Source organism: Macaca fascicularis, chromosome 19 (genome assembly GCF_037993035.2).
Source record: "Macaca fascicularis isolate 582-1 chromosome 19, T2T-MFA8v1.1".
In the NCBI taxonomy this organism is placed as follows: Eukaryota; Metazoa; Chordata; class Mammalia; order Primates; family Cercopithecidae; genus Macaca; species Macaca fascicularis.
Window position 1 is genome coordinate 36,952,421 of NC_088393.1, and position 71,207 is coordinate 37,023,627.

At 50.2% G+C, this 71,207-nt stretch overlaps 1 protein-coding gene and 1 long non-coding RNA gene across 26 annotated transcripts; one reads left to right on the forward strand and one right to left on the reverse strand.

Annotated features, from left to right (window-relative positions):
- Positions 1 to 8,392: 8,392 nt before the first annotated feature.
- On the reverse strand, positions 8,393 to 31,242 carry C19H19orf12 (chromosome 19 C19orf12 homolog). 25 transcript variants are annotated; one of them, XM_065536276.2, is made up of 6 exons: positions 22,787 to 22,890; positions 19,748 to 19,851; positions 19,253 to 19,373; positions 15,272 to 15,441; positions 12,637 to 12,726; positions 8,393 to 10,506 (listed from the first exon to the last, which is right to left on the reverse strand). In XM_065536276.2, exons 4-6 carry the CDS (start codon positions 15,429 to 15,431, stop codon positions 10,241 to 10,243), a joined length of 516 nt encoding a protein of 171 aa, XP_065392348.1. In that variant the 5' UTR covers positions 15,432 to 15,441; positions 19,253 to 19,373; positions 19,748 to 19,851; positions 22,787 to 22,890; the 3' UTR covers positions 8,393 to 10,240. The 25 variants fall into 25 exon arrangements, with proteins under 25 accessions (XP_065392348.1, XP_065392345.1, XP_065392347.1 ...); XM_065536273.2 differs by lacking the exon at positions 22,787 to 22,890 and adding an exon at positions 22,331 to 22,499; XM_065536275.2 differs by lacking the exon at positions 22,787 to 22,890 and adding an exon at positions 22,325 to 22,499.
- On the forward strand, positions 22,504 to 29,047 carry LOC141409078 (uncharacterized). The gene is made up of 2 exons (XR_012427429.1): positions 22,504 to 24,663; positions 28,575 to 29,047. It is a non-coding gene; the product is annotated as an uncharacterized lncRNA (long non-coding RNA).
- Positions 31,243 to 71,207: the final 39,965 nt, after the last annotated feature.

A 71,207-nucleotide genomic window follows, 5' to 3' on the forward strand; every position in this document is an offset into this window, starting at 1 on the left:
TCTTGGACACTAATCTGCCAAGTTGGCTTCTGATGAACCCCCATTCCAGGAAAGCTTCTAAGATCCCCATTTATCGTTTCTTGTGTAATTGCAGATACTTACCATATATCCTTAAGTCAAACAACCTTGATGTTATCCTACTTCAACTGTCTACACATCCATTCTGAACCACCCTCCCCTCTGGTATACAAGTCCTGGGTCTTGGGAGTGATGGTGCGGGGTCCACCCTCTTGTCTTGCCACTGCCAAGACACAGACGTGGCTTCTGTCCGTAAGTCCCTATTGAATGTTTGTTTCTAAGGAACTAGATATGCCAGCCTCTTTCTTTGGCCTCTTAGCTTCCTCAGATGTTGGAGCAGGTTTCTACACATCTGCCCATGGTAAGACACTCACGTTCGGCTTGTATTCTATTCATGTTGGATAGCGCTGACATAGAAGAACCTGAAACAGCCCGCAGCACAGCCGGCCCTCCTGCCCTGGTCAGTGGGCACAAGCACATCAGATCAAGCTTTCATGGGTCTCAGGATCTGGGATGGTGCTTTGGAACTGAATGTTGTGGTGGGACCACTCCTCTAAGGAGGGCAGGATCCAAGGTGGGCTGTGAGCCCTCTTCCTAAGTGACGGCCTTCAGTGGTCCCCAGAGGCAGCCCCAGGGAGATGAGGACCTGGCTGGCTCTCCAAAAATCTGAGCAGGCTGGCTCATGTTTGGTTTAGGGATACATAAATCACTCACATTTTAAACACTAGAACCCCTCAGGCACGAGATGCCCATGCCCTGAGATTCATGCCTGCCCGTCTGTTCCCTCTGAGTCATGCCTTCACTGGGTGGAAGACCACTAGGATCACAGCACGGTCTGCAGTCCCCCTTTTTTTTTTTGAGATGGAGTCTTGCTCTGTCTCCCAGGGTGGAGTGAAGTGGTGTGACCTTGGCTCACTGCAACCTCCGCCTCCCGGGTTCAAGCAATTCTCCTGTGTCAGCCTCCCAAGTAGCTGGGATTACAGGCACCCACCACCACGCCTGGCTAAGTTTTGTATTTTTAGTAGAGATGGGGTTTCACCATGTTGGCCAGGCTGGTCTCGAACTCCTGACCTCAGGTGATCCACCCGCCTCGGCCTACCAAAGTGGTGGCATTACCGATGTGAACCACGGCACCCAGCCTGCAATCCCTCTTTCTTTTTTATTCCCTCCAAGCACTGAAGCATGAATTTGTGGTAAGGTAAATACACATGTGTGTGTTGGGGTGGGGGGGTATATCCACAGAATGTCACGTGCCCAGCCCTGTTCTCTATTTGTTACAGTTGGCTATTAGGATTCCAGCCTCTTGCTCACACACATAGTCTAACTATTTCCCTTTTGTTCAGAATTGGAATTCTTTCCCTTTTTTTTTCCTGCTATTATAAACAGCAGTGCTATGAATATCTTTATTTTTTTCCACTTGAATTATTCTACTGGAATGTTTTCCCTGAAGTGAAATTGGTTGGCTGGAAGGTATATATAATTTTATAGTTCCTGTGATTTTTCACCAAATCATTGTCCCAAAAGACTGCATTGCTATGTATCGCCTTCTGCGTGTACGTGTGTGTGTGTATGCATGTGCGTGTGTGGACGTACGTGTACACCGTTTTCCCTCAGCCCTGCCAGCTGTGGGTTTGATCCCTTGTATTTATTTTTACTAATTAACTGGTACATAACAGATATCTCCTGGATATTATACTTGCATTTGCTTACTTGCTAACAAGAATGAGTAAAGTCCTTCTCTTAACACCCAGAAGAATAAAATAAACAGCCACCACATCCATGGCTTAGAGAAACACCTCTCAGCTCCCTCCTTTGCCAGGACTCGGGGGCACCCACAGCTGACGCCGAGGCTGTGACGCGGCTGGCCAGGCTCGATCTCGGCCTGCTGACCTGTGGCTGTCATCGTGGTCCTAGAGGTCTCCTCCAGCTAATAAAGCCATTTCTCTCCTCCAGCCAACTGAAGGCACATGAGGCAATGCCCTCTTCTGCACGGTTTAGATGAGTCCTGCATTTCTTTTTTTTTTTTTTTTTGAGACGGAGTCTCGTTCTGTCGCCCAGGCTGGAGTGCAGTGGCGCGATCTCGGCTCACTGCAAGCTCCGCCTCCCGGGCCGACACCATTCTCCTGCCTCAGCCTCCTGAGTAGCTGGGACCACAGGCGCCCGCCTCCGCGCCCGGCTAATTTTTTGTATTTTTAATAGACACGGGGTTTCACCGTGTTAGCCAGGATGGTCTCGATCTCCTGACCTTGTGATCCACCTGCCTCAGCCTCCCAAAGTGCTGGGATTACAGGCGTGAGCCACCGCGAGTCCTGCATTTCTTAATTCCCATATGTTCGTTGTTGGGATTGAGAGACATTCTGTTTTACATGCAAAAAAGGTTGCCGGAGATGCGGCTGATGTCCTGTCCACAGCTTATGAAAACCTCAGGGCAGTCTCTGCACCCTCCCCCCGGGGAAGTTACAAAACACTATCCTCTGATTGCCACTGTCTGGGCCTGGCTTGGCCCAGACCTGGGGAGAGGAGGAGGAAGGCCTTGACTGGCTGGCCCGCCAGAGGGCGCCTCCCACCGCAGATGCTAGGCCGTGTCCCCAGCCCTGCAGCCTCCTAGCTCTGCACACCACAGCCAAGCCTGCATCCCTCCAGCCAGACATCTCAGCCCAGAGACACAAAGCAGTCATCCAGCTAAAATGTACCATCTGCCTGGGAATGGCAATGCTGAAGCAGGTTAATAGCTGGCCCTGAGCAGATGGTTTATTCCAATGATGACTGGGTCCCTGCACCCAGTCCTCTTCCTTAGCGCTGCCTCACCCATCGGGAGCCTACAGCTCTCCTTGGGCCAGGCCCCACTGGAAGGGCCAGCCCTGCTGCCCAGAAATCCTGCCACCCTGCCACCCAGGCACCAAACACCCAGACACCCAGACATCTAACATGCAGTCACCTGACACCCAGACACCCGGACACCTGGACACTCAGTCATCCAGACACCTGATACCCAGATACCCGGACACCCAGACACCTGACACTCAGACACCGAGACACCTGACACCCAGACACCCAAACACCCAGACACCTGACACCTGGACACCTGACACCCAGACACCCAAACACCCAGACACCTGACACCCAGACACCTGACACCCGGACACTTGGACACCCAGACACCTGACACCTGGATACCTGACACCCAGACACCCAAACACCCAGATATCTGATACCCAGACACCTGACACCCAGATACCTGACACCCAGATACCCAAACACCCAGACACCTGACACCCAGACACCTGGACACCCAGACACCTGACACCCGGACACCAAGACACCTGACACTCAGACACCCAGACACCTAACACCCAGAAACCTGACACCCAGACATCTGACACCCAGACATCGAGACACCTGACACCTGGACACCCAACACCCAGAAACCTGATACCCAGACACCTGACACCCGGACACCTGACACATGGACACCTGACACCCAGACACATGGACACCTGGACAGCCAGACACCCAGACTCCTGGACACTCAGACACCTGACAGTGAGACATCCATACACCCAGACACCTGGAAACTCAAACACCAGACACCCAGACACCCAGACACCCAGATGCCCAGACACTGAGACACCTGACACCTGACACCCAGACAACTGACACCCTGACACCTGGACACGCAGACACCTGACACCCGACATCCAAACACTCGACACCCAGATACCCAGATACCCGACACCCAGACACTTGGATACCTGGACACCAAGATGCCTGACACCCAGACACCTTACACTCAGGCACCTGGACACCCAGACACCTGATACCTGGACACCCAGACAACCTGACATCCAGACACCTGGACACCCAGATACCCAGACATGCAGACACCTGACACCTAACACCCAGACACCCAGACACCCGGACACCCAGACACCTGACACCTGGACACTTGGACACCCAGACACCTGACAGCCAGACATCTGGACACCCAGACACCCAGACACCCAAACACTAGATACCCAGACACCCAGCCACTTGAGATCCAGACACTCAGACACCTGACACCCAGACACCCACACACCTGGTGGGGTGTCCGGGTGTCTTGGTATCAAGTGTCTGGGTGTCTGGGTGTCGGGTGTCTGGGTGTCCAGATGTCAGGTTTCTGAGTGTCTGGGTGATGAGGTGTCTGAGTGGCTGGGTGTCTGGTTGTCCAGGTGTCCAGGTGGTGGGGTGTCTGGGTGGTGGAGGGCCTGGGTGTTTGGGTGCTCAGGTGTCCAGGTGGTGGGGTGTCCAGGTAGTGGAGTGTCTGGGTGTCTGGGGGTTGGGGTGTCTGGATATTCGAGTGGCAGGGTGTCTGGATGGTGGGGTGACTGAGTATCCAGGTGTCCAAGTGACCCTCAGACACCCAGACACCCGACACCCAGATACCTGACACCCAAACACCCAGACATCTGACACCTGGACACTCAGACACCCAGACACCAGACACCCAACACCCAGACACCCAGACGCCCAGAAACCTGACACTCAGACACCCAGAAACCCAGACACCCAGACACCTGACACCCAGACACCTGACAGCCAGACACCTGACACCCAGACATCCGGACACCCAGACACTCGGACACCCAGACATCCAGACACCTGACACCCCACCACCTGGACACCCAGACACCCTGCCACCTGAACACGCTGCCACTCAGTCACTTGGACACCTGGATACTCAACCACCCCACCATCCAGACACCCTGCCACTCCAATCCCCAGACACCCCAATCCCCAGACACCCAGACACTCCACTACCTGGACACCTGGACAACCCACCACCTGGACACCTGGACACTCAAACACCCAGACCCTCTGCCACCTAGACACCCTGCCACTCAGACACCGAGACACCCCACCACCTGGACACCTGGACACCCAGACACTCAGACACCTCACCACACAGATACCCAGAAACCTGACACCCAGAAACCTGGACACCCAGACACCCAGACACCTGACACCGAGACACCCAGACACTTGACACCAAGATACCTGGACACCCCACCACCCCACCACCTAGACACCATGCCACTCAGATACCCAGACACCCTGTCCCCCAGACACCAAGACACCCAGATACCCCACCACCTGGAAAATGCTCCACCCAGACACCCTGCCACCTGGACACCTGGAGACCCCTCCACCCACAGACCCCACCACGAGGATACCCTATCACCCAGACACACAGACACTCAAATACCCTGCCACCCCACCACCCAGACACTCTGTCTCCTGGACACGCAGACACCCTGCTGTCCCACAACCCAGACACCCTGCCACCCTGCCACCTTGCCACCTGAACATGCCACCACCTGGACACACAGACATCCTGTGACTCAGCCACCTGGACACCATGCCACCCAGCCACCCGGACACCAAGCCACCCAGCTGCCCCGCCGGCCACATGTGGCTGACTCCCTGCTCACCCTCCCACTGCGTCAGCCACAGGGAACTGGGGTGGGGTCCCAGCACCCCTAGGCAGGCAGTTCCATAGGGGATTACCGCCAGCTGTCTTTCACAGAGAGACAGCCAAGCTACAGATCAATCAACCCCATTCATAATCAAACGAAAATGAATCAAACCAGATGTCAGTAGTCACCCATGAAATTAATCAAGGCGTAAGACAGTAGCACTCTGCTCCTTAGTAGGGATGTAATGAGATGTGTGCCCCCTTGTTGGGAGAGTAAGTTAATGATAACACCTCTCCAGAAAGGATTCTGACCTAATAAAACAACTCACCTTAAAAAATGTCGCATACTTGGCGGGGCATGGTGGCTCACGCCTGTAATCCCAACACTTTGGGAGGCCAAGGTGGGAGGATCACTTGAGGACAGGAGTTCGAGGCTAGTCTGGCCAACATGGCGAAACCTGGTCTCTACTAAAAAATACACAAATTAGCCAGGCGTGGTGGCAGGCACCTGTAATCTCGGGTACTTGGAAGGTTGAGGCAAGAGAATCATTTGAACCCAGGAGGCAGAGGTTGCAGTGGGCTGAGATCACACCACTGCACTCCAGACTGGGCGACACAGCAAGAATCCGTCTAAAAAAAAAAAAAAAAAAAAAAAAAAGCTGCATACTTTTAAATCCAGCAATTTGACTTTGAGGAATGAATCCTAAAGACTAGAATGCAATAAAGAAAATATTAACACAGGAGTACTGTAATACTTCAGCATTACAGTAGTAAAAACCCACAAATGGAAATCACACCAGGCACATGGTTAGGCACAGTGGAATATTATGCAGCTATTACAAATATTTACAAGGAATTTAAAATTACATCAAAAATATTATTTAACATTCATTGATAAAGGTGTTCAAAGAGGTATACAGGAGAAGAAGACAAGTACGTTAGAAACATACATACATAGGCTGGGTGCGGTGGCTTACGCCTATAATCCCAGCACTTTGGGAGGCTGAGATGGGCAGATCATGAGGTCAGGAGATTGAGACCATCCTGGCTAACACAGTGAAACCCCATCTCTACTAAAAATACCAAAAAAAAAAAAAAAAAAAAAATTAGCCGAGCATGGTGGTGGGCGCCCGCAGTCCCAGCTACTCGGGAGGCTGAGGCAGGAGAACGGCTTGAATCCAGGAGGCAGAGCTTGCAGTAAACCGAGATTGTGCCACTGCACTCCAGCCTGGGCGACAGTGCGAGACTCCATCTCAAAAAAAAAAAAAAAAAAAAAAGAAATATACATACATAGCATTAAAACAATTGCAGGAACGACACCAAATCTGTTACCAGCAGTTTTCTGGGTGGTGAATCTGTGGTTTTTATTTCATTATACTTTTCCGGGTTTTTCTAGGTTTTCAGCAAGAAATACTGACAAAAGGAAATGAACACTTTTCAGAGACTTAATTCAAAACAGAATTAAAGGAATACACATGAAATTGGTAATAGTGGCTGCCTCTGGGGTTGGTTTGGGAGAAGGCCTTCCTTTATAGCTTGCACCCTCCTGTACCTTTTAAATTTTGTACCAGGCAGGTATTACTTATTCAAAAATAAATACATTTCTACAAAGAAGATACAGATATATAAATACTAAAACCACAGGAGCCGAGAAGTAGCAGCTTGATTTCCTGAGGGAAATCAAGAAAAGTGTTTTCGGCTCCTGGGGGAGATGAGACTCCAGGTTCAGGCTGCCCTTTTAGGCCCAAAGCCTCCAAGTCACCCCAGGACCCAGCTAGTCCCAGTGTCTTCACTCAGCAAGGCCTGCTCCATCAGACACAAAACTGGTCAGGAGTTGAACCATCTCCTCCCTGGGCATTTTCCCCTGCAGTAGGGGTGGGCAGGCTGTGGGAGGGGCTGCAGTGGACACTGGGCCTCTGAGCTGGGACCATCTGTGTCCCCTAGGCCTGACACAGATCAGGACGTCATGCACGAGTACGAATGAGTGGGGCCCAATCGCCTAACAAAGGGAACTCGATTCCAGCCCTGATTGTTCCAGGAGGATTTGCTGTAAGCAACTGGAGAAGTTGGCATTTGTTCAACGTGGAAAAAGTGTCCCCCAACTTTGAAGCACTGAACCAAACATCTTTGTTGACATTTCATTCTCATGCTATCTGCAAATCAATGTCTTTTCCTTTACACTAAAAACAGGGCAACTTTAGAGCCCACTAAAGCTACACAAAATTGGGAGGGGGCATGCTCTGATTTCCCACTTTCAGTTCCAGGGACCGTATGAAGGACTTATTTGCGGGAAGAGCAGGAATGATCAGTTCAACAAGAAAGGCCACACTCAGTTTTCATAGACAGACAACCCCTCCTTCCCAATCCTACCCTGTCCCCCATCAACTTAAGTGGTACAAAAATGATTAAAGTGGCTTCATTAACTCCAGGAGTGTGGCTTGTGCTAGGGCACCTGATTTGTGCTAGACAAGGCCAGCGGAAGAGCAATCGCTCTGCAAGAGAAAGGCTTGGCCCTTCCTTAATCACCATGGGTTATAATTCACCCTGAAGTCCTTACACACATGGAGGTGCCAAGATACCGAGCTTTCCTCTAAGCGGGGCCTCAGAAGTGCCTCCCTCTGAGCCTCCAGGGGCTGAGAGCCCCAAGTCCCTGCCCTGCCCCAGGACCTGGGGACCAAGAAATAACATTTTTTGTAGAGATGGAGGTCTCACTATATTGCCCAGGGTAGTTTCAAACTCTTGGCCTCCAGTGATCCTCCCACTGTGGCCCCCAAAAGCGCTGGGATTACAAGCATGAGCCACCTCTCCTGACCTACTCTTGCATTCTTTAAAGCCACAAATGTGGTACCTTCCCTCCCGTTCCATTTGTAAGACTTTGAATGTTAGAGATACCTTACACATAATATGTGGGAAAATGACTTTTTAGAAAAACATTTATTGTAATCGATCACACTCAAGTTGTAGTTCTGAAAGCAAAGTGAAAACACACAGTACAGCTATGCCTCAGTATCCATGGGGGATGGGTTCCAGGACTGCAACCCCAACCCTCCGGCACTAACATCTGAGGATGCTCAAGTCCCTGATGGGCAATGGCATAGTGTTTGCTTATAACCTATGCACACCTTCCTGTATAATTTAAATCATCTCTAGATTTCTTACAATACCAATACACTATAAATGCTATGTATGCTAAACCATATCGTTTAGGGAATAATGGCAAGGAAAAAAAGGTCTGTATGTGTTCAGTACAGACGCAATTTTTTTTTCAAATATCTTCTATCCGAGGCTGGTTGGATCCAGATGTGGAGTCCACAGTTATGGAAAGCTGATTGTTCTGGGGAAATCTTCAGGGGAGAAACATTTCTTAGAGATGGTTTATATCACACCACTTCAGTAAGAGCAATACAGGCATACCTCATTCTACGATGCCTCATGGATACTGTTTGTTTTTGTTTTTATTTTGGAGACAGAGTCTCACTCTGTCACCCAGGCTGGAGTGCAGTGGCTCCATCTTGGCTCACTGTAACCTCTGCCTCCCGGGTTCAAGCAATTCTCCTGCCTCAGTCTCCCAAGTAGCTGAGACTACAGGTGAGCACCACCACGCCCAGATGATTTTTTGTTTTTTTTAGTAGAGACGGGGTTTCACTATGTTAGCCAGGATGGTCTCGATCTCCTGACCTCATGATCCGTCCGCCTCAGCCTCCCAAAGTACTGGGATTACAGGAGTGAGTCACCGCGCCTCGCCTGTGTTTTTTTTTTTTAATTGAAAGTTTGTAGCAGCCCGGCATCAGGCAAGTCTATTTGGCACCATTTTCCAACAGCCGTGTGCTCACTTTGTGTCTCGTGTCAGCATTCTGAACAATAAATATTTTTAAATTAAGGTTTGTACATTTTTTAAACATAATGTTATTGCACATTTAATGGACTGCAATATAGAGTAAACATGACTTTTATATGCACTGGGAAACCAAAAAAATGTGTTTCCGTGCTTTACTGTGATGTTGGCTTTACTGAAGTGGTCTGGAACTGAACCCACAATATTTCCGAGATATGCCTGTACTTTTTACTAAAAATATTTCATTTGAGAAATAAACCTCAAGAACTACCATGACTTTTCAGATGGGAAGAGTGAGGCCCTGGCAGGGCGAGTCTAGGTGTGCAGCCTAGTGGGGGGTGAGGTCAAGTCCACTTGGTATTTGAGGCTTCACTCAGCAGGCCGCCCGTCCCCTCCATGGGGCAATTCAGCAGTCCCTGGGTAGTGGAGGGTTGCACTAGGAGGTAAACGTGATTCCAGCATGGGCTGCTCCAAGGCCCTGAGACCCCGGGGCCTACGGGGGCGTGGGATCCAGTACTGCAGCAGGTGCTTGGAAGCGGGGTCATCTCCCAAGATGAAAAGGCCCCTAGGGGAGGATGAGGTGCCGTCAGACCGTCGCTGAGCATGATCACTTCCCCAGACCCGTGCGGGTGAGAGGACTCAGCAGATGCCTCCAAAGCCTGCGGCAGGCAGGCCTTTACTCTTCACCGGCGGGCAGTCAGAGGGCTGTCATGGCACACCAGCGCACATGCCACCAACACACGCTGCTTCTTAAGTAATTTCTGAACGTGACACTGCACGGCGGTGGCCTCTCCAGCAGGACGTTGCTAGTAATACACTGACAACGTGGAGATTCCCCAGGGGCATCCACTGGGCTTCTCCCAACTCCCAAGCCACCTCTTCAGAGTCACAGAGTCATCTAAAGGGGCCCCCCACCTCCCCGGAGGCGCAGCCTAGTCATCGTACTGGATCTCGGCCCGCAGCTCCTTGGTGATGTAGTTCACCAGCATGGCCAGCAGCTGCTGCTGCAGGGCCTCGCTGCCCATGACCAGCGCGGTCAGCTGCACGGCATCCGTCCACTCTAGGTGCCTGATGATGGCCATGGCTTCCTTAAAGAGCTTCTGTTGCTCGGCAGGGGGCAGCTCCATTAGGATTTGAGGAATTGGCTTAAACTGTCCACTTGTCATCCAGGCACCTAACAGCCCCCCGACAGCCCCCCCTAGAAAACAAGGAATCGTTCAATTAGTGGGGTCTTATTCATAAGCGATGGCCTTTCTGAAGTTCCCACTGAGCACACATCACCATTACCATGAGCAGGCGCATTCATGAGCGAGCCAGAGCGGGCTTGGTGCCACGCCTGCTCCGCCAGCCAGTGTGGAGGGCAAAGGTTTATGCAGTCTTCTGTCCATTTGGCTCAGATAATTGACACCCAACACACATTCCCTAAGCTCCACATTTTTAGGGATGCAAAATGATGCCTGCCTGCCCCATCTCCCACCTCAGTGCTGGGCCCACTAAGATCTTCTTCATGACCTGATGGAGGTTCCTGGGCTTACTGCAAAAATCCCTTTCTCATCACAAAGGAGAAGGCTGAGAAACAAACGTATTTTCTTTTTTTTTTTTTCTTTTTTTTTTAGACCGAGCCTCGTTCTGTTGCCCAGGGTGGAGTGCAATGACATGATCTCAGCTCACTGCAACTTCTGACTCCCGGGTTCAAGCCATTCTCCCACCTCAGCCTCCTGAGTAGCTGGGATTACAGGTGCACACCATCACACCTGGCTAATTTTTGTATTTTTAGTAGAGACTGGGTTTCACCACGTTGGCCAGGCTGGTCTCGAACCCCTGACCTCAGATGATCTGCCTACCTCAGGCCCCCACAGTGCTGGGATTACAGGCGTGAGCCACTGTGACCAGCCACAAATGCATTTTCAAGAGAAACCATCTCGGGCTGGGTGCAGTGGCTCATGCCTGTAATACCAGCGCTTTGGGAGGCCAAGGCAGGTAGATCACCTGAGGTCAGGAGTTTTGAGACCAGCATGGTCGATATGGTGAAACACCATCTCTAGTAAAAATACAAAAATTACCTGGGTGTGGTGGCGCACACCTGTAATTCCAGCTACTCAGAAGCTGAGGCAGGAGAATCACTTGAACCTGGGAGGTGGAGGTTGCAGTGAGCCGAGATCACACCACTGCACTCCAACCATTGCACTGAAGACAGAACGAGACCCTGTCTTCAAAAACAAAACCATCTCAGTGGTGAGACTGAATTTCCTCCACTAGGCAGCTGATAAGCTCCTTGCCCCTGAACTTACGAAATATCCTGTGAGCCCACGTGGTTAAAGGGCCTGGGGACAGATAAGGAGGCTCTTTCCTCTTGAAGCAGTGCTTTTCATAGAACCCCTCCAAGTTGTACAATGATAAATAACAAATCTGGCCGGGTGCAGTGGCTCATGCCTGTAATCTCAGCACTTTGAGAGGCTGAGGTGGGCAAATCACGAGGTCAGGAGTTCAAGACTAGCCTGGCCAACATGGTGAAACCCCGTCTCTACTAAAAATACAAAAAATTAGCCAGGCATAGTGGTGGGCACCTGTAATCCCAGCTACTCAGGAGGTTGAGGCAGGAAAATCACTTGAACCTGGGAGGCAAAGGCTACAGTGAGCCGATACTGTGCCACTGCACTCCAGCCCGGGCAATAGAGTGAGACTCCACCTCAAAAAAAATAAAAATAAAAAGAAACAACAAATCTAAGGTAGTTTACTATTTCTCCTTCTGCCACCCTAAAAGGGCAGAAACATTATTTTTAAATGTAAACTCATTGCCAAGGTTAGGTCATGCTATTCTGGGACTTAAAGACCTTGTATCCATGGAAAGTTCTACCTGAAGAGGCCACGTGCAGGATATGGTGCGGAGGAAGGGAAGGTGCCCTAGGGAAGGGGTCCAAAGTCAAGTGCCTCCAAGAGCCAGGGAGGAACTAAGAAGAGTGAGGGGGCGGGTGGGCCTTACCTGGCCCCTCCTCTGCTGAGGTCGGATGGCTGGCAGGCTCTGATTTCATCCCAGCCTACTGTCTGGGCCAACCAAGCCTTGAACCGCATAGACCTTCTGAGGCCCAACACACAGAAGCAATCCTCCCACCTTGGCCTCCCAAGTAGCTGGGATTACAGGCTTGCAACACCATGCCTGGCTAATTTTTTTTTTAATTTTTTGTAGAGACAGGGTCTCATTATGTTGCCCAGTCTGGTCTCAAACTGCTGGGCTCAAGTGATCTTTCAGCCTCAAGCCTCCCAAAGTGCTGAGACTACAAAGGCATGAGCCACTGCACCCAGCTGGTTTTAGCTTTGACAAACATACAGTAATATACGTGAACGCCAGGAGAACCAAAACTGGGTTTGGAGGACATACGGGAATCCTTTGTACTATCTTCGCGACTTCTCTGTAAACCTAACATTATTGCGAAATGAAAAGTTTCTTTCAAAAATGCAGCCCAGGCCAGAGAGAACCCACTGGCTGGCTGGAAGCAAAACCAGTGCTTGCTGCTTCTGGAAGCCAAGCACCGAGGCCTCTGGAGCAGACACCACCCCGGGTATGCAGCTGGGGCCAGCCCCATAACCCAGAGGCTGAATGCGACGTGCAGACAGCGTTCCTCTCCTCTGCAAAAGAAAGGTACATTCTGAGGAGGGAGAGCCAGCTAATTTACAAGTTTTACTGAACTTTTCCCCACGACACCAGTGAAATGCTCAGAGTCGACAAGAGTTGCACTCATGTGCACTAAACCTTTATGAGAACATCAATATTTGATTTAGAGCAGCACTTAATGCAAAAAGTCGCCAGGAATATCGACCAGCAAATTACTGGCTCTTTGGAGAGGAGAAAATTCCTTTGTTTTCAGGGTAAAATGATGCTCCCGCCCGTGAACAGGGGCTGGAAGTAGTGAATCCCCCCGGGCTCTCTTAGTGGACATCCTGTTCTCCACCAGCTTTTACTCAATCTGAATAAAATATGTGCTCCCAAAATAGCAGCTGGGCACAGCTACATGATAAAATGATCCCCAAAGCCTTCTCCTGAGCACTGATGGAGGTGGGGGCACAGATGCAGAGTGTCATAGAGGAAGAAGGAAACGGTCCTGTCTCCCCCATCTCCGGTTCCTTCTCAGATGGCAAGATGCTGAAGTCAGGCCTCACTAATTCATGGGGTTTGGAAAGGAAAATATGGAGAGGGAAGGTCTGGGGCCACCCACATATTTATTTTTCTCCCCAATGTGAGCCTCAGCTTAACGAAATGTCCTTGAATGTCAATCCCACTACAGAAGGGAAGAACAGAGCAGGAACCCCACCAGCGAGCTGGGGAACGGAAGGCAACCTCAGCAGAAAAGCCCTTCTCTCTCCCGCCTGTGAGCATGGAGACTACGGGCCACACAGCAGGGATCTCCACCAGATGGTAAGCTCTCCAGGCCCCGTGTCCCCAGCTCAGGCTGGCCAGCACAGAGCAGGCACGTGGCACATATCTGCCATGCCCGATGTGACAAATGCAGTCATCATAAGAATCCCTGTTAAACAGAAGCAGGTCCCTGAAGCCACCTAGAAGCCCCCAGGAGGCCTCGCTTGGCCACTGCCCAGCTCAGGTCTGAAGGAGGGTCAGCTCTCTGACTCCATCTATGGTTTGAGCCACAGCCCCAGGGCAGGTAGACCTTCTGAGGCTCAGGACACAGGAATTCTTCCTTCCCCAAGCCAAAGAAAGTCACTTCATCCTAGCTGCAAGGAACAGTGGAAAAATGAGCCAAACTTTCATTCATTGCCAGAAATTGATTTTCAAATAAAAGCAGGTGGTAAATGGCCAGGCACAGTGGCTCATGCCTGTAATCCTAGCACTTTGGGAGGCCAAGGCGGGTGGATCATTTGTGGCCAGGAGTTTGAGACCAGCCTGGCCAACAGGGCAAAACCCCGTCTCTACTAAAAATACAAAAATTAGCTGGGTGTGGTGGCGCACACCTGTAGTCCCAGCTACTCAAGAGGCTGAGGCAGGAGAATCACTTGAACCCGCGAGGCAGAGGTTGCAGTGAGCCGAGATCATGCCACTGCACTCCAGTCTGGGCGACAGAGTGAGACTCCGTCTCAAAAAAGAAAGAAAAAAAGCAGGTGGTAGAGGTGGGCAGGCCCTCTAGGGGTGAAAGGCCGTTCTTTGGGTAGTCTCTTTCAGAACAGGGGAGCTCTCTCAGAACGAGCCCGCTCACATGAAATGGCCACACCGCATGTGCTAAGAAGGTGCATGGCCCCTCCCAGCCTCCTCCCCGGTTTCCTTTCTGCAGGGACCTTGCAGTCATGATCAGGGTGAGGGAGGCCACCATGGGACCCAGGACACCCTGGGATCTTCAGAGGCCTGCTGCTCTTATTCGGGGATCCTAGCACTGGGGAAAAGGTGCCTCTAGGCCCAAATGACACAGATGCCATTTTCAAGAGTGCCCCACACTTCTGAGACATTCACACAGAAGCTTGCATTTCCAACGGACGAATTATATCTGCAAAGAACATTTCTCAGAGGCAAACTTAGCTCCACCAACTCCTCCCACGAGATGCATGCCACCACTCGTACGAGTTCATTTCTCCCTGTGTTTATTTTCTTTTTTCCTTTTCTGAGATGGAATCTCGTTCTGTCGCCCAGGCTGGAGTGCAATGGCACGATCTTGGTTCACCGCAACTTTTGCCTCCCGGGTTTAAGCGATTCTCCTGCCTCAGCCTCCCGAGTAGCTGGGATTATAGGCATGCGCCACCACGCCCAGCTATTTTTTGTATTTTTAGTAGAGACAGCGTTTCACCATGTTGGCCAGGCTGGTCTCGAACTCCTGACCTCAGGTGATCCACCCGCCTCCGCCTCCCAAAGTCCTGGGATTACAGGTGTGAGCCACCGCACCTGGCCTTCTCCCTGTGTTTCAACGGCCCTTTTATGACATCCCCGAGGCTGGCAGTCTCTGTGAGACACCTGCACTTACCAACAGCGAGTCCCGGCGGGCCGCCCACCAAACCCCCGACGAAGGCCACGGCCCCTGTGACCAGGGCACCCTTCCCAGAGTGTTTGACAGCCGCCTTCATCTTCCTCTCCCCAGAAAGGGAGCACAGCAGCTTCATGATGTCCTCCACCATGATGGTCATCGTGGCGGGCCTTCAAGGGAGAAGTTCAGAGGGACAGTTTTAATGAGCGTAAGAGTATTAATGCCACTCTAGTTCCTAGAGTTGTAAGGAAGGGTCCCCCTTTTCAGGAGAGCACAGCAGCTCCAAGCGCCTGTATGAGACAGCATCCAGACGGTGGAAAGTTCCCACAGACAGGGCAGGCGGCAGTTAGTGAATAAGCAAACAGCAGCGGCTGAGTGGGTGAAAGGTCTTCTTTGCCCTCTGATTAACTTCTGACTTAGAACAGATTAAGGAGCAACCCGGCCACATGTTCTGCTGGTTCATCACGAGGGAGGTGGTCTGACCCTTCTGGCATCAGTGGCCTTTGCACTGGCCCGGGGAATGCCCTGCACACAAAGTCCAGCAGAGACTGGGAAATCCTGGCATGAGGCATCTGAGCTGAGGCCAAGCCAGAGCCGGGGAAGGGATGGGACTCTGTGACTACACGGGCACTCACCTCCGGTGGGCCCTGAGCAGAGGATCAGATACCTTCCTTCTAAGACCGAGACAGTCCCTGCAGGCTGGACTCTCAGATGGTGCCAGCAGGATGGGCAGGAAGCGCCTGGCATAAGTCTGGAAGCCTGCAGGCTCCCGACCCAGCATGGCTCTGAACGAACAGTTACTAACGCACACACTGGGCTGCCTTAAGCAACTGCTCTTAAAAGTCAACACAGTTGTACCCATGGGACACTAAAAGCAGGGACAAGACAAAGCAGGGAGACAAAGCAACTGCAGAATAAAATACATGAAAGCATTCCCAGGCTTTGCGATATGTATGGACAGAAACATGGACGGGCAAGTGGACCTTCGGCACAATGACCTTTAGCACAATCCTCCAGGGTAGGGAAAACGTGTGCCACGCTGGAGCCAGAGCAGGGAGGGATGGGCTCTAGAGAGCCCAAGGGCTGAGAAAATCAAAGGGGCCACGAGTTGGGGGATCTCCTCAGAGCTCTGGCTGAGCCCAACGCTCCAGCAGTACTTCCCTTTCTCACCGGCACTTCCCATTTCATTCTAGGTGGAAATATTGAAACAGGTGCTACAGCAACTCGACTGAGGAAGTTATGGATAGATTCTATTGTTTATTATCTTTTTTTGTTTTTTGAGATGGGGTCTTGCTTTGTTGCCCAGGCTGGAGTGCAGTGGCACAATCACAACTCACTGCAGCTTTGACCTCTTGGGCTCAAGCGATCCTCCCACCTCAGCCTCCTGAGTAGATGGGACTACAGGTGTGCAATCACCACGCCCAGCTAATTTTATTTTTATTCTTAGTAGAAATGCCTACTATGTTGCCCAGGCTGGTCTTGAACTCCTGGGCTTAAGGGATCCTGCCTTAGCCTCTCAAAGTGTTAGGATTACAGGCGTGAGCCACTACATTTGACCTTAATATCTTTGGGTTATATGTTATATGAGGGTTTTTTGTTTGTTTGTTTGTTTGTTTTTTCAGAGACAGTATCTCTTGTTGACCAAGCTGGTGTGCAGTGGTGCGATCATGGCTCACTGCAGCCTTGAACTCTTGGGCTACAGTGATCCTCCCACCTCAGTCTCCTGAGTAGCGGGGGCTAAAGGCATGCAACACCACGCTCAGTTAATTTTTTGTTTTCATACAGACAGGGTCTCGCAGTATTGCCCGGCCTGGTCTTGACTTCCTGAGCTCAAGCAATCTTCCTGCCTCAGCCTCCCAGAGTGCTGGGATTACAGGCATGGGCCACCACACCCAGACATGTGTGCTTTTCTGACCCAAGGAAGATCCAGAAGCAGGAGTCCCTACTGTACAATTGCTCTCCCAATCCTAGGATATAATTTTGAGCCCAGAGAACAAACCCATGAATCCATGAGAAGACCACAAAGTCAGGTTCTCAGAACTTCTCTGCAGTCCCAGGAGAGCATCCTGCGCTCCTGCCCCTGTCCATTTCCCTTCTTTTTCCCCTTTTGGTACACATTAGACCTGTTCTCCACAAGTGCACAGGAATCACGGAAAACCTTGTTAGATGCAGCCAGTATGGGAGGGTAAGATTCTGCATGTCCAACAAGCCCCCAGAGTGCTCCTCTGATCTCACTGTGGGCAGCAAGACCCCAAGAGGGCAAATCCCAGGACTCTGACATTCGTTACTCAGTCTTCCAATTCAGAAACTGCAAACAAGCACCCCTAGATATGTCTTTTTGGCCCCATGAAGTATAAGACGCAGTGGGAGGGCAGGCCTTGTAAGCCCTGCTCATATAAGGGACTGGAGGAGCACTCAGGCCTGTGGGTCCCTGCTCTGACTACCCTGTGCTCTGGGTCTCCCAAAACCTGGTCTCCTGGTTTCCAGGTCCTGCCCAGCTCCTTTGCTTGCTGACAGGTCAAATGCCTCCTCCTTCTCCCCAGAAGAGAACCCCCTTCCACTATTCCAGTGTCAAGATTTGTTTACACACAAATGTCTAAACGATAAAATGGCATTATAACAGCGTCCCGACTGAACAGGCAGAAGCCACTCGGAAATGCGGAGACAGAAGGCAGAACCTGATTTATCCAGTCACCATGGTCCTGAAACAGAATGACATAGATAGATAGAGATATTGACAAAGATTTTTTTTTTTTTTTTTTTTTTTGAGACAGAGCCTGCTCCATCACCTAGGTCACCTAGGCTGCAGTGTAGTGGCACGATCTTGGCTCACTGCAGCCTCCACCTCCCAGGTTCAAGCGATTCTCCTGCCTCAGCCTCCCGAATAGCTGGGATTACAGACATGCACCACCACACCTAGCTAATTTTTGTATTTTTAGTAGAGATGGGGTTTCACCATGTTGGCCAGGCTGGTCTAGAACTCCTGACCTCAGGTGATCTGCCTGCCTTGGCCTCTCAAAGTGCTAGGATTACAGGCGTTGAGCCACCACGTCCAGCACAAAATGAGATATATTTCAAGTACATATTAAGGTAACCAAAGAAAATAATTTTACAGTAAAATCTTACAAAAAGCTCAAAATCCTGGTGTAAAACATCTAATCACCTTTGAGCTTAGTTCTGGTTTATATCCAGCTTTTCATCTGTCAATTATATTGGAAAAAGGGAAGGCCCCTTTGGAGGCTGCAAGGAACCTCCCTTTCCCAGGGTGTGAAGACCCTGAGCCCTGCCATGCTTGGTCTGCAAGACCGGCTTCCAGGTCAGTGCCTGGACACCACTCCCACAACAGGTTTTCTGCAGTTTGGGGAGTGGTGTTTTGGGTCTGCACTCTCAAAACAGTTTCTGCACAGCAAGAAAATGCATGTAGAGGTGGAAAGAAGGCAGGCAGGAAACAGATACATAAACACTTTAGCTCTACTGGCTACCCAAAAAAAAAAACCTAGCTTCCGACCTGCTCCGAATGACTTTACTTTAAGAGGCTCAAGAGATGTCCTTGCAAAAATGCTACTTCCAACTCTACCTGGCCCAGCCAGGCCGGCATCAATGTGAGAGGAGAGAGAGCAATCAATTAGGCAAATAGTTAGGGCAAGGGTCCTTGGCAGAATTCCCTTCTAACACAAAGCAGCCTAAGAGGTTGTTTCCCTTTCAGAAAACATAGATAAGGAAGGCAAGCTCTAATACAGAAACGGGTCCCCTGTGTGACATACAGACATACGGTGGGCCCCAGTATGCACAGTCCTCTCCCTACTTATAAATACTCAGACACGGCTGGGCACGGTGGCTCATGCCTCTAATCCCAGCATTTTGGGAGGCCAAGGTGGGCGGATCACGAGGTCAACAGACTGAGACCATCCTGGCCAACATGGTGAAATCCCGTCTCTACTAAAAAAAATACAAAAATTAACCAGGTGTGGTGGTGCTCACCTGTAATCCCAGCTACTCGGGAGGCTGAGGCAGGAGAATCGCTTGAACCCGGAAGGCAGAGGTTGCAGTGAGCCGAGATCACGCCACTGCACTCCAGCCTGGCAGCAGAGCAAGACTCCGTCTCAAAAAAACAAAGAAATACTCAGACACAGAGGCTTGCATGGCACGGATAAGAAGAGCTACCCTGGACCAGGCATGTCCATCTTGGAGTGTTCTACCCCCCGCCCCCCAACCTTTTTTCATACATGCACAGTAGAAAGAAATAAGCAACGTGGAGTAGTAGTAACTCAGGCTAAGAAGCCGGCATGTGCACTAGAAAGGGTGGGGTGGAGGACTCAGAAATTCACACCTTATGTAAATGAAGCACCCCTCCCACCAGCTTGTCTATAAAAACTCTTGCATTTCACTGTAAAATGGCAGCCCATCTTTCTGGGACCCCTCTCTGATCCAGAGAGCTTTCTTTATTTCGTTTATTAAACTTCTCCTCTAACCTACCCTCTGGAGTGTCTGCGTCCTTGATTTCCTTGGCCGTGAGACCAAGAACTTCCGTGACATCTCAGACAATGAGGCAGGTTTCACTGAGACACAAGCCCAGGGCTCTGCAGAATGGGAGGGCCAGCAGCTATCACTGCGTGTGTGAGGGCAGGTGGAGGAAGTCACTGCGTTGTAATAGCTCTGCACCATGGGTAGAGACGTTGTGGCTGACTCCATCCAAGGTTTAATTTATTTGCAATCATCATTTCAGAAGTTAGAGCATTAACAGGCTCTTGTTGAGGAAGAAGGTTAGTAACTCCACCTCCTGAGCCCTTGCTAAAAAGTTCAGCTTCCTGAATTCTCCAGGCTCGCCAGATTGAGAGGGAAGCCCACCCTGCTCCTTCTCCCACCGCAAGACTGTCTTTGTCTGTAAATGACAGGGAAGTGGGTGAGGAGGGAGGATGGGGACAGACCGCAGGGGGTGGGAGTGTGGCTCCCCCCTCTCCACTGTATCACACCTATTTCACACTCAGATTTGCCCACATACCAGGCCCTGATCACAGGAAGCCCATCTGCCAGCCACAGGGAAGGCAAATGACAACTTGAAGCCCCGCTTTCTTGCAGGTGCCCAGGCTGCTCTGAGAGGTACAGAAAGATGGAGACAAGCCCATCCCACCGACAGCAGCCTAGCTTTCTGAGTTTGGACCAGATTGTAAGAGATGAGGGAGAGGAAGACTCTCTCTACTCCAAGTACCCCGTTCTTTAACAAAAAATTAGGTCTGGCTCTTGTCAACATTGACCTCCCACCTCTCCATACCCCAGCGCAAAGGCAGTAGGTGGATCCCACTAGCAAACATTTTTAGATTAGCTCATAGTTGTTTTTTAAAAACAAATTAGTTGCCAATATTTTAAAATCAGGAGATTTTGCGTGCACCTCTGATTCCTGATTTCTCCTGAAAAACCAGAAGACCAGATCACATTGGACCTGCCATTCTGTGTAGCAATGGAGGCCAGGGCTGAGCAGGGGCCGTCCGCTGCCCACCCCCATACAGCAGGGCCCTGCCCTCTCTATCCCAGCCCCTCCTGGCAGCATGCACCTTACCTACCTACTTGATCCATAAACAGGTCACTTCAAAGCTTCTCCAAGTATCCCTATTTCTTTCTTTCTCTTTCTCTCTCTCTTTCCTTTCCTTTCTTTCTTTCCTTTTCTTTTCTTTCCTTCTTTTCCTTTCTCTTTCTCTCTCTTTCGTTCTCTCTCTTTCTTTCCATCTTTCCCTCCCCCCTTCCTTCCTGCATTTTTTTTTCTCCCTAGAAACGCAGTCTCCCTATGTTGCCTAGGCTGGTCGGGAACTGGCCTCAAGCAATTCTTCAGCCTGGGCCTCCTGAGTAGCTGGAACTACAGGTGCTATTTCAAGATGGTGAAACCCCAACTCTACTAAAAAATACAAAAATTGGTCAGGCGCGGTGGCTCACGTCTGTAATCCCAGCACTGTAGAAGGCCGAGGCAGGTGGATCACAAGGTCAGGAGTTTGAGACTAGCCTGGCCAAGATGGTGAAACCCCGTCTCTACTAAAAAAAAAAAAAAAAAAAAAAAATAGCCAGGCATGGTGGTGTCGCCTGTAATCCCAGCTACTCAGGAGGCTCAGAGGCAGGGGAATTGCTTGAACGAGGGAGGTGGAAGTTGCAGTGAGCTGAGATGGCGCCACCGCACTCCAGCCTGGGTAACAGAGCGAGACTCTGTCTCAAAAAAAAAAAAGAAATTAGCCGGGTGTGGGGGCGGGTGTCTGTAATCCCAGTTACTCGAGAGGCTGAGGCAGGAGAATCGTTTAAACCCGGGAGGTGGAGGTTGCCGTGAACCGAGATCGCGCCATTGCACTCCAGCCTGGACAACAGAGCAAGACTGTCACGAACAGACAAACTCAACAAACTACCTGTCACCCCCAAAACTAATCTCACCTCCTAAATCATTAATGGCCCTTCCTGACCAAATCTAAACTAGCGCCCAGATCTTCTTCCCATATGGCTCAGCCAGCTCTGCTGCCCCACAGGTGTCCTGTCAGGATCCACTTCATATTTATAATACCTAGCACCCCACCCCCAGCCCCGCCCCTGCCCCACCAGCCACCACCTCTCTACCCCACGGCTACCCATCACATTCTGCACCCCACCCCCGCCTTCTCCGCCCCCCACCCATCACATCCTCCACCCCACCCCCGCCAAACCCACATCCCCCACTCCACCCACCACCCCACCCAACCTCACCCACTCCCACCACGTCCACCACTCGCACCCCACCCCCACCCACCACACCCACGCCTACGCCACTACTGGGTGACACCAAGCCAGGGCCTGGGACTCTAGTCCCAGCTCTGCTGCTTACTTGTGTCACTTCAGCCTCTCCGTGCCTCAGTTTCTCCATAGGGACAATGACTACAATAACAGTGTCCATCCCGGCACTGGGAGGGCCGGGCTCCCGGCAGGGCGGGGACCCCCCCCGCGACCCCTAGACGCTCCCGGGCCTCCAGGCCTGTTCTTGGGGTGCCCCCTCCCCTCGCGGGGCGCGGCCTGGGAGGCGCCCCGCCCCGGCTCCGGGCGCACCTTTACCTGGGGGAGCCGAGGCCTGCGGGGCGCGCTCGGCGATCAGAGGCGGCTGCGGACCGGGCCTGGTTGGCCCCCGGCTCCCCGCCCGGCTCCCCGGCCCCGGCCCCGGCCTCAGCCCCGCGGAGGGTCGCGCCGGCCTTGGTGGCGGCCCCGGCGCTGGCCCCGCCCTCCCTCCCGCCTTCCGGCTGCGCCGGGCCTTCCGGGAAGCCACGCGCCGTGCCGGCTTCTGGCTACGAGTTGCGCACGGCCTTAGGGGGACCCAGAGGTCGCGGCTGGGCACCCCTTCCCCTGTCCCGGCCCACCCCGCCGCTGACACCGGGGCCCTGGCTTGGGTTACGGGTGAAGCACCGAGACGAGGCGCCCGGAGAGGAGTCCCGGGGACTGCAAGGCCGCGCTCCCGCAGGCCCAGCCCTGCCCTTCTCCCTTGCGCACGCACGATCAGATCCGGGCCCCGCGCACCTGCCTCCAGGACCGCGGGGACCTCCCGGAGACCTCCCTCCCTTTGGCCTGGAGGACCCCTTCCTCCCCGCAGTCTGGGCGCGGAAGAGAGCTCAGGGGCATCTGGAGGTCAAGGGTGCTGTGTCAATATTTGGTGAATGTGTGGGCCGAAGCCAGATTTCCGCTGTTCCAGAGCTGCTCTGGAGCCTCTGGGTCTGGGGGTTGCACAAGGAGAAGCAGGCTAGGCGGGACCGTAATTCCAGCTGCCAGTGAGGCTGAGGAGGGAGGATTGCTTGAGCCCAGCAGTCCGAGCGTGGGCAACACAGTGACATCCCATCTCTACAAATAATAATAAAAGTTAGGCCGGGTGGGTGACTCATACCTGTGATCTCAGCATTTTGGGAAGCTGAAGCAGGAGGATTGCTTGAGCCCGGGAGTTCGAGGCTGCAGTGAACCATGATTGCACCCCTGCACTCCAGCCTGGGAGACAGAGTGAGACCGTCTCTTAAAAAAAGAAAAAAGGAAAAGAGCTGCCTTTGCTCCTAGGATTCTTGGATGGGGGCCAAAGCTGAGGCTAGGCAGCCTCTTAGGAAGGTGCAAAGGGCATGAGGCTGGGGTTGCAGAACTGCCCAGGAATACTACTGTATTGAGACCTATGGAAAGCTGTCCCCACTCTTGTCATGCAAGGTCTGGTCTTGAAACATCTCAAATCCAAAAGCGGCTTCTGGGGGGCTCTCTATAGAGAATTAATCCTAACAGGAACCCTGCAAAGCAGGCATGGTTGTCATTGCTGTATTACAGACGGGAAGCTCTAAACACAGGCTGCTCTGCCCAAGGCCACCCTGGTTAGAAAATTTCAGGGCCCAGACTCCAGCCGGGGTCTCGGTAGCTCAAAGCCTCTGTCTGTGACCATCACTCTGCCTGCTTTCCAGGGTGCTGTGGGCACCCAGAGGACGGACCCTTTTCCATTCTTAAAAGAATGGAACAAAGGCTGTTAATATCAAGCTTCCCCAGGCCTTGGCTGGGGTAAAACAACTCCATTTATTCCTGAATCAGAGCTTTTGCTTGAGTTTGGGTGACCTTCAAGAAGGAAAGTGAACTGAGGCCAGGGGAACTCAGCCTGCTGCCTTCCTGGGACCTGAGTGCGGCGCTCCCGTTTCTCTGCAGGCAGCTCCCTCTGGCGGCACATTGCAGAACTGGCCTGCAGACTCCTCCCCCAGAGATAGTGGGGAGAGGGCCCGAGCAGCGAAAGATGCTGGGAGTGAAAGAAGCTTCAAAGTCCAGGCCCTCCAGAGAAGGCACGCATGTAAGAAGTTCATGCAGCCGAGCGCGGTGGCTCACACCTGTAATCACAGCACTTTGGGAGGCCGAGGCGGGCAGATCACCTAAGGCCAGGACTTTGAGACTAGCCTGGGCAACATGGTGAAACCCCATCTGCACTAAACATGGAAAAATGAGCCAGACATGGTGGTGCACGCCTGTAGTCCCAGCTACTCGGGAGGTTGAGGCAGGAGAATCGCTTGGACCCGGGAGATGGAGGTTGCAGTGCGCCGAGATCGCGCCATTGCGTGCAAGTCTGCAACCCATCAGCCTCCTGGGCCTCATTCTGATACGAATACAGGCATAACATGACCGCACACTCTGAACCCCAGAGATGGAGCACACGGTGCCTCATGCTCCTAAAGGCAGCTGGGGCCTCCTGCACAGTAAGCAAGGCGTGCAGTGGGGTGACCATGATGGCGCAGAAATGACACTGGCCCAGCACACAGTGATGCTTTAGGCTGCTTACAGTGACCGAGGGAAAGTTCTTCCACGTCTCCGTGCCTCAGTTTCCTCATCTGGGAAATGGCAACAAGAGTAGTGCTTATCCTATAGGATTGTTCTGAACATAAAAGGAGGTAATATGTATGAATCTAGATTATTCTTGTTTACATTACAGAATGTGAAAATGAGCGGCTTCTCCAAAGTCCCAAATATGAGCCTCGTGGGCCCAAGGTAGTGGGAAATCCAGTTCTATCCCCACCTTGACAAAACACTGTCTTGCCGATGGGCCCAATGATGCCCTAGGGTGCTAGGTGGTGTTCACACAGCCAGCCAGAGTCAAAACTCAGACGGGGCCCCTGAGGCCAGCGTTCTATGCCCTCACTTTCTCCCAAGGCTGAGTACACCAGCTCCTAAAAATTCCATGGCTCCTTCAGGCTAAAGCCACCTACCTAGACCAGGGCTGGATGATCCACCATGTGGGCCACACCCAAAAACCTGTAGCTTCTTTTGTTGTTTCTTTTGGTTGTTATTCTGAGACAGGAGTCTCCTCTGTTGCCTAGGCTGGAGTATAGTGGTGTAATCTCAGCTCACTGCAACCCCCACCTCCCGGGTTCAAGTGATTCTCATGCCTTAGTCACCCGAATAGCTGGGATTACAGGTGTGCACCACCATGCCTAGCTAATTTTTATGTTTTCAGTAGAGACAGGGTTTCACCATGTTGGTAAGGCTGGTCTCGAACTCCTGACCTCAGGTGATCCGCCCACCTTAGCCTCCCAAAGTGTTGGGATTATAGGCGTGAGCTACTGCACCCAGCCCAAACTTCTCTCTTCTAATAGTCATATTGGATTAAGAGCCCTCCCTAATAACTTCATTTTAACTTGATTACATCTGCAAAGACCCTATTTCCAAATAAGGTCACGTTCCCAGTGATGGGGTTAGGACTTCAACACATCTTTATACAATTCAAACCTTAATACCAGCTGTCTTAATCTGTTTTCTGCTGCTATAACAGAATGCCACTGACTGAGTAATTTTTAAAGAGAATATATTTATTTGGCTCATAGTTCTGGAGGCTGGAAATTCCAAGATCCAGCGGACACATCTGGTGTGGGCCTTCTTGTTACATGATAAGATGGCAGAAGGTATCACATAAAGAGGGAGCATGAGAGAGGGAAGAGGGCTGCCCTTATCCCTTTATCAAGAGCCCACTTCTGTGATCACAGCATTAATCCATGCATGAGGGCAAAGCCCTCATGACTTCACGACTGCTGAAAGGTTCTCCTAGCAATTTGGGAGGCCAAGGCCAGAGGATCACCTGAGGTCAGGACTTTGAGACCAGCCAGGCCAACATGGCAAAACCCCATCTCTATTAAAAATTAAAAAATTAGCTGGCCATGGAGGCACATGCCTGTAATCCTGCCTACTCAGGAGGCTGAGGCAGGAGAATCTTTTGAACTCTGGAGGCGGAGGTTGCAGTGAACCAAGAAAGCGCCATTGCACCACAGCCTGGGTAACAGAGTGAGATTCCATCTCAAAATATATATATAGAGAGAGCATATAATATCTTATATGTTATATAATATATAACATATTATATATAATGTATATATTATATAACATTATATGTTATATATTTTACATAACATGTTGTATTATATATAATATAATTATATATAACATGTTATATATAACATATAATATATAACATGTTATATGTAACATTATATAATATAACATGTTATATATTATATGTGATATATATTATATATTATATGTGATGTATAACATATATGTGATATATGACATATATGTGATATATAACATATATATTATATATAAGTTTGGGCAATATATAATATATTATATATAATTCTTATCTTAAGAATTATATATAATTCTTATAGCAGTAGAAAACAGATAAAGACAGCTGGTATTAAGGTTTGAATTGTATAAAGATGTGTTGAAGTCCTAACCCCATCACTGGGAATGTGACCTTATTTGGAAATAGGGTCTTTGCAGATGTAATCAAGTTAAAATGAAGTTATTAGGGAGGGCTTTTAATTAAGGGCTCTCTATATCTTATTACATATCATTATATATGATATATTATTATAAATTATATATAATATATAATTATATATAATATATAATAAAATATATATATAATATATAACAAATATAATATATAATAAATAAAAATATATATATATATATAACCACAATGGCCAATGACTTTCAATATGACTTTTAAAGGAAACATGCAAACCCTAGCACGAAGTATTCACCAGATGCCAGCTGTGATTATTATAATCTGAGCATGTGTATAGTACATACATGTCCACCCATGGCACAATAAAAATAACAGCCTTGGGCTGAGCGTGGTGGCTCATGCCTGTAATCCCAGCACTTCAGGAGGCTGAGGCAGGCGGATCACGAGTTCAAGAGATCGAGACCATTCTGGCCAACATGATAAAATCCCGTCTCTTCTAAAAATACAAAAATTAGCTGGGTGTGCTGTCGCACGCCTGTAGTCTCAGCTACTCGGGAAGCTGAGGCAGGAGAATCGCTTGAATCTGGGAGGCGGAGGTTGCAGTAAGCTGAGATGGCACCACTGTACTCCGCACACCAGCCTGGGTGACAGAGCGAGACCTCGTCTCAAAAAATAAAAATAACAGCTCGGGTTAGGCGCGGTGGCTCACGAGTGTAATTCCAGCACTTTGGGAAGTCAAGGTGGTAGAATTACTTCAGACTAGGAGTTCAAGACCAGCCTGGGCAACATAGCAATACCTCATCTTTACAAAACATTAAAATTAGTCGGGCATGGTGGCATGCGTGTGTAGTCCCAGCTACTTGGGAGGCTGAGGTGGAAGGATGGCTTGACCCAGGAGACTGAGGCTGTAGTGAGCTGTGATAGTAATGCTGCACTTTGGCTGGGCGACAGAGTGAGATCCTGTCTCAAAAAAATAATAACAGCCTTGGGCCATGCCTATGTCAAGACTGTTGTGTGCAGGGGAACCATCCTGCCACCTCCCTTCGGTCTTGGGAGAGCTTAATCCTGAAAGGGCTGTGGAAGGACAAGGTGGCTTGGGGACTGGTAATGATCTCCTCCCAGGCTTCATCACTGTTCTTTTAAATAATTAATTCATCTTCTTCCTTGGTGTTTACATCCTTCAAATATTTGTAGATGGTTATCATGTCCCTTTAGTCACCACTTAGCACCACTCTGCATATTTGCTGTCATGTTGAATGTGTGTTATCATCATTGTCATTATTATTATTATTTCCTCCCAGCTCCCTCCCTCAGTCCCTCAGCCACCATCATCACTCAGTGAATTTCTTACAGGTTCCCAACCTTTCAAGTACCAGGTTACCCAAGATGGGACACTAAAAGTCAGTAGTGGTGACAAGCCCTACTTGTCACAGAGGGCTTGCAGGCCCTCTGGTTCCTCACTAATTCTCATCAGTTTCTCCAAAGCCACAGGGGGGGAAAAAATAGACAAACTAAGTGAAAAAAGCGTGCTTATGCTGCAAACACAGCTTCCAGATAAATCCCCCCAGTCCCTGCTCCCAAACTGATAATCCTTAATTTCCTCAAATACAAAAGCAGGATGAGAATCCCTGCTCTCAACAACCTGGGATTATTGTGAGAACTCAAAGAGGAAAAAAAAAACCTGAAAGGTGCTTTGTAAACTAAAAAACAGGGAGGGTGGTAGTACCAGCAATGCCTTCCACACAGGATGGGATTTCTACAAAATGTTCCAGAGGTCAACTGTTCTAAAAAGCTAAAAATTCTACGTTAGAATTTACAAATGAACTCGATAGAGCCAAGATTCACCCTAAAATCTGTCTATTGAAAGACTATAAAGAGATGCCCTACTTAAAAATCTACTCATAGATGTTAGTATTCCAAATAAAGTGTGGAACTCAGAGTTGGATGCTGGTGAGGCCTTGGATAAGTTTACAGATGGCCCTGACGAGACTTTAGAAGGTCACGCTGCTATAAAAGACTTAAAAAAAAAAAATTCCACCTTGTCTTGCATTTCAGATCTCACTGAAGAGTTCTTCTGTGCCTGGAAGACTTATTTTCAGTCTGAGAAGAATGATTTTTCAATGGTTCTGTTGAACATGCAATTCTCACGCAAGTATTTCTATAATTATCCTGTTTCAGTTATAATACAGTTTCTGGAACAATAGGACTTTTATTGTATTGCCATATCTGTTATAATAGATGTTTTATTACAGAAAGTTATGGTAGAGTCACTATTATGATTCTGAAGTTTTTATTTCAAATTGCTCAGAGGATGGAAATTCTTTCTCCCACTAGTTTTACTTTAAGGCAGCTTTGAATTTGGGGTGGGGGTGGTTAGTCTTTTCTTCTATTGGAGCTTTGGTCTGTTTGAGATTTTGTTCTTTAGCAGAACGTTCTCTTTCGCTCCAGTGTACATAAATGAAGCCACCCTTGGTATCTGTTTGTTTGTTAGCCTGTGGTGCACACAAGTTTAAAAATAATGTCACCTAGATTGTCTCTATATATCTGCAAAATTTATTTCATTATTGCTGAAACGATCTCCATAACCCTGGTATTAATATTTTTTGAGACAGAGTCTCACTTTGTCTCCCAGGCTGGAGTGCAGTGGTGCAGTCTCGGCTCACTGCGACCTCTGCCTCCCAGGTTCAAGCAATTCTCTTGCCTCAGCCTCCCTAGTAGCTGGGACTACAGGTGTGTACCACCATGCCTGGCTAACTTTTTATTTTTTATTTTTTTAGACGAAGTCTCACTCTGTCACCCAGGCTGGAATGCAGTGGCGCAGTCTTGGCTCACTGCAACCTCTGCCTCCCAAGTACAAGCCATTTCTGGCTAATTTTTGTATTTTTAGTAGAGACGGGGTTTCGCCATGTTGGCCAGGCTGATCTTGAACTCCTGACCTCAAGCGATTTGCCCTCAAGTGATACACCCGCCTTGGCCTCCCAAAGTGCTGGGATTACAGGCATGAGCCACCGCACCTGGCCGATAAACTATATTTTGAGAAGGTAAATACTAGTGATCATGAAACACTAATACTAGTGATCATGAAAACAGGGGAGCTGAAACTTCTAGGTGCATTCAGGCTAGGTCATATCCTATTTCAGGTGGTAGCTCCACCTCGAAGAGCAGGGGGCTGGAGATTTTCTTAGTTAAATCAGACGCTGCAGAAACCCCAGCTGCTAGAGGCAGAGCTGGGATTCAGGAGTGGGTTTGCTGACTCCAACAGTGAAGGTCTTCCCTTCCAAGAAAACCCCACCCGTGGGGAAGGGTGACCCTCAAATCTTGAACATCAGGTCCAGCTTTTGGTCCAGGTGACTTTTCCACAATGAAAGGATTCAGGTCTCCGAGAAGTCGCAGAATATCTGCCCACAGCAGTCTAGCCTCATCAGAACCCACCTTCATGTGTAGCCACCCTGTCTCCATGTTCCTGGTAATGCGCGCTCCCAGGCTCAGAGTCTGGAACTGCTGATGGAGCGGCAGGTCCTGGACCCTGCGAAGAATCGAGGTTCCCCAGTCACAGTCTTCGATTAGACAGAGCTCCTCCAGTTCTCAGAGGATTTCTTAGGCTACCCTGAAAATAGAGAGAGGAAGGGACCTGCCCTTGGTCACACTGTCAGTAACAGAATCAGAACAGAAATCCAGGGCTCTTGGTCTTCCAGCCTCTGTTCTTCCCTTAACCCAAGGCTGGCAGAGATGGGGAGACTGCAGAGGCCCCTGAAGGTGGGGGCATTTGCACTGAGTGTAGAGTGCCTTTGGAAGGCAGGGAAGCCCAGGAAGGTAAACACACACACAACGTTGCAAATGTGGAGAAAATCAGAGAGGAGGAAATGTCAGGGACTCTCCAGCACGGAAAACATCCTGATAGTTTGGAGCGCCCGGAAGGAAGAGTAGGGAGCGCCCGGAAGGAAGAGTGGGCACCTTGGAATCTGGAAGGCGTTCTTTTTCGTTTCACCTGCAGTGGGATGGGGTCTCTGAGGTCTGCCCTCCCTCCTACTCTACATGCATTACCCATCCTATAGCCGGGCCGTCCCTGCAAAATTCCAGCCGCACTGGGGAACCACACTTCTGACTTCAGAATGAAACCAGTGTTTTGCACACATTCGTTCCTCAGTTCCCTTGCTGGGACCCTTCTGTTATGAAAGCAGAGATCCCACCCGAATAGGGTGACTTTGGGGCGATGGATTACCTTTGGCAGTTCCTGTGGGTCAGGAATTTAGGGGTGCAACGTGGGCCCACAGCATACCCAGTAGCCAGGGAAGCCCCTCCCCTACCTGAGGCTTAAGCTGGCGCCAGGCCCCAAACCCTCGCTCTTCTCTGGTCTAAATCCCCGCCGTAGGATTTTATTTTTCGGTGCTGCGGTGCTTCGCTGGAGGAGCTGCCAGGGGGAGCTGCGCGGGGCAGGCCCGGGGGACCAGAGTCCCTTGCTTTAGCGGCGGCCCTGCGGGTGCCAGAGGCTTGCAGAGTGATCTGAGCGCGCCAAGAGATTGCTGTCAAGTAAGCTCCTCCACAAATCTGCAGAAACCTCAAAGATTACAGAGCTCGCGCGGCGGGAGCGCAGCGGCTTCCCATACCCCGGCAGACAATGGGGCGCGGGAAGGAAGGGGACGGCGGCCTGGAGACCCCCGCGCCCGCAGCACGTGCACCGTGCCTGCGGCGTCCGCTTTACAGATCGTGTCGCTCCACCCCCAAAACAAAGGCCCCGGGGCCCCATCTGTGCCGGGCGCGGGGGAGGGCGCCGCACTTGCTGCCCGCCGCGTGCAAAGAGAGCCAGACAAAGGGCTCAGCCCTGCAGACGCGAGCAGTGGGGAAATAATTAAGCACTAAGGAAATATTGCATGTGGATTTGAGACCAACGGGAAACGCGCTCCCAAACAATGCCCGTTGTTTGCACCGATCCGCTTTTCTGCTAAGTTTCCTCAAGTAATTTGCATGCCATTTCAATAAAATTAACGAATTATGGTCGAGTTTTCTGTTTTATTGACATAAAATTAAAATCTTCCTTTCCTTTATTATTGAAATAATTCTATCCGCCCCCGCCGGCCCCACTCCCCGGGCAGGCTGCACAGAGCGCCAAGGAAATCCGTCCTCCCAGCCAGACGCCAGCGGCCTTCTGCTGCGCTCCATAACTAACTCCCCGGAAACCCTGCGTTTGTTCTGGCTGCCCCCTTTGACTGTGATAATAACTAGAACTTCAACCCTCTCACTTTCTTACGCCTCCTTTTGTGACAGTGAAAGCACCAAAATTTCCGCGTAGGAGGGACTCAGGGACAACGATGCAATTGGAAGGCGCTGGAAGGTAAGGGGCTTCTCTTAAAGCTGCATTTTCAAAGTGAGCACACTGTTTGCTAAGGTTTTATATTGCACCTTTTAAAAAAGGTAATGTGGGGCCTGGCGTGGTGGCTCACACCTATAATCCCAGCACTTTGGAAGGCCTAGAAGTTCAAGACCAACCTAGGTAACATAGTGAGACCTCCTCTCTACAAAAAATTTAAAAAAATTAGCCGGGTGTGGTAGCCTGTGCCTGTAGTCCCAGCTACTTGGGAGGCTGAGGCAGGAGGATCACTTGAGCCCAGGAGCTTGAGGCTGCAGTGAGCTATGATTGCATCACTGCCCTCCAGCCTAGGAGACATAGCAAGACCCCATTTCTTTAAAAAAAAAAAAAAAAGACTAAGACTAAGAAATCATCACTAGCTGGTATTATTAAGGAACAACATCAGCATCACTGTAGTTGTTATTTATTGCTGCATATCAAATGCAAAACTTAGTGGCTTAAGACCAATGTCCTCTCTCACAGCTCCTAAGGGCCAGGAATTTGGGAGTGCTGTAGCGGGGCGGTTCTAGATTGGGGCCTCTCTCGAGGCTGTAGTCATCTGAAGGGGTGCTTGGGCCTGGTGATGTGCTTCCGAGAGGACCAGTTTCTGATGTGTCTGGGCTCTTGACCATGAGGCCTGCGTGCCTCAGCAGATGGGGCTCTCCACAGGCTGTTCCAATGTCCTCTTGATGAGGAAGCTGGTGTCCTCCAGAGGGAAGGATCCAAGCAATGAAGCAGAAGGCACAGCATCTTCATGATCTAACTGAAAGGTTGCACACCATCACTGCAACACCCCTACACATTCGTCCATGTGGCTGGGAATGCACAGAGGCATGGAGGCTGGTAGGCATGGATTACTGGAGGCCAACTCAGAGACTGGTTACCACAAGTGATTATCACTAATATGACTTGGTAGGGCTGTTTCAAGTGCCCGGAGGAGAGTATTATACAGCTAAAGCAATCATTTCTTGTTTATCTTTGTAGTTAACGTAAGCGAAAGTGGTCAGTTACCTTTAATGGTACTCCCAGACAACAAACATGGACTCAGGGCCTTCCCAGTGCCGGCTCCCCTTTCAGACTGGGGAATAGAACAGTAGCCAAGAGAGATAAGGCGCCCCTCTGGCATCCCTGACTTTCCAGAGAAAGAAAACATAAGTGTCCGCATGAACATAGCAACCAGGGCTACAAAACTATCAAGACAGTGCTGCCAAATGGGAAGTACAGGCCAGGTGTGGTGGCTTACGCCTGTAATCCCACCACTTTGGGAAGCTGGGGTGGGAGGATCGCTTGAGGCCAGGAGTTCAAGACCAGCCTGGGCAACACAGAGAGCCCTCGTCATTACAAAAATAAAAAGTTAGCTGGGTGTGGTGGTGCATGTCTGTAGTCCCAGCTACTCAGGAGGCTGGGGCAGGCGGATCGCTTAAATCCAGGACCTCAAGGGTGTGATGAGGTATGATCATGCCACTGCACTCCAGCCTGGATGACAAAGCAATTTCAAAAAAATGAGGGAAATTCAGGGAGGAGACTAAGCTCTGAGTGCCAAGGTTGGAGGTCTGTACACCCTGTTCCTCCCTAAATCGCAGATCTGAAATGTCCCAGGCATTGCAGATTTCCTGCAAGCCAAACCTTTTAGTAGAACAAGAGACTAGATAAGACAATTGTTTTTTGTTTTTGTTTTTTTGAGATGGAGTCTCGCTCTGTCGCCTAGCCTGGAGTGCAGTGGCGCGATCTCGGCTCACTGCAATCTCCGCCTCCCAGGTTCATGCCATTCTCCTGCCTCAGCTTCCTGAGCAGCTGGGACTACAGGCACCCGCCACCACGCCCAGCTAATTTTTTGTATTCCTAGTAGAGACTAGGTTTCACCGTATTAGCCAGAATGGTCTTGATCTCCTGACCTCGAGTGATCCACTCTCCTCGGCCTCCCAAAGTGTAGAGATTACAGGCGTGAGCCACCGCGCCCAGCCTAAGACGGATTTTTTTTTTTTTTTTTTTTTTTTTTTTTTTTTTTTTGAGACGGAGTCTCGCTCTGCCGCCCAAGCTGGAGTGCAGTGGCCGGATCTCAGCTCACTTCAAGCTCCGCCTCCCGGGTTCCCGCCATTCTCCCGCCTCAGCCTCTCGAGTAGCTGGGACTACAGGAGCCCGCCACGTCGCCCGGCTAGTTTTTTGTATTTTTAGTAGAGATGGGGTTTCACCGTGTTAGCCAGGATGGTCTCGATCTCCTGGCCTCGTGATCCGCCCGTCTCGGCCTCCCAAAGTGCTGGGATTACAGGCTTGAGCCACCGCGCCCGGCAAGACGGATTCTTGATATTGTCACACCTTCATGGAACACCAACACTCCCGCTTCCCAGAAGGCAGGCTCCACAAGGGAGGAGGCTAATATGTCTTATTTATCCCTATAGCTCTCATGCCTGGAACTATTGGTACATAATTGGTACATAATTGGTATCACTAATGACTGTCATTAATAATAATTATCTAATGGCTATCAGCCTCGTTGGTGTCCCCAAGTCTTTCAGGTTTAATGGACGTCCCCCTTAACATTAATAAATAAAAGTAATTTAAGCCCTCAGTCTACTTACAGTGAAACATGAGAACTAAAAATGAAATCCTCAGCCCCCCCCCACTCAACCAACTGGACAGACCCCCTCTTGGCCAAGGGAACCCCAGAGGAACCTTAACAACAGAGTTCCCAGCCATGACGGGAAGGGAAGTCAGACACACCCCGCTCTACCCTCTCCCTTTTGTGGCTTAAACACAAATGAGCAGCATTCATGTTAAAATAGAGGTCATGGCAGGCACAGTGGCTCACACCTGTAGTCCCAGCACTTTGGGAGGCTGAGGCGAGACTGAGGTCAGGAGTGCGAGACCAGCCTGGCCAACATGGTGAAACCACTTCTCTACTAAAAATACAAAAATTAGCCGGGTGCATGGGTGCCTGTAATCCCAGCTACTCAGGGGGCTAAGGCAGGAGAACTGCTTGAACCTGGGAGGTGGAGGTTGCAGTGAGCCAAGATCACACCACTGCACTCCAGCTTGGGTGATGGACCGAGAACCTGTCTCTAAAAAATAAAAATAAAATAGAGGTCATAAGACTGGCAGAATGGACTCTGTGACAGTAAGATACCAAATCATAACCAGGACCTAAGAGTCATATCAGGGAAGGGTTAAGTCACATACACTTATACATAAAGAATAGTTTCTAGCTGCCACAAGTGGTTTCTTTTTCTCTGGTAGCTAAACAAACCAATGGCTTGGAGATAGGTGATATTAAAATAATTGCAGCTTGTTCACTGCTGGACACTAACTGACCCTCCTTCTGCCAGCCAGAACTGCAGCTTTGATTGGACAAGAGACTGATGCAGTAACTTTCTCCTGATAAGAGACCACCAAGCATGGCCTGGTTCTGCCCATTTACAGAGACTGTGCAATTGCATGCCCTCACATCCCTTCTTCACCTTTTGACGTCTACAGCCAGATTATAATACACTTAAATGTGTAGTCTCCACCCCAAGGTGAACATGGGATGCATGTAACATGCATGTTTGCTTATCACACATGTGCATGGCCTCATTCCATGAATATTCATAGCTATTCCTATATCATGTTGAATACGTACACCTGGCCAACCCATTCAGCTTGAATTCCTGTCTTATCCCCTCCCACCCTTTCTTAAAGTGCTTGCCTGTTGGCTTCTACCGGAGACTAAACTTCTTAGCCGGTCAGGGTGGCTGCCTTCCAGGTTGTAACCCTGTATGAGAAATAAAGCCCTACTTTTCTAAATGTATATATTGGGTGATTTTTAAGCTAGCAAACACCAGCCCAGAATCTCTAAAGGTTGCTGAGAGAGGTTGTAAGAGCCACCTGTGCGTTTCTCCTGATCAGGAGCCTCTAAACCCTGACTCTCTGGGGTTCACCTCCTCGCCTCCCTTCTCAGCTCCTCCAGCCCTCCCTCTGTTCAGTGTGCCTGGCCCAGATGAACTGGGAGCTCCAGATCTTCTCGGGAACTTCCCCGGAGCCTCTCTAACACAAGGTGTTGGTGCTACAGACTTTGACTGTTGGGTCTGCAGTGGCCAGTGAGGGTTCAGTGTAGCAGCGTGGGGAGGGAATATTGAGACCGCCTGGTTCTTGAGAGTTACTTGGACCCAGCCAGGCTCTCACCGTCTTACAGGGTCTCCTGCTACTCTCTTATCTGTGGACCAGCCTCCAACTCACTCTTCTGCTCTTCCTGGACTCCTTTTCCCATATCAGGGCCAATAAAACACTCACCCACTCCAGGCAGCAGTGTTTGGGGTCCAGAGCTCTGAACTAACACCTTATGTTGAGTGTGGTCGAATTTTTAGGCTTAGTGCCCATCTTTCTTCTGTTTAGTTTTATTTTAAATTATTTTTTAGAGACAGGGTCTCACTCTGTCACCCAGGCTGTAGTGCAATAGCATGATCTTGTCTTACTGCAACCTCCACTTCCTGGGTTCAAGTGATTCTCCTACCTCAGCCTCCTGAGTAGCTGGGACTACAGGTGTGCGCCACCACACCCGGCTAATTTTTAAATTATTTTTAGAGACAGAGTCCTCCCTATATTGCCCAGGCTAGTCTTGAACTCCTGGCCTACTGCCTTGGCCTCCTAAATTGCTGGACTACAGACACGAGCCACCACCCCCAGCCCCACTCTTCTAAGTGGAGGGAAGGTTTAGTCCGCTCCCATAATGAATTACGCAACACCCCTTCCCTCTTAGAACATACAAGCACTCTAGTCAAAGTTTCTGAGTTTTTTATTTTAGGACCGTTTTTCATTTTGGCTAAACATAGACATATGTGCCCACAAGAATGCCGGTTAAAACAAAGAAAAAATCATCTTGAGGAAGCAAGCACATCTTGAGTAAGTTTCTTTCAAGATGTTTTGGTGCATTCTATGCTATCACTTTACAGAACAATTTGTGGTCCGTGCGGTAACTTTAGGGGCTGTCTGAGATGGTCTGTTCCCGAAAGACTGTGGATCAGAGAAGTGGCAGTGAATCCCGGAGAGTGGAGTGAATCCCAGCCATTCTGTGGACAGGTGGGCTGAGGGAGAAGTTCAGAGGGCACCCTAGAGTGATTTGCAACGTCTCATACAGAAATATAACATCTTCTTTCATCCTCTGCAGAGTCTGGAGCTAAATTCACACCTTTTTTTTTTTCCTTCCCTCACTTAAAATCAAATTCTCGCCCTTAATACTTCCTTTCAGAACTGCACCGCAAATGACAATGTCTTCTCATGCATATGAATTACCCAAAATGTAGGAAGATGAGCCCCCATTGGAGTGCGCTAAAGCCTTTAACCCAAGTACATCTAATGCTGTGAAGCCCTGAGTAAAGCAAAGTTGTCTTTTTATTTTAGAAGACATTTAGGACAGTTCATGTCATCCTGCACAGATGCACTGAAATTGATCACGGGGCAAACTATAAAGAGAGCAGATGCTCCCCAAATCTGTTTCCGAGCCAGGTAGGATGATGAATTCTGAGGTGAGACTGATGGGGAACGGTGGCAGCTGTCTCCCCTGCATGCACCGGGCAACTACTTCCCCGTTTGGACACTGGCATGACACCCTCCTTCCCTGTTCATCTGTGAAAATGTGCAGCGTTTTCATTTAAAACTTCCTGCTCCAACTTGGGGCCTTCTGCAGACCGCAGGGATCCCTAACAATTACTTGTTGGAAGAACAAATGAAACATAAAGCATGATACTTTATTTTAAACACACGGGTGGCACAAATTTATTTCCAAAGATTTAAGCACCTGATGACTTCTCCTTAGAGAAAAAACAATAAAAGGGGCCTCTCCTATCACAGATTTCCACTAACCATAGTTTGTGCAGAGGCAGAATTTCAGGCTTTTACCACTGAGTTCTGGACATGAAGCAAAGCTAACACTAGAGGGTGCTATAGATCAGGAAATCCAGGGACCACGGGCACTGGCTCGCGTTCAAGACGCTGCCCTCCCGATTGTAACCTAACAAACTAAGCGTGTCACTTTGCCAGAATTTACCCCTTCACCATTTCTGCTATGATGAAATTATCCAGATATGCTTAATTTGAAATTTTGGCTTAGCCTGTGATTATATGGAATTTCAAGACTGGCTGTGGCCAGGTGCAGTGGCTCACGCCTGTAATCCCAGTGCTTTGGGAGGCCAAGGCCTGTGGATGATTTGCGGTCAGGAGTTCGAGACCAGCCTGGCCAACATGGTGAAACCCTGTCTCTCCTAAAAATACAAAAATTAGCCGGGTGCCTGTAATCCCAGCTACTCGGGAGGCTGAGGCAGGAGAATCGCTTGAACCCTCAGGAGGCAGAGGTTGCAGCGAGCCGAGATCGCGCCACTGCACTCCAGCCTGTCTCAAAAAAAATAAAAATAAAAATAAAAAGGCCTGGCTATGGGTTTCAGAGCCCAGGTCTGTAGGACAGACACTTCATGTTTGTATCTTAAGTACTTTGCGATCTCACCCTTACAAACCTGATACTAAATCCCACTCACCTACTTCAGTCCTTCTCTGAGGGAAGGTGGAGTTTGGGGTCAATTTTAGGAAGCAGGGATGAGGAACCAGGGAAGGTGACACACTGAAGGACAAGCCAACACAAGGGTGCATTATCAAGGCTGGTCCCCTCTACAGGCACCCTGGACTCGGTCCCATGCGGACTGCTGAGTAGACAGAAGACCTTTCAGAATCTTCTGCCTCTCCCCCATTGGCTGAGAGCTCCCTGGGAAGGGTAACCCCGTACCTTCGGGGGGAACATATGTTTGCATGCTGAAAGGGCTGTTTCTGCCATCCCATGCCACAGCACTCAGGAAGCCCTAGGGCCAAAGCAAACAGCATGCTTGAGGCAAGGTGCTGTGAGGCCCAAATGAGCTGAAGCTTGTACAAAACTGCTCACCACTGCCATAGCTGAATCAGCAGAGGCCAAGATGATGCGAGGCAGTACCCGCGACTGTCTCATCATCTCCCTCTTGGACCACTCAGACTTAGGCATGCCCTGCATCAAATCCAACCTGTCACCAGGTCTTCAAGGGGAGGCCTGCGGAAATCCTACTGTGAATGAAGCTACAGTTGCTATCCATCGTCTCCCTCCTGCACTGACCACTCCAGATGTCCCTTACTCATGGCCAGCACTTTGACTTGTTTAAGTTGTGTGCCAGGTGAGGTGACCACACCTTCCCCCCTGCAGTTTCTGAGTCTTTCCTGAGCTTGTCTTGGTTGGCCTTTGGCTGCTGTGACTGCCTATTTTGTCTAGTTGCAGGTTCAAGATTCACCAAGAAGGCAGGGCACAGTGGCTCACATCTGTAATCCCAGCACTTTGGGAGGCCGAGGCAGGTAGATCACTTGAGCCCAGGAGTTTGAGACCAGCCTGGGCAACACAGCAAGACCCCATCTCTAAAGAAAAAAAATTATTCAGGTGTGGTGGCACATGCCTGTAGTCCCAGCTACTCAGGAGGCGGAGGTGGGAGGATCGCTTGAGTCCAGAAGGTCGAGGCTGCAGTGAGCCGTGATTGTGCCATTGCATTCTAGCTGGACAACAGAGCAAGACCCTGTCTCAAAAAATAATAAATAAGTAAATAAATAAATAAGATACTAAGAGCCATCCCAGTGACTCTCCTGAGTCCCAAACATACTCATCCATCTCTCATGGAGAAACAATTCTATCTCCTTGCAATAATCAGAACTAGTTTCTCCTGCCAGTTTAATCAGTACCTTTTTTATTGCAGTAAAATACACACAACATAAAATGTGCCACTTTAACCCTTTTTATTTATTATTATTATTATTATTATTATCATCATCATCATTATTGAGACAGAGTTTCGCTCTTGTTGCCCAGGTTAGAGTGCAGTGGCGCAATCTTGGCTCACTGCAACTTCCACCTTCTGGGTTCAAGCGATTCTCTTGCCTCAGCCTCCAGAGTAGCTGAGATTACAGGCGCACGCAGCCATGCCCGGCTAATTTTTGTATTTTTAGTAGAGATGGGGTTTCACCATATTGGTCAGGCTGCTCTCAAGCTCCTGGCCTCAGGTGATCCACCCCCACTTGGCCTCCCAAAGTGCTGGGATTACAGGCGTGAACCACCACACCCAGCCCATTTTAACCATTTTTAAATGTTCATTCAGTGACCTGAATTATATGAACATCGCTGGACAACCATCGCTACTATGTATTTCCAAAGCTTTGTAATTGCCTTGAACAGAAACCTTGTAACCATTAAGCAACGGCTCCCCATCCCCTCTCCCCTCAGCCCCTAGTAACCACTAGCCTACTTTCTCTGTGACTTTGTCTCTTGTAGATGTTTCAAACAAGTAGACTGATATGATATTTTTCCTTTTGAAACTAACTTACTTTACATAGTATAGTGTTTTCAAGGTCCATCCATGTGGTAGCATGTATTAAAGCTTCATGCATTTTTATGGCTGAATAATGTTCCATTGTATGTACAAGGCATGCCACATTCTGTATTCATTCACCTGTTGATGGCAACTTGGCTTGTTTCCACCTTTGGGCCCTCATGGATAATGCTGCAGTGAAATAGGCACGGATATCTCCGTCTGAGTCTTGCTTTCAGTTCTTCAGGATATATGCCTAGCAGTGGAGTTGCTGATTCTGTGTTAATTCCATGTTTAATTTTTTGAGAAACTGCCATATTGTTCTCCAGGCTGACTGTACCATTTCACATTCCCACTAACCGTGCACAAAGATTCCAATTTCTCACCAACACGCTCTCATCAATACTTGTTATTTTGCTTTAGTTTATCATGTTTTCATTTTTCTTTTATTATCTATAGCAGGCATTCTAATGGGTGTGGGGTGGTATCTCATTTTGGTTTTGGTCTGCATTTTCCTAATGTTTAGTGATGTAGAGTACACTTTCCTGTGGTCATTTGTATGTTTTCTTTGGATGTATACCTGTTCAAGTCCTTTACTCATTTTTAATTGAGTTGTCTTTTTGTTATTGAGTTGTAGGAGCTCCTTATATAGTCTTGATTTTAAAACTTTATCAGATATATGATTTGCAAATATTTTCTCCCATTCCGTAGGTTGTTTTTTCACTTTCTTGGTAACGTCCTTCCATGCACAAAAGTGTCTAGTTTTGACGAATTCCAATTTATCTATTTTTCTTTCTTTGCTCATGTTTTTGGTGTTGTATCTGAGAATCCATTACCAAATCCAAGGTCATGAAGATTTACCTATAGGTTTTCTTCTAAGAGTTCTGTGGTTTTAGCGCTGATGTTTGCCATTGATCCATGTTGAGTTAACATTTATATTCTAGCCGGGCGCGGTGTCTCACGCCTGTAATCCCAGCACTTTGGGAGGCCGAGGTGGGCGGATCACAAGGTCAGGAGATCGAGACCATGGTGAAACCCCATCTCTATTAAAAATACAAAAAATTATCTGGGCACGGTGGCGGGCGCCTGTAGTCCCAGCTACTCAGGAGGCTGAGGCAGGAGAATGGCGTGAACCCGGGAGGCGGAGCTTGCAGTGAGCCGAGATCGCGCCACTGCACTCCAGCCGGGGGTACAGAGCAAGACTCTGTCTCAAATAAATAAATAAATTAATTTAATTAAATTAAAAAAACATTTATATTGTATAATGTAGAGGCTACCTCTTCATTGTTTTGCATGTAGAAACTGGCCCACTGACTTGAGAAGCCTAAGAGGACCAGGCAGTATTTATATCTTCAAGTTCCGTGGAATTGGTGATTCCCTGGTGGAGGAGTCCACTCTCCGCCGCTTCTCCCCCATCAACAACTAAGACGTCGAATTTGCTAGAGCCCCACCCAAAGCTGTGGACACAGGGAGCACACATTTCTCAAGGTGGTCTCTGAGAGTGATGGTGAGAACATCCGATTTCACTACTCCGCCCTCAACCCCCTGGGTTTCCAGCCCCATGTCTTTCTGCTGTTGGGAACATAGCGCCATGTGTCTGCTCTTCGTAAGGCACACACACCGCAGTTTCAAGGATAGCATCCTAACTATACAGGATGTGGGCCCACACTTTCACCCTGGCATAGCCTTGGCACAGGTCATCCTGATGTTCTCGTAGGCCTGCTGCTTCCAGAGGAATCTTGGAGCCATAGCCTCTTTGTTGTAAAACAGACCCCTTGGCTTGAGGCAATGTTGTTCAAATCCCTTGCAAATAAATCAGAGATGTCTGTAAGGGCTCTGTTGGTGACGCCAGTGAAGGCAATGTTGCAAGGAAGGAAAAATTCATACCCATAGTAGGTGTTGACTCTGGTAGGACTCATCACTGTCTCATCAATGACAGAAGGGGTCTGATATAATGAACTTGGCACCGTGGCTGCCTGATCTCCTTGTGAAATGGCGCCATCTTGAGGGCTCATTATTAGTCCCTGTGGTTGGCAGGTAGGGCGTTCAGTAGTGGCAGCAGCCAGGTCATCCCTAGCAGGAGGGAACTCGTGGTGCTGGGCTCATGCCTCCCTTGACTTTTGCCACCATGGCCACACCATTCATGGAACTATCTATTGCTCCTGCCGTAGGATGGCTAATGCCGGCTGATGCCCAGAGGCTGAACCATCCTATCCACCCACTTGCTGGGTGCCTCCTCTGCAGGAAAGGCTTTCTGGCAGACTTTAATGGAAGTCCAACGATTGGCACACTAGTGCCATTTCCATAGGTCAGTAGTGCTGGTTTTTCTTTTGTCTCAGATTCCAATATGGCTCGGCACAACAGTTACAAGCTGGTACCCCTTTGGCCCCACCAAGTGTCAAAGCCTTCATGTCTGCTCATCAACACACCCCATCCCAGGGCTCCTGTCCCTCCACAGCCTCCGTGTCCCGTCCCCAGGGCCTTTGGAGCTGCTGATGCTCTTCTACACCCCCTTCAGAGGACTGCAGGGAACTGGGGTGGGCGTGCCCCACCTTTGAATTTCAGCCCCCATCTGAAATTTTAACATTTTGCTCATCATGGATTTTTGTATTAATTTTAACTCTTTAAAATACTGCATTAGCATATTATGCATCTTGACTACTGAAAAATTTTCACCTAAGGGGAGTGCCACCTTTGTCCCTGTCCTGAGGGCAGCAGTTTATTTTTAGTTCACGCCATCATATTGAACATGTTAAACACAGTCTATCCGCCTGTGAACCGGATCCAAGTTTTCTCGTCTAACAGCTCATCCTAGGGGCGCCCTCCCCACCATATGTCCATAAGGCCATAGGTGTGCACCGAGAGAGAAGGGTCACTGCATCAGAAGGAGGTGATGTGGGGGTCGAGGCCACCTGTTCATGTAACTTACATGTTCCCACTGAACTTCCTGGGCCTGATCCCAAATGCATCATTTTATTTTATTATTATTATTATTATTATTTTGAGACAGAGTTTCACTCTTGTTGCCCAGGCTGGAGTGCAATGGCACAGTCTAGGCTCACTGCAACCTCCGCCTCCCAGGTTCAAGCAGTTCTCCTGCCTTCGCCTCCCAAGTAGCTGGGATTACAGGCACCTGCCATCATGCCTGGATAATTTTCATATTTTTAATAGAGTCAGGGTTTCGCCATATTGGCCAGTCTGGTCTCAAACTCCTGACCTCAGGTGAGCTGCCCTCTTCAGCCTCCCAAAGTTCTGGGATTACAGGCTGAGCCACCACGCCCCGCTCAAATGCATCATTTTCTCTGCTGATGGGTTGCCAATCTACGACTTGATGGGTCTCACTGTAGTCAGTTCCAGGAACAAAGTCACTCACTGTCCTGTGGGTAGTCTCCAAGTCTCTGCCAGGACCCATTGCACAGCAGGAGCTAGTCTCAGACTGAGAAGAGTTCTCGGCAGCAGAAGGCACCACCGCACTCCCAAGGGCTAAAGGTTTACACTGCACCTCTCCTACTGAAGCTTGCAGAGAGTTGGCATGGCAGCCTTCTTCATCATAGGAGACTCTAAGACTGTTACCTTTGGCTCCTCTGGGTCGTGCAGCTGGAGTGGAAGAGCAGATCCTCTCACAGCCTAGACCTCCTGGCCAGCCGTCTCTTGCCCTAGACTCCGTTATGAGTGGCAGTCTCCCAAGTTGTCTGATAGGCGGATGGGAGAAGTATCAGCAAGTATGCTACTTCTAATGTCCCGGGGGTGCACCCAGCGCTGTGCTTCTTCCCTAGTGCAGCTGAAGGAAAGCTGCCACTGCCTGTGCCTTCCTTTACAAGGGTTGTCCTGGCATGTCTCAGACCACTGGGTCTCCTAACAACCTTGCCAATGTGCCAGTCCCCTGAATGTCTCTGGGCTTTAGCCCCTGCCCTTGGCTTGCACGTGTCTTCTTCCTAGGACATCCAGGGTGCTCATGTCATATGCTGGTAGCATAATGTCATCAACAGTGCACCAGCGTGCCATGCAAACTATCCTGAGACAGCATGTGTGCATGCAAAGTATGCTCAAAAGCGCCCAAGGCTGAGGCGCGGCAGCTCATGCCTTTAATTCCAGCACTTTGGGAGGCTGAGACTGGTGGATCACTTGAGTCTAGGAGTTTGAGACCAGCCTGAGCAAAATAGTGAGACCCTATCTCAACTAATAAAAAAAAAAAAAGAAAGAAAGAAAAAGAAAAAGAAATTAACTAGGTGTGGTGATATGCGCCTGTGGTCCCAGTTACTGGCAGGCTGAGGTGGAAGGATTCATTGAGCCCGGAGGTTGAAGCTGCAGTGAGCTGTGACTGCATTACTGCACTCCAGCCTGGATGACACAGAGACTCTGTCTCAAAATAAATAAACTTATTTATTAATACCGCATCAATCGGTATTTCCCGATTTTCATAATTGAACGGTGGTTGTATAAGAGAATGCCCGTGGCCAGGCGCAGTAGTCCCTGCTACTCGGGGGCGGAGACAGGTGAAACCCCGTCTCTCTAATAATATAAAAATTAGCAGGTCATGGTGGCACATGCCTGTAATTCCATCTACTCAGGAGGCTGAGGCAGGAGGATCGTTTGAACCTGGTAGGTGGAGGTTGCAGTGAGCCAAGATTGCGCCACTGCACTCCAGCCTGGACAACAGAGTGAGACTGCATCTCAAACAAAAATAAAACTAAAAGAAGTTGCCTGGCTTAGTTGTGCTTACTGGACTCAGAGCCCCACATGGAGGTTGCTGACGTGTCTTGGGATTGAAGGGTGATGGGTGAGAAGGATGGAGAATTTGTAAAGGGCCGGCAGTCTCCCTGATCTATCTCTTCTAGTTTTGTAGTCAGACTCCTATTTGGTTCCTGGGCGACCTTCAATTCTTGAATTTTAGGGTTCAAAACAACAAGTGTGAAGTGAAGCTTGGGGCCTTTTAAAAGGTTTCAGTGCTTGAAATTTGAGACAATATTAATAGCTGCCATCTTAAGGTGAGTTTGTCAACTCTGGGTTGTGAATTTTATGTCTGTGACTGTGTCTCATCTCATTGATGTAAAAAGTAAAATTGCTTCCTTTTGCCAAGTACTGCCTTCAGTCATTGGATGTTGAATTTCCCTGTTCCCATCCCTTAAGGAGTCTCTATGGGGCCAATGTGTCAGCATCTCCTTGGCCCCTTCTACACCTTAATGCCCTTGCTGAGGGGCAAGCTGGGACACCTTTGGCCCCACCAAGTTTCAAAGTCTTCATGTCCTTTCATCAGCACTCCCCATTCCAGGGCTCCTGTGCCTCCCCAGCCTCCACTTACCGTCCCCGGGGCCTCCAGAGCTGCTGATGCTTCTCTACACCCCCTCAGAGGGCTGCAGGGAACTGGGGTGGGCGTGCCCCTGTCTTTCCTCCCCAGGCTAATCCGCCTCACGCTCTCTTCCAGCCTCCTGACTTGGGACATTCCAGTGTCCTCCACCTTTATACCAAAGACTGTGCCCCTATCACTGTATCCATGTCAGCCTCTAAGGCCCCGGCTCCCAGGATCACACGCCAGGCCCTCTGACAAGGTCCGCAGCCACCCTCCTGTAAGGGTCTGCAGGTCCTGAGCGCAGCAGGCACCCAGGCTGGAATGAGGTATGAAGCACCGCTTCCCAACGGCACCCCCAGTCTCTGCGTGTGGCTCTCTGTACTGGAGTTTGGGAGGCCAGGGCAAGCATCTCCCTCAGGCTCCCCCGACAGTGTGGGGAGACCTCATCACTCCCACCAGCCTGAGTGGTCCCAAACTCAGCCCCCGGCCACAAGCCCCAGGTTTGCTGCCCAGGCCCAAGCTACCCACGGGCAGTGAGAAAGGTACCATCTCCCAGAACGGGGCCCTCTTGCCTGTGTGGTCAGCGCCCTTTCTCCTGGATACAGACCTTCCTGAGCAGCCAAAACTTCCTTCTCGCCCGATGGGCAAAGAGACCTGAGGATTAACTGCATGCTTAGCAGCTTCCTGGAGGCCCCCCTTGGAACTGGAAATAGTCCTGGATGCAATGATTGAAGCAACTCAGTCTGCACCGAGCCCACGCCTGGCTCTGGGGTTGCCCTCCTCTGCACCTCCTGTCTGGCCACCTCTTGCTTTTCCTATGCTATGCAGCCAAGCAGGTGACCAGGAAGGCCTCTCACCCAGAAGCCCCCCGGCTCCTGCTACCCACTGTGAACCTGTTCCAGGTGGATTCCCAAGGGCCGACTTCCTTGGCTCATTTTGACAAACTTTGAGGTTGCTCGTCATAGCCCTTAAGAATGGAGACAAACATTCTCAGTCATAGGTGGGAAGTGAACAATGAGATCACTTGGACTCGGGAAGGGGAACATCACACACCGGGGCCCATTATGGGGAGGGGGGAGGGGGAGGGATGGCACTGGGAGTTATACCTGATGTAAATGACGAGTTGATGGGTGCTGACGAGTTGATGGGTGCAGCACACCAACATGGCACAAGTATACATATGTAACAAACCTGCACGTTGTGCACATGTACCCTAGAACTTAAAGTATAATAAAAAAATAAAAATAATTTTAAAAAATGGAGACAAACACCCGCCCTCCCGCATTTTCCAACCCCTGATGTACACAGGCAAAAACCAGAAGCTCAGAGAGGGTGAGGAATTTCCACAGGGTCACACAGCTGGTGAAGTCGCTGGTCTAAGCCCTTAACTAGGGCCAACCTGACCCTTCACCTGCCTACCTTTTCCCACCCCCACCCTCCCTACAGGTGCTGTCTGCATGTAGAATCCCTCAGGCCCAGATTCATGATGTCCAGACAAGTGTGAGAAGAGTGGCGTGATATGGGCCCAGCCACATGGCAGCTGATAGGCTCTGGGACCAGGGGGTCCTAGCTCCCAGCCCTCCCCCTTAGAGCCCCACCAGGGACTGAGTCTATTGACACAAGGGCCAGCACCTGTCACGACGTCATCTTCCCTAATATATACTTTCGTTTAGGGGCAAAGAAGTTCTCTTTTTGTTATTTTGCGTTAAAATAACCAAGATCCAGCCAGACATGGTGGCTCACACCTGTAATCACAGCACTTTGGGAGGCCAAGGCAGGCAGATCACTTGAGGTCAGGAGTTCGAGACCAGCCTGGCCAACATGGTGAAACTCTGTCTCTACTAAAAATACAAAAATTAGCAGGACATCGTGGCGTGTGCCTGTAATCCCATTTGCTTGGGAGACTGAGGCAGGAGAATCACTTGAACCTGGGAGGCAGAGGTTGCAGTGAGCCGAGATAACACCACCGCACTCCAACTTGGGTGACAGAGTGAGACTGCGTCTCAAAAATATAATAATAATAATAAATAAAATAAAATAATCAAGATCACTGGGTGTGATGGCTCACACCGGTAATCCTAGCACTTTGGGAAGCTAAGGTTGGAGGATTGCTTGAGTCCAGGAGTTAGAGACCAGCTCGAGCAACATAGTGAGACCCCATCTCTACACAGAATTTTAAAAACCTCCAAAGAATTTTAGAAAAAATTAGCCAGGTGTGGTAGCATGTGCCTGTAGTCCCAGCTACCAGGAGGCTGAGGATCGCTTGAGCCTGGGAGTTTGAGGCTACAGTGAGCTGTGACTGCACTACTGCACTCTAGCCTGGGAGACAGAGCGAGACCCTGTCTGAAAATAGTCAAGATCAACCCTGGACAGAAAGGAGTTGCTAGAGAAATACCCTTTCACTGGAAATGCTGTCACCACCAGCAGCCTGGTGGGGTCTGAGGAGCTGTCTCCCCCTCCACCCTGTGTGCTAGTCCTTCCATGTTAAAACTCAGTAGTTCCCATATCCCAGTCAAAAGGCAGTGGGGGGATGATGGGTACACGAAAATCCCAGTCTCAGGCCGGGCGCGGTGGCTCAAGCCTGTAATCCCAGCACTTTGGGAGGCCGAGACGGGCGGATCACGAGGTCAGGAGATCGAGACCATCCTGGCTAACACAATGAAACCCCGTCTCCACTAAAAATACAAAAAAAATTAGCCAGGCGTGGTGGCGGCGCCTGTAGTCCCAGCTACTCAGGAGGCTGAGGCAGGAGAATGGCGGGAACCCGGGAGGCGGAGCTTGCAGTGAGCCGAGATCGCGCCACTGCACTCCAGCCTGGGCGACAGAGCGAGACTCCGCCTCAAAAAAAAAAAAAAAAAAAAGAAAATCCCTGTCTCCACCAGTACACAATATACTCAGGTGACAAACATGCGCGTGTACCCCTTGAATCTAAACTAAATTAAAATTTAAACAAAGGCAAGGGTGTGACCTGGATGGAGTGGTACAGTCACCCCCTGGCACTGAGCAGCCCATTAGCTCAGAATGGTTATCTGATCAGATGCCTGTCTCCTAGGGACCTATGGGAGCTGGACACAGGGAAGGCGGCTTTGATGCTGTGGAACGAGGTGGGGGAATTGTCCATGCGAAGTGGCCCCTGAAGAACTGGTACAAAGGGGTTGGCTGCAGTGGTTTGAGAGTCAGGGACTGGGGCTGGGGGGCCTGGGCCCAGAAGGCCTTCTAAACCCTCTAGGACTGAGGACTTTGTCCTAGATGCTATGGGAGGCCACTGAGTGGGAGAAGGGACAGGAAGGATGGGTCCATAAGAAAACTAATCAGATTGACTTTCTTTTTTTTTTTTTTTTTTGACATGGAGTCTCCCTCTGTTGCCAGGCTGGAGTGCAGTGGTGCGATCTCAGCTCACTGCAATCTCCAACTCCCCGGTTCAAGTGATTCTCCTGCTTCAGCCTCCTGAGTAGCTGGGACTACAGGTGTGCGCCACCATGCCCAACTAATTTTTGTATTTTCAATAGATACAGGGTTTCATCATGTTGGCCAGAATGGTCTCGATCACTTGACCTTGTGATACACTGGCCTTGGCCTCCCAAAGTACTGGGATTACAGACCTGAGCATGGCAGCCAGCCCAGATTGACTTTTAAAGGCAGGACCCAGGGCTGGGCGCAGTGGCTTACACCTATAATCCCAGCACTTTGGGAGGCTGAGGCGGGCAGATCACTTGAGGTCAGGAGTTTGAGACCAGCCTGGCAAACATGGTAAAACCCCACCTCTACTAAAAATACAAAACTTGGCCGGGCGCGGTGGCTCAAGCCTGTAATCCCAGCACTTTGGGAGGCCGAGATGGGCGGATCACGAGGTCAGGAGATCAAGACCATCCTGGCTAACACAGTGAAACCCCGTCTCTACTAAAAAATACAAAATATTAGCCGGGCGTGGTGGCGGGCGCCTGTAGTCCCAGCTACTCGGGAGGCTGAGGGAGGAGAATGGCGTGAACCCGGGAGTCGGAGCTTGCAGTGAGCTGAGATCCGGTCACTGCACTCCAGCCTGGGCGACAGAGTGAGACTCCGTCTCAAAAGAAAAAAAAATACAAAACTTAGCTGGGTTTGGTGGTGTGTGCCTATAGTCTCAGCTACTCAGGAGGCTGAGGCAGGAGAATCGTTTGAGCCTGGGAGGTGGAGACTGCAGTGAGCCAAAATCCTACCACTGCACTCCAGCCTGGGCGAGAGTGAGGCTTCATCTCAAAAAATAAAAATAAATATAAAAATAAAAAATAAAATAGTACAAAAAATCCTGGCCAACAAAACAACAACAAAAAAGATCCTGGAACCCTTCTTTCTCCCTCTTGCTCCCTCTCTTGCCACATGACATGCCTGCTCCTCCTTCACCTCTGCCACGACTGGAAGCTTCCTGAGGCCTCACCAGGAGCAGGTGCTAGCGTCACGCTTCTTGTACAGCCTGCAGAACCGTGAACTAAACCAACCTCTTTTCTTTTTAAATCACTCAGCCTCTCGTATTTCTTTATGGCAATACAAAATGGACTCAGACCCTCCTTGATCTCAAACGTCCCAGCTTTCAGAACGATGAAGCGTAACTGTTCATTGTTGAAGCCCCGGCTCATGGTATTTTGTTATGGTGGCCTGAACTAACACAAGAGGCTGGCTGGGCGCCTGGCCCTATGAGAGATGGGGGAGGCTTGGAGCACAGGTGCAGGGGAGTGGGGAAGAAGCAGATAGGCTAGAAGATACATTCTGTAGTGACAGACCCACTCACTGGTCGTGGTCTGGAGACTGAGATGGAAGCAAAAGGACCTCAGGAATGACTGTCAGGTCTCTGTGCTTGAGCTGCAGGGGACGTGGAGACACTGTGTCCTGGGCAAGGAGTTTTGTTGTGAAAGTTCCAGCTCTGGAGCACTCCAGCCTTTAGAGATCTGGTTAAGAAGGGGCCCAAGAGGTGGCAGGAAGACAGGAGGGTGGAGAGTCACTGAGACTGGTACAGAGTGTCTCCAGAAGCAGGGAGCAGCCCCTTTCGATGGCAACCTGGCTTTGCAGGACTTTTGACGCACTTAACCCCACCGGCTTTTCCCGCACCTGCATGGCCGCTCTGACCATCCATATTCATGGTGAGGGTCCCTCCCTTGCCCGCCATCGCTCCATCCACCCAGTCCCCGACTCAGCAGATTCATATTGTGTCCACCCTTTGAGGCTCTCCTCCACTCCCCCAGCTCCTGTCTCAGAGTCCCCCAGCCTCTTGGGTCCCCCTCTGTGTCTCGTGTAAGAGCTGAGCGTGCTCTTGTCTGTTTCCCAGGAGGTGAGCTCCTCGCGTACAGGGGTCCCGCTGCCTCCTCCTCTGACTCCCTGGCTCTGAGCGAAGGCTCTGGCGTCGCTAGCCATGAGAGGAATATTTGCCGAGTGACCCTAGGAGCGAGTGGTGTCAGCATAAAGGCCAGTGCACCCAACGCTGGCCCAAAACATCCTCTGGAGACCAGAGCTGCCCAGCTGCGGGATGCATTCTGCCTTTGAAGGTAGTGAGTAGCACATCCTTAGAAGTACCCAAGACAAGAAGGATTGGACACTATTCAGGGTGGGAAATGGATGAGAGGACTCCTGCAATGGGGGAGAGGGTCTGACTATCCATCCCCTAAGGACAGCCCCCGCTCTGGGGCCTCCCAGCCTGAGAACGAGGCAGGAGCCACCATCATCGGAAGCTGTCAGATTCACAGTCATAATTCCAGAGTGTGACACTTAGTTAATCTGAAAATATTTGCCAACCTATTATGAATAACAATATTTGCAGCTTAAAATGCTTACCCTCCATAGCTCCAGAGTGTGAAGATGTGCTCCCACCCAGACAAAGATGTACTCACTACCATCCAAGCAAATTGACACAGGGAGCTTATGAGCCTAATTGTTGGCATCTCAGGCTGATTTGCGTCCCCCGGGGCCACTCTGATAACTTGGCTAAACAAATACAGGAGGTGCTGTAGGGACAGGCTCACAGGGCCACAGGGCTCTGTGGAGCCGGAAAACGGATGACGGGGAAGTTTTTCAGGCCCCTCACCAGAAGTCCTGCTATGCTCTGAATGTCTGTGTCCTCCCAACATTCATATGTTGAAATCCTAATTCCCTACGTGAGAGTATTAGGAGGTGGGGCCTTTGAAGGTGATTAGTTCATGAGAGCAGAGCCTGCAGAAATGGGGTGAGTGCTCTTAGAAAAAGGACCCCAGGCTGGGTGTGGTGGTTCATGCCTGTAATCCCAGCACTTTGGGAGGCTGAGGTGGGAGGATCACTTGAGGCCAGGAGTTCAAGACCAGCCTGAGCAACATAGCAAGATCCCATCTTTACAAAAAAAAAATATATAAATAAGTAAGTAAAAGGGATCCCACAGAGCTCTTTGCCCCTTTTCTGCCAAGTGAAGATGCATATGAAGTCTGCAATCTGTAACCTGAAGGAGAATCCTCACAGAACCTGGCTGCCAGCCTCCAGATCAGTGGGAATCTGATTTTTTTGTTTTGTTTTTTGAGGCAGGGCTCTGTCACCCAGGCTGGAGTGCAGTGGTGTGATCTCAGCTCACTGCAGCCTCCACCTCCCCGGTTCAAGTGATTCTCCTGCCTCAGCCTCCCGAGTAGCTGGGATTATGGTGTGCACCTCCATGCCAGGCTAATTTTTGTATTTTTAGTAGAGATGGGGTTTCACCATGTTGGCCAGGCTGGTCTCAAACTCCTGACCTCAGGTGATCCACCCGCCTTGTCCTCACAAAGTGCTGGGATTACAGGCCTGAGCCACCACTAAATTTCTATTTCTGATAAGCCACTCAGTCTATGGTGCTTTGTCAAAGCAGTCTGAACAGACTAAAGTACTCCCCTCACCCCATCTCATCATAGTGTCTCTGGACTTTTTTTCTTGGCTGCCCATATGGTTCTTAGGGTCATCTTCACAGTCAGCTATGGGGTGTGGCCAGGCCCTGTGGGTATGTGGTTAAGGTCATTGGCTAACATGGATGACCAAGGCCATTCCAGTTCCCAGACACTGAGAGGCTCCACACATCTGTGGATGGGGGTCTGTCTTTCCTGAGGAAGGATCAATGGCCAGCTTGAGCTTGTGTCCACAGATAAAGATGCTGGCACGGAATGTGGAGCCCAGAGAAGACAAAGATCTATCAAGGGCCTCCCGGGAGCTTGTGCCAGAATGTGCAACTCAAACCAGTGTCGGCAGGAAGGAAACTTGTTGGTATAACTGCAGAGACCACGTCTTGCTTCAGAGCCTCGCGTCTCCTGTGTTGGTGCCATTGCAGCTGCACAGCCTCCGGCCCCGACACCCAGGACGGCCGAAGCAAGAGCACCTTCCTGTGGCTCCAGCTGAAATCCAGGGGCCTCTCCTTTCTCTCCCTGGCCCATTTCATGCCTCCTCTAAACCTTTGCTGTGACCAGGGTTTAGAGGGGGCATTGCTGGCCCCACCCAAGATGCAAGGTCTGAAAACAGAGAAAGACGGCTTCCCCAAGACAAGCTGGGATGCTCTTACAAGAAAGACAGAAAAGAGATGCTGGGGCTGGATGCAGTGGCTCACACCTGTAATCCCAGCATTTTGGGAGCCAAAGATGGGCGGATCACCTGAGGTCAGGAGTTCGAGGCCAGCCTGGTCAACATGGTGAAACCCCATCTCTACTAAAAATACAAAAATTAGTCGGGTCTGATGGTGGGCGCCTGTAATCACAGCTACTTAAGAGGCTGAGGCACGAGAATCACTTGAACCCGGGAAGTGGAGGTTGCAGTGAGCTGAGATAGTGCCACTGTACTCCCACTGGGGCAACAGAGTAAGACTCCGTCAAACAAAGAAAAGAAAAAAAAAGAGAAAAGAGATGCTGGGCAGGAGAAAAGGTTCCCTTGAGGGAAAAGGGAAGGAAAGGACCAGCTGCCTTGGCCCATTCAGTGATCTGGCCATGAAACCAGGGGCTGGCTGAAATGTCATTGTCCAAGAAAAGGTGCTGGCTGTGCACGGTAGCTCATGCCCATAATCTCTGCACTTTGGGAGATTGAGGCAGGCAGATTGCTTAAGCCCAGGAGTTTGAGACAAGCCTGGGCAACATAACAAGACTCTTGTCTCTACAAAAAATAACAAAAATTAGCTGGGTGTGATGGTGCACACCTGTAGTCCCAGCTACTCAAAAGACTGGGGTAGGGGCCGGGCACGGTGGCTCAAGCCTGTAATCCCAGCACTTTGGGAGGCCGAGACGGGCGGATCACGAGGTCAGGAGATCGAGACCATCCTGGCTAACACGGTGAAACCCCGTCTCTACTAAAAAAAAGTACAAAAAACTAGCCGGGCGAGGTGGCGGGCGCCTGTAGTCCCAGCTACTCGGGAGGCTGAGGCAGGAGAATGGCGTAAACCCGGGAGGCAGAGCTTGCAGTGAGCTGAGATCCGGCCACTGCACTCCAGCCTGGTTACAGAGCGAGACTCTGTCTCAAAAAAAAAAAAAAAAAAAAAAAAAAAAAGGACTGGGGTAGGAAGATCACTTGAGCCCAGAACTTGAGGCTGCAGTGAGCTATGACTGCACCACTGCACTCCAGCCTGGGCAATACAGCAAGACCCTGACTCTTAAAAAAAAATTTTTTTTAAAAAAGAGAGGTGCTGGCGACCATGATAGATAGCAACTCAGAGCAGAGAGAGAGGAGGCCCAAATAGCTTAGTCCTGTCCATAGTGGCAGAGGAAATGGGAGAATTAAGGCAATTACAATGAAAACAACAATTAAAAAAGAAAAAAGAAAAAAAACTCATGCCCCACCCAGTGCTTATACCTCAATTATCTAGATTTGCTCGGACCGGAATTATCAGAATAACTTAGGAAAAGCTTCTTTTGGGAGTAAGGACAAGAGGACAATTGTGGCCGGGCGTGGCAGCTCACACCTGTAATCCCAGCGCTTTGGGAGGCCAAGGTGGGTGGATCACTTGAGATCAGGAGTTTGAGACCAGCCTGGGCAATAGGGTGAGACATTGTCTCTACTACAAACACAAACAACTCTCCAGGCATGGTGGCGTATCCCTGTAGTCCCAGCTACTGGGGAGCCCGAGGCAGGAGAATCACTTGAATCCAGCAGCCTAGATGGCGCCATTGCACTCCAGCCTGGGTGACAGAGCAAGCTCTGTCTCAAACAAACAAACAAACAAACCAACCAACCAAAGGGCAGTCACCTGTGTCAACATCCAGAGTTCCTGTCTCAGCTACGTGCACAAGAAGAGCTGATCTTTCCTTTACTCTCATTCACTCTACAGATGCCTACCGGGTGCCTGCCAGGAGGGCCGGGCCCTGTTCTCACCACTGCTCTGAATGGTCGCCACAGAGAATGGTCCCTGCTCTAAGGGAGCCCATGTTCCACTTGGGGAAGGCAACCAGCAAGATCTAAAGCACAGTCACGCATCACTGAGTGACAGGGACATGTCCTGTGAAATGCATGGTGAGGTGATGTTGTCATTGTGTGGACGTCCCAGAGTGCACTACACAAACCTGGATGGGGTCGCCTACTGCACATCTAGGCTGCATGTAGCCCGTGGCTCCTAGACTGCAGACCCAGACAGCATGTTACTGCACCGAATGCCGCAGGCAGCTGGAACCCAGTGGTTAAGTATCCGTGTACCTAAACACATCTCAACTTAGAAAAGGTACAGTAAAAATATAGTATTCTCATTGATGGGACCACTGTCACCACTGCACACTGCCTTGGACCGAAACATTATACAGTGCATGGTTGTCGATGATGGAGATTGAGATTTATGCACTGGAGAAAATAAAGCAAGGTGGGCTGAGAGTGGGAGGCCCGCAGGGCAGGGCACTTTGGAGCAGGTTGTCAGGAAATGCCTCCCTGAAGAGGGCGCATTTGCACTGAAAGCCAAGTGACAAGAAGAAACTGCCATGCACGGATCTGGGGGCTAGAGGGTGGGACAGGAGGGACAGCAAGAGCAAAGGCACTGGGGACGGAGGGGCTTCATGGGCAGCGGGGAAGCTCCGCAGGAGCCCGCTGGGTCTGGCTTGCAAGCTCTCTGGCCCTTTGCTGGACACCCCAGAGCAAGCCAGCCCCTGCCTGGGACTCCCTGAACACACTGCCCCCAGAGAACCAGAGGCAGAGGGGCTGGCTCGCCTGAGTTCCACAGGAAAGACAGACTGTCCTGAGAACAGACAGTGGCTCATTTTCATCACTGTTCCTCAAACAAGTAGATTTTGTTTTAAAGCAAACAAATAAACAGAGTTGTCAAGTTGGTCAAGTTTGTTGCTTCTTACCCACACTTCCCCTTTAAATCTTCGGCAGGACAGAGAAGGATCCCGGGCCTCTTGTCAATTCTCTGACTTTAAGGAAGAGCGTGATCAACCCAGGCTCACCCACAGGCTTGAAAGGGGCCTCTGGCCAGGCCAGGGTGGGAGCAGAGACCATAACAGGGCCTTTTCTTTTTTCTTTTATTTTGAGGCAGCATCTCACTCCATCACCCAGGCTCAAGTGCAGTGGCACAGCCTCGGCTCACTGCAGCCTCTGACTCCCAGGTTCAAGAGATTCTCCTGCCTCAGCCTCCCGAGTAGGTGGGACTACAGGCCCATGCCACCACACCCAGCTAATTTTTGTATTTTTAGTAGAGATGGGGTTTCACCATGTTGGCCAGGCTGATCTCAATTTCCTGACCTCAAGTGATCCGCCTGCCTCAGCCTCCCAAGGTGCTGGGATTCCAGGCATGAGCCACTGCGCCTGGCCATGTATCTTTTTCGTTATTTGTAATTGTCACTTGTCTGCTGTTTTGGTGCGCACACTTACAGAACAAAGCCTGCTGAAAAGCTTTAAAGTACAGCACACTAATGATCCCTGAGATAGATATAGGTATAGATCTCTATCTATCCGTTTGTCTATCATCTATCTATCTATCTATCTATCTATCTATCTATCTATCTATCTATCTATAATCTATCATCGAGAGAGTGATTGTAGATAGATGGAGGCATAGATACCGAAACTGGAAGCTATCTTCTGAAAATAGAGTGGCATCCACCACTGTGGTCCATGGTGATGCAGCCCTGGGGGTGGGTTTGGAGACATTAGCAGGCAGGTCAGGAAGAGTCTGGGAGGCAGGGAGCCTTCCCCAGACCTCTAGCATCCACTCCCCAGGCTTTTCCACTGCACTCTCAACACTGAAGGTCACGCCTACTTATGCCCCAGACTCCTACTGCTGGAGGGGCTTGGGCCATGTTCCCAGGGCCAGCGAGGCCAGGAAGCCAGCACTTCCATTAGCTAAGAAGTCACCAGGCACAGGACCCCAAGACTCAGGGGCACTCGCCAGCAATGGCTGCAGGGAAGGTAGGAGACACACGGCAGCAGGCCACCGGGCCGGGCTCCTACACTACCTGGAGGAGATGTAACAGCCTCATATCCAGGAGCCTGGCCCTGGCCGGTGGCGTCTGTGGTCCTTCGGCAGGCAGCTGGATGTGGCTGCTTTGTAGGCGGTCTTTCACAGCACCTAGAATCCCCCTGCTCACTCATCTGTGAAGCAAGGACGCCACTCACTCTGCCTGTCTTGCTGTCACTCAACACTCAACAGGTAACAGGCACGGTGGCTCACGCCTGTAATCCTGGTGCTTTGGGAGGCCAAGGCAGGAGGATCTCTTGAGGTCAGCAGTTCAAGACCAGCCTGGGCAACACAGTGAGATGCGATCTCTACCAAAAAATAAAAATAAAATTAGCCTGGAGTGGTGGTGCACACCTGTAGTCCCAGCTGGTTGGGAGGCTGAAGTGGGAGGATCACTTGAGCCCAGAAGGTTAAGGTACTATAATGCTACTGCACTCCAGCCTGGGAACACAGTCAGATTCTGTCTCAAATAAATAAATAAAATAAAAACTAGGCCAGGCATGGGGCTCATGCTTGTAATCCCAGCACTTTGGGAAGCTGAGGTGAGTGGATCAGGTACTCGTCATCTGAGGCCCAGGCATGAGGCACCTGTCACCACGACCAGCTAATTTTCTATTTTTAGTAGAGATGGGGTTTCACCATGGTGGTGGTGGGCTACGTTCCCAGGGCCAGAACTCCTCATCTGAGGTCAGGAGTTCAAGACCAGCCTAGCCTGGGGTCAGATTGCTTGAGTTTGAGAGAGCCTGGGCAACATGGTAAGACCCTGTCTCAAATTTAAAAGTAAAAACAAAAATAAATAAAAAACATTCAACATATATGTTTGGAGCATCTACTATGTGCCAGACCTCAAGGTCATGAGAAACAAAGGTAGATGAATGATTCGAAGACCTGCCTCTGGCCTCCCAGCACTGACAGGATGGGCTTATGACAGGCCTTCCAGCCTGCTCACCACTGGCCTGCACGTGGGACACGGGACCTCCTCTGGGACATGGAACCTACTCTGAGGGCAGAGACCGAGCATGGTTTACAGCAGGTGTGCCACCCTCCAAGCCAGCGTAGGGCCTAATGAAAATCCCATGCTGAAATATTTCTGTATTTCATAAGGAATGTTCAGTGTCACAGGAATGTGAAGCTGTGGGGTCAGATCGTTTCATCCAGCTTCTGGTACAATTCAGTGTTCTTGGGGGAGACCCGGGAGGTTTAGGAATAGAAAATGGATGGGACTGGCCAGGTGCGGTGGCTCACAGCTGTAATCCCATTATTTTGGGAGGCTGAGGCAGGTGGATCACCTGAGGTCAGGAGTTCAAGACCAGCCTAGCCAACATGGTGAAACCCCATCTCTACTAAGAATAGAAAATTAGCTGGGCATGGTGACAGGCGCCTGTAATCCCAGCTACTCAGGAGGCAGGAGAATCACTTGAACCTGGGAGGTGGAGGTTGCAGTGAGCCGAGATCGTGACATTGCACTCCAGCCTGGGCTACAAGAGCAAAACTCTATCAAAAAAATAAAAAGAAAGAAAAAAAAGAAAAAGAAAGGAAGGAAGGAAGGAAGGAACAATGGACAGGACTATACCAACTTCAAGGTCTTTTTGGAGTCCAAAGATTCTCCAAGACTCACTCCTCTTTCCCGGTCTAGAAAGGCTGATTCTAGCCAGGTATGGTGGCTCATGCCTGTAATCCCAGCACTTTGGGAGGCTAAGGGGGGAGGATTGCTTGAACCCAGGAGTTGAAGACCAACCTGGGCAACATAGGGAGACTGCATCTCTATGATTTAAAAGATAAAACTAAAAATGCAGGTTCCTGATGGCCCAACCTTGCCTGTTCACGCCAGCTCTTGGCCTGCCCCCTTGGACCAAGCTCCGGATTCCTTGAAGGGCACCACTCTCCAGTTTCCAGTCCAGAGTCACTGTTCCTAAGGGCGTGCCCAGCCTGACCAGATCCTCATGCCAGGGAGGCAAAGGGACAATGTTCCAGGATGGGCTGTTATGCCTGCTGGTGATGTCAGTCCAAGCCCAGGGCCCAGTCTGCCCTGTGCCCTTCTCCAGGTGGATTTGGGCAGCCTGGACCAGAGGGTGCCGTGAGCTTGTCTGACCCCATCTGTGCCGGGAGGGAGGGGGCCTGCGTTGCACAGTCTGGTCGTGGGGGCCCTCAGTTTCTGTTCTGTATTTTTACATTCTAATTATTTCATATATGGCCTTCTGATGGACTCATTTACTGGGAAGCTAAAGATACCCTTCAATGCCTAAAAATAAACCTGAACTGCTAAAAATTCAGCATTTCTCTCCCTCGCCTCCACCAGCTGGGCCTGTCTGCTTTCACTCCAACACCATCAGGAGCTACAAACAAGATTTACAAAAGCCAGCAAGTTTACATGGGCCTGAATAGCAGATTCTCTTTTATCTTCAATTTGCCAAAACATTTTGGGGTTGTTATTATTGAGGCTTTCTTTTCTTTTCTTTCTTTCTGTCCTTTGTTTCCTTCCTTCTTTCCTTCCTTCCCTCCTTCCTTCCTTCCCTCCTTCCTTCCTTCCTTCTTTCCTTCCTTCCTTCCTTCCTTTCTTTCCTTCTTTCTTTCTCTTTCTTTCTTTCTTTCCTTTCTCTTTCTTTCTTTTCTTTCTCTTTCTCTTTCTTTCTCTTTCTCTCTTTCTTTCCCTTCCTTCCTTCTTCCTCTCTTTCTTCTTCCTCTTTCTCTTTTTCTTCCTTTCTTTTTCTTTCTCTTTCTTTTCTTTCTCTCCTTTCTTCTTCCCTTTCTTCTTTTTTTTCAATCACATCTCTTGCTCCTTTAGTCCAGTATTTAGGAAAACTTTCATCCAAATGCAAGTTTCCAAAACGTTCTCCCTCTGGTCTGCCGCACCTCCTTTTCTTACTTCAATTATTTTAAGACACTCTCCCAATTTCTATGAGTACCATGTGGATCGCCTGAAGGCCAGTTAAGAATAAACCTGCTAAACCAATAAATTACATTCACCCTCATTTCCAGAGGAACCCTTTTACATAAATATCTGCCATAGAAATAAATCAGATAAATTAATAAGAACTGCCTCCTCCCCCTAAACCAAACAGTGAACAGTAATGGTTATCAGACCAGTTAAAAGAATAAACCTATTAAATAAATAAATTTGCTCTATGCCAATTTATGTCACCAATGTACTTAAGGGGAAACCTTTTAAAAGAGTAGATTTACAGTGCACACACAGATCTCCACTGGGTATGTGTAATTATGCATAAGAAAGACATTACTTTTAAAGTGGATGAATGGGCGATACTTTTTTGATTTACTGCTAGAAACAGAAAAATGGTAATGGCATGAAATAAGCGTTTGCAAACCCATTTCGGAAGACAGGAAATGCTTGATTTACCTAGGGCACCCATCATGTTCTGTATTTCAGATCGAAGTAGATAAATGGCAAGGCAAATGGATATTTGGGGGGAAATCTATAGCCTTTCTGTCAACTCTGCAAGTTAAATGTTTGGAATAAAAATGCAGACAGTGTCTATGTGCAAGGAAGAAGTCATGATTTATTAGCAATCGAGCAAATGGAAGTGGGCAGTGCTTACGTGGAAGGTGAGGATTTCTCAGATATGAGGGTCCTGGGCTGCGTCCACAATTCCTGATGTTTTTAACTATGAAATCTGGTGGCCAGCTATGAAATCTGAAATCTGGTGGACTATGAAATCTGGTGGTCCTGCTCACCCCCACCAACCCACCTAAAAGCTGCCCCAAATGCTGTTCTTATTCTGAACTCTTACTTGCACTTTATTTTATTTTACTTTATGTTTATTTTTATTTTTTGATGCAGGGTCTCGCTGTGTCGCCCAGGCTGGAGTGCAGTGGCGCAATCTCGGCTCACTGCAACCTCTGTCTCCCAGGTTCAAGCAATTCTCTTCCCTCAGCCTCCCAAGTAGCTGGGATTACAGGCATCTGCCACCACACCAGGCTAATTTTTGTATTTTTAGTAGAGATGGGATTTCACCATGTTGGCCAAGCTGGTCTCAAACTCCTGACCTCAAGTGATCTGCCTGTCTTGGCCTCCCAAAGTGGTGGGATTACAGATGAGAGCCACCACACCCAGCCTCTTACTTGTACTTTAAAACTCTGCCTGCAACACCACCCATCAAAAAAAAAAAAAAAAAAAGATGGATGCTCTTTAAAGTGGTTGGACATTGTTTTCATGGAGGCTACATGGAGCTACGGACCCTAGTCAATATCATGTCCGAGCCTTTGTTGAACACCAACTGTACATGAACCTGTGTCGGTTATGGCTCACAGTGTTCTACAAGATTTTCCTCCAACTCAGTATCTTCCAAAGCAGAGACTAATGTCTAGACCCAAATTTACCCAGTATTCCAGGAGCCATGTCTACATTCAAATAGAGAATTGAAAGTGGAGCCCAAGACCAGGCTTGGTGGCTCACACCTGTAATCCCAGCACTTTAGGAGGCTGAGGCGGGTGGATCACTTGAGGTCAGGAGTTTGAGACCAGCCTGGCCAATATGGTGAAACCCATTTTCTACTAAAAATACAAAAATTAGCCAGGCGTGATGGTGTGGGCCTGTAGCTCCAGCTACTTGGGAGGCTGAGGCAGAAGAATCACTTGAACCCAGGAGGCGGAGGTTGCAGTGAGCTGAGATCGTACCACTGCACTCCAGCCTGGGTGACAGAGTGAGACTCTGTCTTAAAAACAAACAAACAAACAAAAACAAAGAAAGTGGAGCACAAATCTTGTGTTCCTAAATGCAACCCTCCCTTCCTGAATTAACTAAGCCATCTTAGCAACTATGTCCCCTGTGGGTTTTACCTTTTTGGACACAGGGACATGTGTCCAGAGTCAAAGTTAACCAGGTTGGGATCATGGCCCCAATTTTTTTCTTTTTTTGAGACAGGGTCTCACTCTGTCACTCAGGCTGGAGTGCAGTGGCATGATCTCCACTTACTGCAACCCCTGCCTCCCAGGCTCAAGCAATCCTCCGACCTCAGCCTCCTGAGTAGCTAGGACTATCAGGCGTGTGCCACCATACCCGTCTATTTGGCCCAGATTTCCTTCTCAGCTCTGTTAGTCACTAGCTAGATCACACTTTCTCTCCAAGCCTCAGTTTCCACATCTCCAAAATCAGCATAATCATCTCTGAGCCTGTGATAGTTCAATGAGATAATATATTTTAAAAACGTAACAATGCTGCGCAGTCAGTAAATAGTGACAGTTACCGTGTTGCTTTTTTTTTTTCATCATCAGGGAGAAATGCAAAGAGTGCTGACCAGGTGATGGGCTAGGTGCCCAGCCCTGTGCTAGGTGCTCTTGAGGACTGCGAGATGCAAGCCACAGGGCTCTGCCTCAGGAAAATTACATTTGCTCTTGTACACGAGAAATAGGAAATAGTGGGTGGTATCCATTAATGCCACAGCAGCTCAGTGAGAAGGGATGTGAGTTGAGCCTTGACTTGCGAGGAGAGTCAGTATAGGCAGAGGGAGGACATTCATGGAGGCTACAAGCCTCTGCATAGGCAGAGGCCTGGGGGCAGCCTCTGGCAGGTGGAAGGGAGAAGTGTCTCTGGAGGTGAAGATGTGGGGAGGGTCAGAGAGCTACGGCCAGAACAGGAGGAGCCCCGGGGACTGCCCCTCAGAAGGTGCTCTCATAACAGCCAACATGTGACCCACCCCACCACCATCAGGAGCCTGGCTTGTCCAACTGGTCCGGTCTCCGCTGAGCAGTCAGATCCTGCTGGCCTCTCTTGCTACTCTCCTAGCCCCAGGGACTACTCTCTGTGCGAAGGTTTTCATTGATGGAGCCAGAGCCACCCCGCCTTTCACCTGTATGACTCAGTCACCAGGCAGATACCCCCACCACTGCTCAGGGTCATGAACACCCATGCCCAGCTCCGGCTGGCTTGGCTGGCTTGCTCATGCCACATAGGAGGGCATGCCGGGAGCATGAAGGAATTCAGGAGTTGACAGATTTACACAGTCAGAACGCACTAATATCTTTTGACCAGCTTAAGAATAAATATGGCCCAACAAATTGTCGTTTTTATGGATATTTACAACCCAGGCACTTTGTAAACCCAAGAACTAGTATTTCCCAGAGGAAATCTGGCTCTCGATTCTTGATAAATTATTGGAAACTCAAACCAGCCCCAGCTCAGGGGTTTCTCTCTCTTATTAGTGGCTCCAGAGGTGTGGCCTGAGTCAGAATGAGGCTTGTCGGGGACTGAAGTCTCTGAAGGGGGTGAGCAGCCCCCAGGTACTTAATGATCACACCAATGGTAATAACCACAAGCATGTAGCTAGCAATTACTTGGTCCCGGGACACTCCTTCAAGCCCTTCCCAAGTATTAACTCATTTAATCATCAAAACAGCCTTACAGCGTAGGTACTATTATTATTCCCATTTTATAGATGAAGAAACGGAGGCACAGAGGATTCCAGTAAGATTCAGGACAGCTTCTCCAGGGTAAACGGGAATCCAACTCGGGTAATACTCAGAGTGCTTTCTGTTGCAAGTTTAAAAGCCCAAATGAAACTGACATTTAAGCAAAAACAACAATGTACAATTAGCTCATGTACATAAAAGGTGCATGGGGGTGGGGTGGGGCAGGATCTCCTCCACCTGTGTCATCAGTTTCCTAATATTTCCCAGTTCCTGATCCTTTGCTCCTTGGTCATCCTTACAGGGTGCGCCTTTCTTGCAGGGGACCCAGACTTTAAAATCCAACCCATGCAAACCAAGCAAGAAGGCAGAAGTCAAGCCCCTGGACTCAGCTGTTTTCATTGGTCAGATTAGATCACATGCACTCTAGCCATGACCCACTCAGAGAGGCCGGAGGATGCTGTTTGCTGATTGGCTGAGCGTGGGGGCGAGGCCCCCGCTGTTCAAGGCTGGGCTAGACCTGGCACTGTGCTTCACCTGCGAAGTCCCCCTCCCTGGGTCAAAGGACCCAGAGTGCAGTCGCCACCCCAGGGGCCTGCCACCCTCCTGGCAGTTCAGTTTGCCTCCGGTGCAGGGATGCTGTGCCTCTTCCCCAGGTCAGAGACCAACAGTCGGCCCTGCCTCAGTTTCCCCATCCTCTAGCATCACCCTTGAGGTTTCTGGGGCTTTCCTGAGGTCGAGTTGCCCTCAGCGGCCGGACTACCCAGCCACCTGCAGGGAGTTTGCAGACACTGGGGCCCGAGTGTGCAGGTGTTGGGCCCAAGGTCCTCCCTTAGTTTCGCACCTGCCTGGCCCTGGGACCTTGTACCAAGAAGTCATTTCCGTGGCAGAATGCATGTTACATCAGCGTTACCGGGTTTTACTTCTTGCATTCTCTCAAATCTGATATTGTCAAACGTCTGCTTTACAAATCATGACACACTGTGTCACTCAAGCCCAGTTGCCACCCGGGGCAGGGAGAGTCAAGACAAGTGCAGCAGCCAAGAGGAGGCAGCCATGGCGAGACCGATTCCCCAGATCGAGCTTTGCCTGCAGGCGGCTTAGTGGATTTGATGAGGAACAGTCCCAGGCTCCACACTGTGCCGGCTCACTGTGTCCCAGTCATGAGGTCCAGATGCTTCGGGCACTGGGTCCCCCAAGCCCACAGGTGTGTGTCTTTAGAATCTGTGCTGGATAGCCCTGCAGCGCACTGCCCGCCATGCTGGCTGCGTACAACAGGCATCTCCATCCCTCTTCAATGTTGCTCAAGAGAACAACATTCCAACACAAACATCCAAACTCAACAAACATACTTTTTTGACAGCTTGAACATTTTTTTAAAAAATCCAACAAATGGCCGGGCGCGATGGCTCAAGCCTGTAATCCCAGCACTTTGGAAGGCCGAGACGGGTGGATCACGAGGTCAGGAGATGGAGACCATCCTGGCTAACACGGTGAAACCCCGTCTCTACTAAAAAATACAAAAAACTGGCCGGGCGCGGTGGCTCAAGCCTGTAATCCCAGCACTTTGGGAGGCCGAGACGGGCGGATCACGAGGTCAGGAGATCGAGACCATCCTGGCTAACACGGTGAAACCCCGTCTCTATTAAGAAATACAAAAAACTAGCCGGGCGAGGTGGCGGGCGCCTGTAGTCCCAGCTACTTGGGAGGCTGAGGCAGGAGAATGGCGTGAACCAGGGAGGCGGAGCTTGCAGTGAGCCGAGATCTGGCCCCTGCACTCCAGCCTGGGTGACAGAGCAAGACTCTGTCTCAAAACAAAACAAAACAAAACAAAAAAAACTTCCAACAAATGTTGCATCAAAGCAAAGCCCTTTCCCCACTGTGTTCACAGTGTGGGGACTTTCCCTGTCACAGGTGGAGGCCAGGGGAACCTCAGTCCTGTGAGTACCTGCCTGCCTGTTGGCAGCCCCCGTGGGCCTGAGTCCTGGGGGTGACACCTGGGCCCTGCTAGCGACACCACAGCCTCAGAGTGCCCAAGAGGACATAGAGTGGGGAAGGTCCCAATGCCGGAGCTCTCCCTGCCACAAGTGAGAGGCAGAGATGGCTGGGCTGGGGGCAAGGGCTCGTCAGGATCCTGGGATGGGTACTGAAGTGACCCAAGTGACATCCACAGGTCCCAGGGATCGACTGGATGTGGGGAATGAGGGTGGAGTCAAGATGCTGCCTGGGGCTAGGCATGGTGGTTCACACCTCTAACCCAAGCACTTTAGGAGGCCAAGGTGGGTTGCTTGAGGCCAGGAGTTCGAGGCCAGCCTGGGCCACATAGGGAGATTACATCTGTAATCTGTACAAGAAATACAAAAATTAGCCGGGCACGATGCCCTTGTAGTCTCAGTTACTCCAGAGGCAGAGGCAGGAGGGTGGCTTGAGCCTGGAAGGTCGAGGCTGCAGTGAGCCATCATCGTACCACCACACTCCAGCTTACATGACAAAGTAAGACACTGACTCAAAAAATTAAGAATTAGCAAATGCAGTGACTCACGCCTGTAATACCAGCACTTTGGGAGCTGAGATGGGAGGATGGATCACTTGAGGCCAGGAGTTCGAGACCAGCCTGGTCAACATAGTGAGACCCCCCCATCTCTAATAATAATAATTCTTAAAAATTAAAAATTAGGCTGGGTGCGGTGGCTCACACCTGTAATCCTAGCACTTCGGAAGACTGAGATGGGTGGATCACTTGAGGTCAGGAGTTCGAGACCAGCCTAGCCAACATGGTGAAACCCCATCTCTACTAAAAATACAAAAATTATCTGGGTGTAGTAGTGTGTGCCTGTAATCCCAGCTACTTGGGAGGCTGAAGTAGGAGAATCGCTTGAACCCAGGAGGCGGAGGTTGCAGTGAGCCAAAATTGTACCACTGTACTCCAGCCTGGGGGACAAGAGCAAAACTCCATCTCGAAAAAGAAAAAACAAATTAAAAAAATTTTTTAAAAAGGATGCTGCTTGGGGTTCTGGGGACAGAAACATGACAGGAGTGAATTCACAAGGAGAGGGCCCAATCCCTCCCATGGCCAAGGACACATGGAGGGCCTGCCCCATGTTCAGGGTGACATGGTTGGCCTGGGATGGGCTGAGGTTGTACGAGAGGCACTGGGATGTGCTGAGCAGCTCCCGATGGTGGGACTCCCTCTCTGAACACCTGGAAGGACATTACTTACCCGGGTCCTGAACCTGGAGCTGGCTTCGGGGGATTCAGAGACTCCACCAAGAAGGCCTGGAGGTGTGCCGTCCACCCCATACCTCCTCCTCTCATCTCACCAGCAAGGCCAGAGCTCTGAGCGGGCCTCCCGGGCTGTTCAGCTATCAGTAAAGGAGTTAGTTCCCGGTGCCCATGTGCTCTGTACCCCACTGCATAGGGGAGAGGGCAGGCGCCAGGCATCCTTCCATATTTGTCCTTGATGTCACTTTAACACCATCGGAACCTTGACATCCTTCACACATTCTTCTATAGACAGTGCTGGGGCTTCAGCACCGAGAGGAGACGGTGTGTTTGTTTGTTTGTTTGTTTGTTTGTTTGTTTTTGAGACAGAGTCTTGCTCTGTTGCCCAGGCTGGAGTGCAGCGGCATGATCTCAGCTGGGATCTGCCTCCCAGGTTCTACCAATTCTCCCGCATCAGTCTCTCAAGTAGTTGGGATTAGAGGCGCCCGCCACCACGCCCAGATTAATTTTTGTATTTTCAGTAGAGATGGGGTTTCACCATGTTGGCCAGGCTGGTCTCGAACTCCTGACCTCAGGTGATCCACCCAGCTTGGCCTCCCAAAGTGCTGGGATTACAGGCCTGAGCCACCGCGCCTGGCCTACCAGTTTTTAAAATAATGATTCTGGACCGGCGCGGTGGCTCATGCTTGTAATCCCAGCACTCTGGAAGGCTGAAGTGGGTGGATCACTTGAGATCAAGAGTTCGAGACCAGCCTGGCCAAAATGGTGAAACCCCGTTTCTACTAAAAATACAAAAAATTAGCCAGGCTTAGTGATGTGCCTCTGTAATCTCAGCTACTCGGGAGACTGAGGCAGGAGAACCACTTGAACCCAGGAGGTGGAGGTTGCGGTGAACCGAGATCATGCCACTGCACTCCAGCGTGGGGACAGAGCAAGACTCCGTCTCAAAAAAATGAATAAATAAAATAAAACAAAATAATGAATTTGAAATCCAAGGCAGGGGTGTCGTGCTCATCCAAACCATGACACTTCCAAGGGCGAAAGGGCAACAGGCATGAGCCATCATGCTCCAGGGCGAACCCTAATGCATGTTCATTCTGTTCCAAGGTGACTTGTGAGAGTTCCTTTGGCTTAAGTGCCATTCTAAAGTCACAGCTTTGAGCATATTTCATTTGTTTCAGTTCGTTGCAGCCATTCTTCTTACTAATATTTAAATTGTGCCATCTTTGGCCTGTGGGAAAATCAACACTTTGAATCACCTATCCTTATCCTAAGGCCGTGAAGTCACAGGCCTGATGTACTACTGTATTCCGAGTACATGTGTGCACCTCTTGGAACTATTAAAATAAGCAGCATTCATCTTTGCCCTTCCAAAGTGTCCTGGGCACCTGTGGAGGCCATGCAGTGCCTGAGGGCGTGCTGAAGGAGCCGGGGGCATCGGTAAAGACAAGAGATCACTTAGGGATAGCCCAGGGGACTACAAAGACCCCACGGGCAGTCAGGAAGGAGGAAGCCCCACTTACACTTGTACCCGGCAGGCTGCTGATGGGGGATGTACCTGCGCTCTGTTAGGAAGCTCTTTGAACTGATCGGAGCTGGGCCACACCATGAGGGAGCCGACGCCCCCGTGGGTTCCCTGGAGCTGTGGGTATGCACGTAGACAGGGCAGCCATCCAGCAGCCTTCCTCAGGCCAGCCCCTCCCTACAAGGGAATGTTCCCCCCACCCCACAGCCTCGGCCCCCTTCATGACCACCTGCTGGGTACCTAGCACCCCAGAATGCCCTGTTCTAATGGCCCTGGACAGTGTACCCCTATGTCAGTGGTCCTGAAAGCAGGGGAGGTGATTTTTGCATCCTGGAAGACATTTGGCAAGGTCTGGAGACATTTCTGGTTTTTACAGCACGGGGTACAAGCTAAGAAGGCTGCTAAAGAGCCTACGATGCACAGGATGGCCTCACAATAAATGGCTATGGGGCCCAAAATGTCAACAGGGCTGAGGTTGACAAGCCCTGCCCTAGGCCCCGGGGGTGGCAGAGGGCTGTGTGTGTGGGAGGTAGGGACAGAGCCTGGACATGCAGCCTGCGGTGTCCTCCCACATAAGCGGCAATTGAGGGTAGGGTGGAGGGCGGGTGGAGAGGCCAGGGCTGCCGTGTTCCAGACTGGAACTCCCAGAGCCTGAGATTTCCAAAATTAAACCTGGCTTTCTAGGTCTTTTTGAAGTTATATTGGTTAGGGCAGCGGAAAAGAACATAATTTATTTAAGTGTTTGTTGGCTTGATTTGTAACTGTTAAATATGTAGATGTAGGACACGTGGGCTGGGCGTGGTGGCTCACGCCTGTAATCCCAACACTTTGGGAGGCCGAGGCAGGAGGATTGCTTGAGCTCACAAGTTCGAGACCAGCTGGGCAATACGGCAAAGCCCTGTCTCTACAAAAAATACAAAAATTAGCCAGGCATGGTGGCACGCGTCTGTGGTCCCAGCTACTTGGGAGGCTGAGGCGGGAGAATCACTTGAGCCTGGGAGGCGAAGGTTGCAGTGAGCTGAGATTATACTACTGCACTCCAACCTGGGTGACAGAGTGAGACCCTGTGTCAAATTTTTTAAAAAATGATATGTGGGTCAGGTGTGGTGGCTCACCCCTGTAATCCCAGCACTTTGGGAGGCTGAGGCAGGCAGATCACTTGAGGTCAGGAGTTTGAAACCAGCCTGGCCAACATGGCAAAACCTCATCTCTACTAATAATACAAAAATCAGCTAAGTGTGGTGGTGCACACCTATAACCCCAGCTACTGGGGAGGCTGAGGCAGGAGAATCGCTTGAACCCAGGAGGCAGAGGTTGCAGTGAGTGGAGATCTCACCTCTGCCCTCCAGCCTGGGCGACAGAATGAGACTCTCTCTCAAAAGAAAAAAAAGAAAAAAAAAGTGACCTCTGCTTATCACCTTGCTTCAGGTGGGCACCTGTGAAACACTCATGCACAATCTGTGCTCAGAGACCCAGGAGGGAGGCATGGAGCCTGCAAGGAGCCCGTGGGTCCCACAGGAAGGGGCCTGGCGGGGATGGTTATTAGATTCCACCCAGACATTCCCCACTCATGCAGGTATCTGCAGAATCCCAGCTGTGTGCAGGCAACTGGCTGAGTGCTGGGGATGCTTATCCTCTAAGACAACAGGACAAGAAACCACCAATAATGAAAGAGACAGCGGGGTGCTATGAGATCCCAGGGCTGGGGCTTGGGGCTCTGGGGCAAATAATTCCATGGAGCTCCCGGCTGCCTTCTTCCTGGGTCCTTACCTTGGGTCTCATGGGTCTTCACACACCTCCATCCCCCACCCTACCACACTGTGCCTGCAGTTGAACTCCCCTTTTCAGAGTACCTGGGCACTGCCAGGACCACCCTAGGGAGCGGTGTCCACTGGAATCTGAGTCCAGAGCCACCATGCAGGGACCTCTGAGATCACCAATACGCCCATTTCACAGATTAGAAAACTGAGACATCTCAAGTTGTACAACGCCTTGCAGGGTGGGATGGCAGGGTCTGGCTGGTGGGTTAACCAGCTCCCATGGCACTCTGCCACCTGCCAGATGCCCTTCCCACCGGGCTGCTCCCAGGACTTTGGTGGGGAGGGCTTTCACACATGTCAGCATTCTTGAATCCCAGAGGTCTCCTCCTGGTTCTGCTGTACTGGACTGAAGAAGAGGCCAGGTGCAGCAGCTCACACTGTAATCTCAGCACTTTGGGAGGTCAAGGTAGGAGGATGGCTTGAGCCCAGGAGTTTGAGACCAGCTTGGGCAACATAGTGAAACCTCACCTCTCCAAAAAACAAAAAAATTAGCCAGATGTGGTGGTGCGCACCTGCAGTTCCATCTATTTGGGAGGCTGAACTTGAGCCCAGGAGGTCAAGGCTGAGATCAAGCCACTGCACCCACCCCAGCCTGGGCAACAGAGAGTGACCCTGTCTTAAAAAAAAAAAAAAAAAGTTGCAATTGAGGTCCCCCTTTCTCTAGCCCGGCCTATGCTGTGTGAGGATGGCCCTAACCCTCAGAGGGAACGAAAGCTTCGTTCCTCGGTGGGCAGCGTTGTTAACCATGAGTAAGAGGAGGAAGTGCCCATCAGCTCGGGCCTGCCAGGGTTCCGGCCCCAGCTCTCCTCCTGCCCAAGGGCAGGGCTGGCTGCATGGCCGCCACTGGCCAGCAGAGGGCGCGGCCCAAGGCGCCCAAGGAGGGCAGCAGGAGGCAGGCGGCGGCGGGGCGGCGGGGCGGCGGGGCGGCGGGGCGGCGGGGCGGCGGGGCGGCGGGGCGGCGGGGCGGGCCCGTTCCTAGAGCAGCGCTGAGGAGGCGGGAAGTGGCAGCCAGGCCGGCCCTCTCTCCGGACAGCCTGAACCCCTCCACACACCTATGGCTGATAGGTGCTGTCAGTTCTGTTTGCTACGCTTTCTGCCATCACTATTGTTATGTTAAACTCCCCTGACCAGGTCTCCACTTTCTGTCCCATTTTGCACATTTTGCATTTGTTTTGTTTTGTTTTGTTTTGTTTTGTTTATTTGAGACGGAGTCTCGCTCTGTCGCCCAGGCTGGAGTGCAGTGGCGCGATCTGGGCTCCCTGCAACCTCCACCTCACAGGTTCAAGTGATCCTCCTGCCTCAGCCTCCCTAGTAGCTGGGATTACAGGTTACCACCGCCCAGCTAATTTTTGTATTTTTGGTAGAGATGGGGTTTTGCTATGTCGGCCAGGTTGGTCTCGAACTCCTG

Bases quoted from the DNA above. Each gene is read 5' to 3' on its own strand.
- C19H19orf12 (XM_065536278.2), bottom strand. From the start codon at position 15,431: ATGACCATCATGGTGGAGGACATCATGAAGCTGCTGTGCTCCCTTTCT. The intron at 12,727-15,271 runs GTAAGTGCAGGT...CAATAATGTTAG, and splicing joins CCCGCCGGGACTCGCTGTTG to GTTTACAGAGAAGTCGCGAA. The intron at 10,507-12,636 runs GTATGTTTGTCA...CTTGTTTTCTAG, and splicing joins TGGCGTTCACGTATATTACT to GGGGGGCTGTCGGGGGGCTG.